General features: G+C 40.8%; 2 protein-coding genes across 3 annotated transcripts; both read right to left on the reverse strand.

Annotated features, from left to right (window-relative positions):
- Positions 1-19,956: 19,956 nt before the first annotated feature.
- Positions 19,957-56,528, reverse strand: aass (aminoadipate-semialdehyde synthase). 2 transcript variants are annotated; one of them, XM_080761956.1, is made up of 25 exons: positions 56,371-56,528; positions 55,668-55,716; positions 55,256-55,491; positions 53,549-53,725; positions 52,168-52,252; positions 51,399-51,466; positions 50,518-50,664; positions 49,880-49,958; positions 49,568-49,695; positions 48,547-48,692; positions 46,675-46,797; positions 46,158-46,269; positions 44,582-44,641; positions 44,037-44,104; positions 38,748-38,869; positions 35,202-35,331; positions 33,818-33,928; positions 32,147-32,255; positions 30,821-30,961; positions 29,965-30,132; positions 28,140-28,235; positions 26,833-26,948; positions 25,722-25,810; positions 24,194-24,370; positions 19,957-23,354 (listed from the first exon to the last, which is right to left on the reverse strand). In XM_080761956.1, the coding sequence occupies exons 3-25, from the start codon at positions 55,487-55,489 to the stop codon at positions 23,233-23,235; spliced, it is 2,808 nt and encodes a 935-aa protein (XP_080618082.1). In that variant the 5' UTR covers positions 55,490-55,491; positions 55,668-55,716; positions 56,371-56,528; the 3' UTR covers positions 19,957-23,232. The 2 variants fall into 2 exon arrangements, with proteins under 2 accessions (XP_080618082.1, XP_080618081.1); XM_080761955.1 differs by lacking the exon at positions 55,668-55,716.
- An 8,212-nt stretch (positions 56,529-64,740) lies between these two features.
- Positions 64,741-68,163, reverse strand: fezf1 (FEZ family zinc finger 1; the record flags this gene model as incomplete). Its single annotated transcript, XM_080761231.1, has 5 exons — positions 64,741-65,048; positions 65,814-65,946; positions 66,355-66,489; positions 67,042-67,192; positions 67,226-68,163. 5 exons carry the CDS (start codon positions 68,161-68,163, stop codon positions 64,741-64,743), a joined length of 1,665 nt encoding a protein of 554 aa, XP_080617357.1.
- Between the last annotated feature and the right edge of the window lie 3,926 nt (positions 68,164-72,089).

Consider the following 72,089-nt stretch of genomic DNA (forward strand, 5'->3'; position numbering starts at 1 on the left):
TTAGCCTCGTTTCACATCATTTTGGACCGTGGGCTATAGCCCATATCGTACGGCATACTATAGCGCGCCGTTTTTCATCATTTTTGAGGATTTGAAAAAAATGACGAAATGACAAAAACGATGGGTTATAGCCCATGTTTTTTGAAATTTTGGAAAAAAAAGTTAGCCTCGTTTCTCATCATTTTGGACCGTGGGCTATAGCCCATATCGTACGGCATACTATAGCGTGCCGTTTTTCATCATTTTTGAGGATTTGAAAAAAATGACGAAATGACAAAAACGATGGGTTATAGCCCATGTTTTTTGAAATTTTGAAAAAAAAAGTTAGCCTCGTTTCACATAATTTTGGACCGTGGGCTATAGCCCATATCGTACGGCATACTATAGCGAGCCGTTTTTCATCATTTCTGAGGATTTGAAAAAAATGACGAAATGACAAAAACGATAGGTTATAGCCCATGTTTTTTGAAATTTTGAAAAAAAAAGTTAGCCTCGTTTCTCATCATTTTGGACCGTGGGCTATAGCCCATATCGTACGGCATACTATAGCGCGCAGTTTTTCATCATTTTTGAAGATTTGAAAAAAAATATGAAATGACAAAAACGATGGGTTATAGCCCATGTTTTTTGAAAAAAACGATGGGTTATAGCCCATGTTTTTTGAAATTTTGAAAAAAAAAGTTAGCCTCGTTTCACATCATTTTGGACCGTGGGCTATAGCCCATATCGTACGGCATACTATAGCGCGCCGTTTTTCATCATTTTTGAGGATTTGAAAAAAATGACGAAATGACAAAAACGATGGGTTATAGCCCATGTTTTTTGAAATTTTGAAAAAAAAAGTTAGCCTCGTTTCACATCATTTTGGACCGTGGGCTATAGCCCATATCGTACGGCATACTATAGCGCGCAGTTTTTCATCATTTTTGAAGATTTGAAAAAAATGACGAAATGACAAAAACGATGGGTTATAGCCCATGTTTTTAGAAATTTTGAAAAAAAAGGTTAGCCTCGTTTCACATCATTTTGGACCGTGGGCTATAGCCCATATCGTACGGCATACTATAGCGCGCCGTTTTTCATCATTTTTGAGGATTTGAAAAAAATGACGAAATGACAAAAACGATGGGTTATAGCCCATGTTTTTTGAAATTTTGGAAAATAAGTTAGCCTCGTTTCTCATCATTTTGGACCATGGGCTATAGCCCATATCGTACGGCATACTATAGCGCGCCGTTTTTCATCATTTTTGAGGATTTGAAAAAAATGACGAAATGACAAAAACGATGGGTTATAGCCCATGTTTTTTGAAATTTTGAAAAAAAAAGTTAGCCTCGTTTCTCATCATTTTGGACCGTGGGCTATAGCCCATATTGTACGGCATACTATAGCGCGCAGTTTTTCATCATTTTTGAAGATTTGAAAAAAAAATGACGAAATGACAAAAACGATGGGTTATAGCCCATGTTTTTTGAAATTTTGAAAAAAAAAGTTAGCCTCGTTTCACATCATTTTGGACCGTGGGCTATAGCCCATATCGTACGGCATACTATAGCGCGCCGTTTTTCATCATTTTTGAGGATTTGAAAAAAATGACGAAATGACAAAAACGATGGGTTATAGCCCATGTTTTTTGAAATTTTGAAAAAAAAAAGTTAGCCTCGTTTCTCATCATTTTGGACCGTGGGCTATAGCCCATATCGTACGGCATACTATAGCGCGCAGTTTTTCATCATTTTTGAGGATTTGAAAAAAATGACGAAATGACAAAAACGATGGGTTATAGCCCATGTTTTTTGAAATTTTGAAAAAAAAAGTTAGCCTCGTTTCTCATCATTTTGGACCGTGGGCTATAGCCCATATCGTACGGCATACTATAGCGCGCAGTTTTTCATCATTTTTGAAGATTTGAAAAAATGACGAAATGACAAAAACGATGGGTTATAGCCCATGTTTTTTGAAATTTTGGAAAAAAAAGTTAGCCTCGTTTCACATCATTTTTTGCCAATATCGTACGGCATACTATAGCGCGCCGTTTTTCATAATTTTTGAGGATTTGAAAAAAATGACGAAATGACAAAAACGATGGGTTATAGCCCATGTTTTTTGAAATTTTGGAAAAAAAAGTTAGCCTCGTTTCTCATCATTTTGGACCGTGGGCTATAGCCCATATCGTACGGCATACTATAGCGTGCCGTTTTTCATCATTTTTGAGGATTTTAAAAAAATGACAAAATGACAAAAACGATGGGTTATAGCCCATGTTTTTTGAAATTTTGAAAAAAAAGGTTAGCCTCGTTTCACATCATTTTGGACCGTGGGCTATAGCCCATATCGTACGGCATACTATAGCGCGCCGTTTTTCATCATTTTTGAGGATTTGAAAAAAATGACGAAATGACAAAAACGATGGGTTATAGCCCATGTTTTTTGAAATTTTGGAAAAATAAGTTAGCCTCGTTTCTCATCATTTTGGACCATGGGCTATAGCCCATATCGTACGGCATACTATAGCGCGCCGTTTTTCATCATTTTTGAGGATTTGAAAAAAATGACGAAATGACAAAAACGATGGGTTATAGCCCATGTTTTTTGAAATTTTGAAAAAAAAAGTTAGCCTCGTTTCTCATCATTTTGGACCGTGGGCTATAGCCCATATTGTACGGCATACTATAGCGCGCAGTTTTTCATCATTTTTGAAGATTTGAAAAAAAAATGACGAAATGACAAAAACGATGGGTTATAGCCCATGTTTTTTGAAATTTTGAAAAAAAAAGTTAGCCTCGTTTCACATCATTTTGGACCGTGGGCTATAGCCCATATCGTACGGCATACTATAGCGCGCCGTTTTTCATCATTTTTGAGGATTTGAAAAAAATGACGAAATGACAAAAACGATGGGTTATAGCCCATGTTTTTTGAAATTTTGAAAAAAAAAAGTTAGCCTCGTTTCTCATCATTTTGGACCGTGGGCTATAGCCCATATCGTACGGCATACTATAGCGCGCAGTTTTTCATCATTTTTGAGGATTTGAAAAAAATGACGAAATGACAAAAACGATGGGTTATAGCCCATGTTTTTTGAAATTTTGAAAAAAAAAGTTAGCCTCGTTTCTCATCATTTTGGACCGTGGGCTATAGCCCATATCGTACGGCATACTATAGCGCGCAGTTTTTCATCATTTTTGAAGATTTGAAAAAATGACGAAATGACAAAAACGATGGGTTATAGCCCATGTTTTTTGAAATTTTGAAAAAAAAATTAGCCTCGTTTCACATCATTTTTTGCCAATATCGTACGGCATACTATAGCGCGCCGTTTTTCATAATTTTTGAGGATTTGAAAAAAATGACGAAATGACAAAAACGATGGGTTATAGCCCATGTTTTTTGAAATTTTGGAAAAAAAAGTTAGCCTCGTTTCTCATCATTTTGGACCGTGGGCTATAGCCCATATCGTACGGCATACTATAGCGTGCCGTTTTTCATCATTTTTGAGGATTTTAAAAAAATGACAAAATGACAAAAACGATGGGTTATAGCCCATGTTTTTTGAAATTTTGAAAAAAAAAGTTAGCCTCGTTTCTCATCATTTTGGACCATGGGCTATAGCCCATATCGTACGGCATACTATAGCGTGCCGTTTTTTATTATTTTTGAGGATTTGAAAAAAATGACGAAATGACAAAACGATGGGTTATAGCCCATGTTTTTTTAAATTTTGAAAAAAAAAGTTAGCCTCGTTTCACATCATTTTGGACCGTGGGCTATAGCCCATATCGTACGGCATACTATAGCGTGCCGTTTTTCATCATTTTTGAAGATTTGAAAAAAATGACGAAATGACAAAAACGATGGGTTATAGCCCATGTTTTTTGAAATTTTGAAAAAAAAAGTTAGCCTCGTTTCACATCATTTTGTAACGTGGGCTATAGCCCATATCGTACGGCATACTATAGCGCGCCGTTTTTCATCATTTTTGAGGATTTGAAAAAAATGACGAAATGACAAAAACGATGGGTTATAGCCCATGTTTTTTGAAATTTTGAAAAAAAAAGTTAGCCTCGTTTCACATCATTTTGGACCGTGGGCTATAGCCCATATCGTACGGCATACTATAGCGCGCAGTTTTTCATCATTTTTGAAGATTTGAAAAAAATGACGAAATGACAAAAACGATGGGTTATAGCCCATGTTTTTAGAAATTTTGAAAAAAAAGGTTAGCCTCGTTTCACATCATTTTGGACCGTGGGCTATAGCCCATATCGTACGGCATACTATAGCGCGCCGTTTTTCATCATTTTTGAGGATTTGAAAAAAATGACGAAATGACAAAAACGATGGGTTATAGCCCATGTTTTTTGAAATTTTGGAAAAAAAAGTTAGCCTCGTTTCTCATCATTTTGGACCGTGGGCTATAGCCCATATCGTACGGCATACTATAGCGTGCCGTTTTTCATCATTTTTGAGGATTTGAAAAAAATGACGAAATGACAAAAACGATGGGTTATAGCCCATGTTTTTTGAAATTTTGAAAAAAAAAGTTAGCCTCGTTTCACATAATTTTGGACCGTGGGCTATAGCCCATATCGTACGGCATACTATAGCGAGCCGTTTTTCATCATTTCTGAGGATTTGAAAAAAATGACGAAATGACAAAAACGATAGGTTATAGCCCATGTTTTTTGAAATTTTGAAAAAAAAAGTTAGCCTCGTTTCTCATCATTTTGGACCGTGGGCTATAGCCCATATCGTACGGCATACTATAGCGCGCAGTTTTTCATCATTTTTGAAGATTTGAAAAAAAATATGAAATGACAAAAACGATGGGTTATAGCCCATGTTTTTTGAAAAAAACGATGGGTTATAGCCCATGTTTTTTGAAATTTTGAAAAAAAAAGTTAGCCTCGTTTCACATCATTTTGGACCGTGGGCTATAGCCCATATCGTACGGCATACTATAGCGCGCCGTTTTTCATCATTTTTGAGGATTTGAAAAAAATGACGAAATGACAAAAATCGGGGTTATAGCCCATGTTTTTTTAAATTTTGGAAAAAAAAGTTAGCCTCGTTTCTCATCATTTTGGACCATGGGCTATAGCCCATATCGTACGGCATACTATAGCGCGCCGTTTTTCATCATTTTTGAGGATTTTAAAAAAATGACAAAATGACAAAAACGATGGGTTATAGCCCATGTTTTTTTAAATTTTGAAAAAAAAAGTTAGCCTCGTTTCTCATCATTTTGGACCATGGGCTATAGCCCATATCGTACGGCATACTATAGCGTGCCGTTTTTTATTATTTTTGAGGATTTGAAAAAAATGACGAAATGACAAAACGATGGGTTATAGCCCATGTTTTTTTAAATTTTGAAAAAAAAAGTTAGCCTCGTTTCACATCATTTTGGACCGTGGGCTATAGCCCATATCGTACGGCATACTATAGCGTGCCGTTTTTCATCATTTTTGAAGATTTGAAAAAAATGACGAAATGACAAAAACGATGGGTTATAGCCCATGTTTTTTGAAATTTTGAAAAAAAAAGTTAGCCTCGTTTCACATCATTTTGTAACGTGGGCTATAGCCCATATCGTACGGCATACTATAGCGCGCCGTTTTTCATCCTTTTTGAGGATTTGAAAAAAATGACGAAATGACAAAAACGATGGGTTATAGCCCATGTTTTTTGAAATTTTGAAAAAAAAAGTTAGCCTCGTTTCACATCATTTTGGACCGTGGGCTATAGCCCATATCGTACGGCATACTATAGCGCGCAGTTTTTCATCATTTTTGAAGATTTGAAAAAAATGACGAAATGACAAAAACGATGGGTTATAGCCCATGTTTTTAGAAATTTTGAAAAAAAAGGTTAGCCTCGTTTCACATCATTTTGGACCGTGGGCTATAGCCCATATCGTACGGCATACTATAGCGCGCCGTTTTTCATCATTTTTGAGGATTTGAAAAAAATGACGAAATGACAAAAACGATGGGTTATAGCCCATGTTTTTTGAAATTTTGAAAAAAAAAGTTAGCCTCGTTTCACATCATTTTGGACCGTGGGCGCGCTATAGTATGCCGTACGATATGGGCTATAGCCCATATCGTACGGCATACTATAGCGCGCCGTTTTTCATCATTTTTGAGGATTTGAAAAAAATGACGAAATGACAAAAACGATGGGTTATAGCTTATGTTTTTTGAAATTTTGAAAAAAAAAGTTAGCCTCGTTTCTCATCATTTTGGACCGTGGGCTATAGCCCATATCGTACGGCATACTATAGCGCGCAGTTTTTCATCATTTTTGAAGATTTAAAAAAAATGACGAAATGACAAAAACGATGGGTTATAGCCCATGTTTTTTGAAATTTTGAAAAAAAAAGTTAGCCTCGTTTCACATCATTTTGGACCGTGGGCTATAGCCCATATCGTACGGCATACTATAGCGCGCCGTTTTTCATCATTTTTGAGGATTTGAAAAAAATGACGAAATGACAAAAACGATGGGTTATAGCCCATGTTTTTTGAAATTTTGGAAAAAAAAGTTAGCCTCGTTTCTCATCATTTTGGACCGTGGGCTATAGCCCATATCGTACGGCATACCATAGCGCGCAGTTTTTCATCATTTTTGAAGATTTGAAAAAATGACGAAATGACAAAAACGATGGGTTATAGCCCATGTTTTTTGAAATTTTGAAAAAAAAAGTTAGCCTCGTTTCTCATCATTTTGGACCATGGGCTATAGCCCATATCGTACGGCATACTATAGCGCGCCGTTTTTCATCATTTTTGAGGATTTGAAAAAAATGACAAAATGACAAAAACGATGGGTTATAGCCCATGTTTTTTGAAATTTTGAAAAAAAAAGTTAGCCTCGTTTCTCATCATTTTGGACCGTGGGCTATAGCCCATATTGTACGGCATACTATAGCGCGCAGTTTTTCATCATTTTTGAAGATTTGAAAAAAAATGACGAAATGACAAAAACGATGGGTTATAGCCCATGTTTTTTGAAATTTTGAAAAAAAAAGTTAGCCTCGTTTCACATCATTTTGGACCGTGGGCTATAGCCCATATCGTACGGCATACTATAGCGCGCAGTTTTTCATCATTTTTGAAGATTTGAAAAAATGACGAAATGACAAAAACGATGGGTTATAGCCCATGTTTTTTGAAATTTTGAAAAAAAAAAGTTAGCCTCGTTTCACATCATTTTTTGCCCATATCGTACGGCATACTATAGCGCGCCGTTTTTCATCATTTTTGAGGATTTGAAAAAAATGACGAAATGACAAAAACGATGGGTTATAGCCCATGTTTTTTGAAATTTTGGAAAAAAAAGTTAGCCTCGTTTCTCATCATTTTGGACCGTGGGCTATAGCCCATATCGTACGGCATACTATAGCGTGCCGTTTTTCATCATTTTTGAGGATTTGAAAAAAATGACGAAATGACAAAAACGATGGGTTATAGCCCATGTTTTTTTAAATTTTGAAAAAAAAAGTTAGCCTCGTTTCTCATCATTTTGGACCATGGGCTATAGCCCATATCGTACGGCATACTATAGCGCGCCGTTTTTCATCATTTTTGAGGATTTGAAAAAAATGACGAAATGACAAAAACGATGGGTTATAGCCCATGTTTTTTGAAATTTTGAAAAAAAAAGTTAGCCTCGTTTCTCATCATTTTGGACCGTGGGCTATAGCCCATATTGTACGGCATACTATAGCGCGCAGTTTTTCATCATTTTTGAAGATTTTAAAAAAAATGACGAAATGACAAAAACGATGGGTTATAGCCCATGTTTTTTGAAATTTTGAAAAAAAAAGTTAGCCTCGTTTCACATCATTTTGGACCGTGGGCTATAGCCCATATCGTACGGCATACTATAGCGCGCAGTTTTTCATCATTTTTGAAGATTTGAAAAAATGACGAAATGACAAAAACGATGGGTTATAGCCCATGTTTTTTGAAATTTTGAAAAAAAAAGTTAGCCTCGTTTCACATCATTTTTTGCCCATATCGTACGGCATACTATAGCGCGCCGTTTTTCATCATTTTTGAGGATTTGAAAAAAATGACGAAATGACAAAAACGATGGGTTATAGCCCATGTTTTTTGAAATTTTGGAAAAAAAAGTTAGCCTCGTTTCTCATCATTTTGGACCGTGGGCTATAGCCCATATCGTACGGCATACTATAGCGTGCCGTTTTTCATCATTTTTGAGGATTTGAAAAAAATGACGAAATGACAAAAACGATGGGTTATAGCCCATGTTTTTTGAAATTTTGGAAAAAAAAGTTAGCCTCGTTTCTCATCATTTTGGACCATGGGCTATAGCCCATATCGTACGGCATACTATAGCGCGCCGTTTTTCATCATTTTTGAGGATTTGAAAAAAATAACGAAATGACAAAAACGATGGGTTATAGCCCATGTTTTTTGAAATTTTGAAAAAAAAAGTTAGCCTCGTTTCACATCATTTTGGACCGTGGGCTATAGCCCATATCGTACGGCATACTATAGCGCGCCGTTTTTCATCATTTTTGAGGATTTGAAAAAAATGACGAAATGAGCGAAAAAAAAAGTTAGCCTCGTTTCTCATCATTTTGGACCGTGGGCTATAGCCCATATCGTACGGCATACTATAGCGCGCAGTTTTTCATCATTTTTGAAGATTTGAAAAAAATGACGAAATGACAAAATTGATGGGTTATAGCCCATGTTTTTTGAAATTTTGAAAAAAAAAGTTAGCCTCGTTTCACATCATTTTGGACCGTGGGCTATAGCCCATATCGTACGGCATACTATAGCGCGCCGTTTTTCATCATTTTTGAGGATTTGAAAAAAATGACGAAATGACAAAAACGATGGGTTATAGCCCATGTTTTTTGAAATTTTGGAAAAAAAAGTTAGCCTCGTTTCTCATCATTTTGGACCGTGGGCTATAGCCCATATCGTACGGCATACCATAGCGCGCCGTTTTTCATCATTTTTGAGGATTTGAAAAAAATGACGAAATGACAAAAACGATGGGTTATAGCCCATGTTTTTTGAAATTTTGAAAAAAAAAATTAGCCTCGTTTCACATCATTTTGGACCGTGGGCTATAGCCCATATCGTACGGCATACTATAGCGCGCAGTTTTTCATCATTTTTGAAGATTTGAAAAAAATGACGAAATGACAAAAACGATGGGTTATAGCCCATGTTTTTTGAAATTTTGAAAAAAAAAGTTAGCCTCGTTTCTCATCATTTTGGACCGTGGGCTTTAGCCCATATTGTACGGCATACAATAGCGCGCAGTTTTTCATCATTTTTGAAGATTTGAAAAAAAATGACGAAATGACAAAAACGATGGGTTATAGCCCATGTTTTTTGAAATTTTGAAAAAAAAAGTTAGCCTCGTTTCACATCATTTTGGACCGTGGGCTATAGCCCATATCGTACGGCATACTATAGCGCGCCGTTTTTCATCATTTTTGAGGATTTGAAAAAAATGACGAAATGACAAAAACGATGGGTTATAGCCCATGTTTTTTGAAATTTTGAAAAAAAAAGTTAGCCTCGTTTCTCATCATTTTGGACCGTGGGCTATAGCCCATATCGTACGGCATACTATAGCGCGCAGTTTTTCATCATTTTTGAAGATTTGAAAAAAATGATGAAATGACAAAAACGATGGGTTATAGCCCATGTTTTTTGAAAAAAACGATGGGTTATAGCCCATGTTTTTTTAAATTTTGGAAAAAAAAGTTAGCCTCGTTTCACATCATTTTGGACCATGGGCTATAGCCCATATCGTACGGCATACTATAGCGCGCCGTTTTTCATCATTTTTGAGGATTTGAAAAAAATGACGAAATGACAAAAACGATGGGTTATAGCCCATGTTTTTTGAAATTTTGGAAAAAAAAGTTAGCCTCGTTTCTCATCATTTTGGACCGTGGGCTATAGCCCATATCATACGGCATACCATAGCGGGCAGTTTTTCATCATTTTTGAAGATTTGAAAAAAAATGACGAAATGACAAAAACGATGGGTTATAGCCCATGTTTTTTGAAATTTTGAAAAAAAAAGTTAGCCTCGTTTCACATCATTTTGGACCATGGGCTATAGCCCATATCGTACGGCATACTATAGCGCGCCGTTTTTCATCATTTTTGAGGATTTGAAAAAAATGACGAAATGACAAAAACGATGGGTTATAGCCCATGTTTTTTTAAATTTTGGAAAAAAAAGTTAGCCTCGTTTCTCATCATTTTGGACCATGGGCTATAGCCCATATCGTACGGCATACTATAGCGCGCCGTTTTTCATCATTTTTGAGGATTTGAAAAAAATGACGAAATGAAAAAAACGATGGGTTATAGCCCATGTTTTTTGAAAAAAAAAAAAAAAAAGTTAGCCTCGTTTCTCATCATTTTGGACCGTGGGCTATAGCCCATATCGTACGGCATACTATAGCGCGCCGTTTTTCATCATTTTTGAGGATTTGAAAAAAATGACGAAATGACAAAAACGATGGGTTATAGCCCATGTTTTTTGAAATTTTGAAAAAAAAAGTTAGCCTCGTTTCACATCATTTTGGACCGTGGGCTATAGCCCATATCGTACGGCATACTATAGCGCGCCGTTTTTCATCATTTTTGAGGATTTGAAAAAAATGACGAAATGACAAAAACGATGGGTTATAGCCCATGTTTTTTGAAATTTTGAAAAAAAAAGTTAGCCTCGTTTCTCATCATTTTGGACCGTGGGCTATAGCCCATATCGTACGGCATACTATAGCGCGCAGTTTTTCATCATTTTTGAAGATTTGAAAAAAATGACGAAATGACAAAAACGATGGGTTATAGCCCATGTTTTTTGAAATTTTGAAAAAAAAGGTTAGCCTCGTTTCACATTATTTTGGACCGTGGGCTATAGCCCATATCGTACGGCATACTATAGCGCGCCGTTTTTCATCATTTTTGAGGATTTGAAAAAAATGACGAAATGACAAAAACGATGGGTTATAGCCCATGTTTTTTGAAATTTTGGAAAAAAAAGTTAGCCTCGTTTCTCATCATTTTGGACCATGGGCTATAGCCCATATCGTACGGCATACTATATCGCGCCGTTTTTCATCATTTTTGAGGATTTGAAAAAAATGACAAAATGACAAAAACGATGGGTTATAGCCCATGTTTTTTGAAATTTTGAAAAAAAAAGTTAGCCTTGTTTCTCATCATTTTGGACCGTGGGCTATAGCCCATATCATACGGCATACCATAGCGCGCAGTTTTTCATCATTTTTGAAGATTTGAAAAAAAATGACGAAATGACAAAAACGATGGGTTATAGCCCATGTTTTTTGAAATTTTGAAAAAAAAAGTTAGCCTCGTTTCACATCATTTTGGACCGTGGGCTATAGCCCATATCGTACGGCATACTATAGCGCGCCGTTTTTCATCATTTTTGAGGATTTGAAAAAAATGACGAAATGACAAAAACGATGGGTTATAGCCCATGTTTTTTGAAATTTTGAAAAAAAAAGTTAGCCTCGTTTCTCATCATTTTGGACCGTGGGCTATAGCCCATATCGTACGGCATACTATAGCGCGCCGTTTTTCATCATTTTTGAGGATTTGAAAAAAATGACGAAATGACAAAAACGATGGGTTATAGCCCATGTTTTTTGAAATTTTGAAAAAAAAAGTTAGCCTCGTTTCTCATCATTTTGGACCGTGGGCTATAGCCCATATCGTACGGCATACTATAGCGCGCAGTTTTTCATAATTTTGAAGATTTGAAAAAAAATGACGAAATGACAAAAACGATGGGTTATAGCCCATGTTTTTTGAAATATTGAAAAAAAAAGTTAGCCTCGTTTCACATCATTTTGGACCGTGGGCTATAGCCCATATCGTACGGCATACTATAGCGCGCCGTTTTTCATCATTTTTGAGGATTTGAAAAAAATGACGAAATGACAAAAACGATGGGTTATAGCCCATGTTTTTTGAAATTTTGAAAAAAAAAGTTTGCCTCGTTTCTCATCATTTTGGACCGTGGGCTATAGCCCATATCGTACGGCATACTATAGCGCGCAGTTTTTCATCATTTTTTAAGATTTGAAAAAAATGACGAAATGACAAAAACGATGGGTTATAGCCCATGTTTTTTGAAATTTTGAAAAAAAAAGTTAGCCTCGTTTCACATCATTTTGGAGCCCATATCGTACGGCATACTATAGCGCGCCGTTTTTCATCATTTTTGAGGATTTGAAAAATATGACAAAAACGATGGGTTATAGCCCATGTTTTTTGAAATTTTGAAAAAAAAAGTTAGCCTCGTTTCTCATCATTTTGGACCGTGGGCTATAGCCCATATCGTACGGCATACCATAGCGCGCAGTTTTTCATCATTTTTGAAGATTTGAAAAAAAATGACGAAATGACAAAAACGATGGGTTATAGCCCATGTTTTTTGAAATTTTGAAAAAAAAAGTTAGCCTCGTTTCTCATCATTTTGGACCATGGGCTATAGCCCATATCGTACGGCATACTATAGCGCGCCGTTTTTCATCATTTTTGAGGATTTGAAAAAAATGACGAAATGACAAAAACGATGGGTTATAGCCCATGTTTTTTGAAATTTTGAAAAAAAAAGTTAGCCTCGTTTCTCATCATTTTGGACCATGGGCTATAGCCCATATCGTACGGCATACTATAGCGCGCCGTTTTTCATCATTTTTGAGGATTTGAAAAAAATGACGAAATGACAAAAACGATGGGTTATAGCCCATGTTTTTTTAAATTTTGAAAAAAAAGTTAGCCTCGTTTCACATCATTTTGGACCGTGGGCTATAGCCCATATCGTACGGCATACTATAGCGCGCCGTTTTTCATAATTTTTGAGGATTTGAAAAAAATGACGAAATGACAAAAACGATGGGTTATAGCCCATGTTTTTTGAAATTTTGAAAAAAAAAGTTAGCCTCGTTTCACATCATTTTGGACCGTGGGCTATAGCCCATATCGTACGGCATACTATAGCGCGCCGTTTTTCATCATTTTTGAGGATTTGAAAAAAATGACGAAATGACAAAAACGATGGGTTATAGCCCATGTTTTTTGAAATTTTGAAAAAAAAAGTTAGCCTCGTTTCTCATCATTTTGGACCGTGGGCTATAGCCCATATCGTACGGCATACTATAGCGCGCAGTTTTTCATCATTTTTGAAGATTTGAAAAAAATGACGAAATGACAAAAACGATGGGTTATAGCCTATGTTTTTTGAAATTTTGAAAAAAAAAGTTAGCCTCGTTTCACATCATTTTGGAGCCCATATCGTACGGCATACTATAGCGCGCCGTTTTTCATCATTTTTGAGGATTTGAAAAATATGACAAAAACGATGGGTTATAGCCCATGTTTTTTGAAATTTTGAAAAAAGAAGTTAGCCTCGTTTCTCATCATTTTGGACCGTGGGCTATAGCCCATATCGTACGGCATACCATAGCGCGCAGTTTTTCATCATTTTTGAAGATTTTTAAAAAAATGACGAAATGACAAAAACGATGGGTTATAGCCCATGTTTTTTGAAATTTTGAAAAAAAAAGTTAGCCTCGTTTCTGATCATTTTGGACCGTGGGCTATAGCCCATATCGTACGGCATACTATAGCGCGCAGTTTTTCATCATTTTTGAAGATTTGAAAAAAATGACGAAATGACAAAAACGATGGGTTATAGCCCATGTTTTTTGAAATTTTGAAAAAACAAGGTTAGCCTCGTTTCACATCATTTTGGACCGTGGGCTATAGCCCATATCGTACGGCATACTATAGCGCGCCGTTTTTCATCATTTTTGAGGATTTGAAAAAAATGACGAAATGACAAAAACGATGGGTTATAGCCCATGTTTTTTGAAATTTTGAAAAAAAAAGTTAGCCTCGTTTCTCATCATTTTGGACCGTGGGCATACTATAGCGCGCAGTTTTTCATCATTTTGAAGATTTGAAAAAAAATGACGAAATGACAAAAACGATGGGTTATAGCCCATGTTTTTTGAAATATTGAAAAAAAAAGTTAGCCTCGTTTCACATCATTTTGGACCGTGGGCTATAGCCCATATCGTACGGCATACTATAGCGCGCCGTTTTTTATCATTTTTGAGGATTTGAAAAAAATGACGAAATGACAAAAACGATGGGTTATAGCCCATGTTTTTTGAAATTTTGAAAAAAAAAGTTTGCCTCGTTTCTCATCATTTTGGACCGTGGGCTATAGCCCATATCGTACGGCATACTATAGCGCGCAGTTTTTCATCATTTTTGAGGATTTGAAAAAAATGACGAAATGACAAAAACGATGGGTTATAGCCCATGTTTTTTGAAATTTTGAAAAAAAAAGTTAGCCTCGTTTCTCATCATTTTGGACCGTGGGATATAGCCCATATCGTACGGCATACTATAGCGCGCCGTTTTTCATCATTTTTGAGGATTTGAAAAAAATGACGAAATGACAAAAACGATGGGTTATAGCCCATGTTTTTTGAAATTTTGAAAAAAAAAAGTTAGCCTCGTTTCTCATCATTTTGGACCGTGGGCTATAGCCCATATCGTACGGCATACTATAGCGCGCAGTTTTTCATCATTTTTGAAGATTTGAAAAAAAATGACGAAATGACAAAAACGATGGGTTATAGCCCATGTTTTTTGAAATTTTGAAAAAAAAGGTTAGCCTCGTTTCACATCATTTTGGACCGTGGGATATAGCCCATATCGTACGGCATACTATAGCGCGCCGTTTTTCATCATTTTTGAGGATTTGAAAAAAATGACGAAATGACAAAAACGATGGGTTATAGCCCATGTTTTTTGAAATTTTGAAAAAAAAAGTTAGCCTCGTTTCACATCATTTTGGACCGTGGGCTATAGCCCATATCGTACGGCATACTATAGCGCGCCGTTTTTCATCATTTTTGAGGATTTGAAAAAAATGACGAAATGACAAAAACGATGGGTTATAGCCCATGTTTTTTGAAATTTTGAAAAAAAAAGTTAGCCTCGTTTCTCATCATTTTGGACCGTGGGCTATAGCCCATATCGTACGGCATACTATAGCGCGCCGTTTTTCATCATTTTTGAGGATTTGAAAAAAATGACGAAATGACAAAAACGATGGGTTATAGCCCATGTTTTTTGAAATTTTGGAAAAAAAAGTTAGCCTCGTTTCTCATCATTTTGGAGCCCATATCGTACGGCATACTATAGCGCGCAGTTTTTCATCATTTTTGAAGATTTGAAAAAAATGACGAAATGACAAAAACGATGGGTTATAGCCCATGTTTTTTGAAATTTTGAAAAAAAAGGTTAGCCTCGTTTCACATCATTTTGGACCGTGGGATATAGCCCATATCGTACGGCATACTATAGCGCGCCGTTTTTCATCATTTTTGAGGATTTGAAAAAAATGACGAAATGACAAAAACGATGGGTTATAGCCCATGTTTTTTGAAATTTTGAAAAAAAAAAGTTAGCCTCGTTTCTCATCATTTTGGACCGTGGGCTATAGCCCATATCGTACGGCATACTATAGCGCGCAGTTTTTCATCATTTTTGAAGATTTGAAAAAAAATGACGAAATGACAAAAACGATGGGTTATAGCCCATGTTTTTTGAAAATTTGAAAAAAAAGGTTAGCCTCGTTTCACATCATTTTGGACCGTGGGATATAGCCCATATCGTACGGCATACTATAGCGCGCCGTTTTTCATCATTTTTGAGGATTTGAAAAAAATGACGAAATGACAAAAACGATGGGTTATAGCCCATGTTTTTTGAAATTTTGAAAAAAAAAGTTAGCCTCGTTTCTCATTATTTTGGACCGTGGGCTATAGCCCATATCGTACGGCATACTATAGCGCGCAGTTTTTCATCATTTTTGAAGATTTGAAAAAAAATGACGAAATGACAAAAACGATGGGTTATAGCCCATGTTTTTTGAAATTTTGAAAAAAAAAGTTAGCCTCGTTTCTCATCATTTTGGACCGTGGGCTATAGCCCATATCGTACGGCATACTATAGCGCGCCGTTTTTCATCATTTTTGAGGATTTGAAAAAAATGACGAAATGACAAAAACGATGGGTTATAGCCCATGTTTTTTGAAATTTTGAAAAAAAAAGTTAGCCTCGTTTCTCATCATTTTGGACCGTGGGCTATAGCCCATATCGTACGGCATACTATAGCGCGAAGTTTTTCATCATTTTTGAAGATTTGAAAAAAATGACGAAATGACAAAAACGATGGGTTATAGCCCATGTTTTTTGAAATTTTGAAAAAAAAAGTTAGCCTCGTTTCACATCATTTTGGACCGTGGGCTATAGCCCATATCGTACGGCATACTATAGCGCGCCGTTTTTCATCATTTTTGAGGATTTGAAAAAAATGACGAAATGACAAAAACGATGGGTTATAGCCCATGTTTTTTGAAATTTTGAAAAAAAAAGTTAGCCTCGTTTCTCATCATTTTGGACCGTGGGCTATAGCCCATATCGTACGGCATACTATAGCGCGCCGTTTTTCATCATTTTTGAGGATTTGAAAAAAATGACGAAATGACAAAAACGATGGGTTATAGCCCATGTTTTTTGAAATTTTGGAAAAAAAAGTTAGCCTCGTTTCTCATCATTTTGGAGCCCATATCGTACGGCATACTATAGCGCGCAGTTTTTCATCATTTTTGAAGATTTGAAAAAAATGACGAAATGACAAAAACGATGGGTTATAGCCCATGTTTTTTGAAATTTTGAAAAAAAAGGTTAGCCTCGTTTCACATCATTTTGGACCGTGGGATATAGCCCATATCGTACGGCATACTATAGCGCGCCGTTTTTCATCATTTTTGAGGATTTGAAAAAAATGACGAAATGACAAAAACGATGGGTTATAGCCCATGTTTTTTGAAATTTTGAAAAAAAAAAGTTAGCCTCGTTTCTCATCATTTTGGACCGTGGGCTATAGCCCATATCGTACGGCATACTATAGCGCGCAGTTTTTCATCATTTTTGAAGATTTGAAAAAAAATGACGAAATGACAAAAACGATGGGTTATAGCCCATGTTTTTTGAAAATTTGAAAAAAAAGGTTAGCCTCGTTTCACATCATTTTGGACCGTGGGATATAGCCCATATCGTACGGCATACTATAGCGCGCCGTTTTTCATCATTTTTGAGGATTTGAAAAAAATGACGAAATGACAAAAACGATGGGTTATAGCCCATGTTTTTTGAAATTTTGAAAAAAAAAGTTAGCCTCGTTTCTCATTATTTTGGACCGTGGGCTATAGCCCATATCGTACGGCATACTATAGCGCGCAGTTTTTCATCATTTTTGAAGATTTGAAAAAAAATGACGAAATGACAAAAACGATGGGTTATAGCCCATGTTTTTTGAAATTTTGAAAAAAAAAGTTAGCCTCGTTTCTCATCATTTTGGACCGTGGGCTATAGCCCATATCGTACGGCATACTATAGCGCGCCGTTTTTCATCATTTTTGAGGATTTGAAAAAAATGACGAAATGACAAAAACGATGGGTTATAGCCCATGTTTTTTGAAATTTTGAAAAAAAAAGTTAGCCTCGTTTCTCATCATTTTGGACCGTGGGCTATAGCCCATATCGTACGGCATACTATAGCGCGCAGTTTTTCATCATTTTTGAAGATTTGAAAAAAATGACGAAATGACAAAAACGATGGGTTATAGCCCATGTTTTTTGAAATTTTGAAAAAAAAAGTTAGCCTCGTTTCACATCATTTTGGACCGTGGGCTATAGCCCATATCGTACGGCATACTATAGCGCGCCGTTTTTCATCATTTTTGAGGATTTGAAAAAAATGACGAAATGACAAAAACGATGGGTTATAGCCCATGTTTTTTGAAATTTTGAAAAAAAAAGTTAGCCTCGTTTCTCATCATTTTGGACCGTGGGCTATAGCCCATATCGTACGGCATACTATAGCGCGCAGTTTTTCATCATTTTTGAAGATTTGAAAAAAATGACGAAATGACAAAAACGATGGGTTATAGCCCATGTTTTTTGAAATTTTGAAAAAAAAAGTTAGCCTCGTTTCACATCATTTTGGACCGTGGGCTATAGCCCATATCCTACGGCATACTATAGCGCGCCGTTTTTCATCATTTTTGAGGATTTGAAAAAAATGACGAAATGACAAAAACGATGGGTTATAGCCCATGTTTTTTGAAATTTTGAAAAAAAAAGTTAGCCTCGTTTCTCATCATTTTGGACCGTGGGCTATAGCCCATATCGTACGGCATACTATAGCGCGCAGTTTTTCATCATTTTTGAAGATTTGAAAAAAATGACGAAATGACAAAAACGATGGGTTATAGCCCATGTTTTTTGAAATTTTGAAAAAAAAAGTTAGCCTCGTTTCACATCATTTTGGACCGTGGGCTATAGCCCATATCGTACGGCATACTATAGCGCGCCGTTTTTCATCATTTTTGAGGATTTGAAAAAAATGACGAAATGACAAAAACGATGGGTTATAGCCCATGTTTTTTGAAATTTTGAAAAAAAAAGTTAGCCTCGTTTCTCATCATTTTGGACCGTGGGCTATAGCCCATATCGTACGGCATACTATAGCGCGCAGTTTTTCATCATTTTTGAAGATTTGAAAAAAATGACGAAATGACAAAAACGATGGGTTATAGCCCATGTTTTTTGAAATTTTGAAAAAAAAAGTTAGCCTCGTTTCACATCATTTTGGACCGTGGGCTATAGCCCATATCCTACGGCATACTATAGCGCGCCGTTTTTCATCATTTTTGAGGATTTGAAAAAAATGACGAAATGACAAAAACGATGGGTTATAGCCCATGTTTTTTGAAATTTTGAAAAAAAAAGTTAGCCTCGTTTCTCATCATTTTGGACCGTGGGCTATAGCCCATATCGTACGGCATACCATAGCGCGCAGTTTTTCATCATTTTTGAAGATTTGAAAAAAATGACGAAATGACAAAAACGATGGGTTATAGCCCATGTTTTTTGAAATTTTGAAAAAAAAAAGTTAGCCTCGTTTCACATCATTTTGGACCGTGGGCTATAGCCCATATCCTACGGCATACTATAGCGCGCCGTTTTTCATCATTTTTGAGGATTTGAAAAAAATGACGAAATGACAAAAACGATGGGTTATAGCCCATGTTTTTTGAAATTTTGGAAAAAAAAGTTAGCCTCGTTTCTCATCATTTTGGACCGTGGGCTATAGCCCATATCGTACGGCATACCATAGCGCGCAGTTTTTCATCATTTTTGAAGATTTGAAAAAAAATGACGAAATGACAAAAACGATGGGTTATAGCCCATGTTTTTTGAAATTTTGAAAAAAAAAGTTAGCCTCGTTTCTCATCATTTTGGACCATGGGCTATAGCCCATATCGTACGGCATACTATAGCGCGCCGTTTTTCATCATTTTTGAGGATTTGAAAAAAATGACGAAATGACAAAAACGATGGGTTATAGCCCATGTTTTTTGAAATTTTGAAAAAAAAAGTTAGCCTCGTTTCTCATCATTTTGGACCGTGGGCTATAGCCCATATCGTACGGCATACTATAGCGCGCCGTTTTTCATCATTTTTGAGGATTTGAAAAAAATGACGAAATGACAAAAACGATGGGTTATAGCCCATGTTTTTTGAAATTTTGAAAAAAAAAGTTAGCCTCGTTTCTCATCATTTTGGACCATGGGCTATAGCCCATATCGTACGGCATACTATAGCGTGCCGTTTTTCATCATTTTTGAGGATTTGAAAAAAATGAAAAAATGAAAAATGTGCTATAGGCCTATAAATAAAGCTTGATTTGATTTGAAAGACAGATGTACTGGACCTCAGAACATTAAGATTCAACATTAGACATATAATGTTCTTACACACCAGACATTTCAGCCAAAACCATGTTTAATATTTGATATGAAATATAAAATGATGTGCAAGGAAGGAGTACAGTTTAAACAACATACATTGCACATTCAAGTATACTGTACAGTTCATATGGAGGAAATCAGACACCAACCGTAATCATTTGGCTTCGTACTGGATTGGACTGACTGTTAAAAGGTGCCGTATGTGATATTTCCTGTTAAAATAGCTCTATATTCTGTTAGTTATTGCCATAGAGTGTTTGTTCAGCAACAGGGGCAATTTAATGATTACACGCACACGCGCGCGCGCACACACACACACACACACACACACACACACACACACACACACACACACACACACACACACACACACACACACACACACACACACACCCCACTTAAACGACCTTTAAATGATTGACCTCAGGTTACAGTTTCAGTTTTAGACTTTCATATCTGACCGTTTTTGTACTGGTCAAAAACCCTATTCAGGCAAATAACCGTTGGATGCAGAATTCAGTGATTTCAGTAAACTTCACATTTAGACTGCTTAATTGAAGAATATATTAATCCTTTGGTATGATCGAAGAAATCCTGTCATATCTCAACTGAGTACAAATCCAATCAAAAGATGTGTTTAGAAGTGTCTAAAAATACAACTATCATGTGTAAAAAATAACATATGAGATATTTGCAGATGTTTTACAGTTTTACAAATAATTATATTAGAATAATTAGAATATGACCATACGACACACCAACATACATATTTGCATGATGACATCAAAATATTTGTAGATGGTCTTTTTTTACAGAGGTGACTACACAAAATACACTTCTGAATGCTGTTTGAAAGCCCAAAGACTGGGCAATGGTTATTTGCTGGACATACAGTATGAGCTGACATAAAGTACATGCATACTAAGAATGTACGTACAAGAATATTACAAACGTAATGGTTAGTGAAAAAGGCGCATGTTTTTTACCATGCAGGGTCACATAAAATAATTTAGCCAATTCTTAGAATGACGTCTGCTAAACACTTATTGCTTCAATACAGATTTATTTGCTAAATGGCCATCTTTCACATCTCTTCGCAGAAGGCGTTTTCCACCTGCTCTTGAAATCATTCTAAGAATGAAAGATGACTGGAAGACGTGCTCTGCAGCTGTTAAAACCAGGCAAACGTAATAAAGCTTCTTTTCAACTCAGTAACTCTAAAGCCACATTTAGAACCAGACAAACATACTAAAGCATGTTTCTTTTCAACTCAATAACGCAAAAATGTCATTGCATTTTTAATCCAATGACAATAAATATATATCATGTCTTTTGTGCACTGCTGCTAAGATGCTTACTTGTACAATGCTCATGCCTGGTCGCATATAATAAGACCATAGCACCTCGTCTCTGTCGGATGGAAACCCCATACAGTATATCCAAAACAGTTCATCACTTTTCAGGATTGACAAGCTCGAAACGCGTCGATTTGTGCCGCATTTCGAGCTTGTTGGATCTAGAATAGATACTTTTGTATGACGCTGTATGAGGTCTGATTTAACAGTTAAGGCCCTGACAGATCAACAACCAACCACACACGTAAAACATCGACACTCGAGCCAGCAGCGCGCGTCAAGTTATGCCACATGATCGCAGCGAAGGTGGGAGAATTTGAAGCGTCAAAAGACCTCTCTATAGATTCGGTTGCGCCGCAATTATTAATGACTTGAACTGCACTGTACTGATCCGGATGAATAACACACACATACTGTACACACGTAGGCTGAGACTGTTGTATGTTACGTTGTTATTGGCCTCGGGACCGCAGGCGTTTTGTTTTCAAAGGAGGAAAAAAAGCCTGGGTGAGCCCAGCAGGAAAAGTGGCATAGGAGTGGGAGTGAACCTTGTATTTCGCTAAACAATAACAGCGCAGACTCCGAATTTGGTGACGGATATTTGGTGACCGCTGCGTTCTACTGGGGATGGGAGGTGGAGGAGGTGGGGAGTGGGGGCGGGCTTAACCAATAGGAAGTCGGCGTCGGTTTCCAGCGCTAGTTTGTCCCGCCCCTCAGAAAAGCACCTGAAAAGCATAGGTCTCTTTCAGGCTACGTTGTTGTGCATCTCTTGTCCTTCCTTCCATTCACTCTCTGTCTTTCTGTTCCACCACTGCACTGTTAAAGCTGAGCTCTTGAACTTGAACTCGTAACGGGGGTACTTTTGTTTATTCTCCTCGTGTTTACCGTTTGAAGCACTGCCGTCACCAGTTCTTCCTTTGCATGTGTTTGCATGCAATGTATTATGTGCAGACCTTGGTCTATTCCACTGCCTCTCAAAAGAGCCAAGGGCCAGACTTTACAAACAAACTGCAATAAAAAGTATGAACATGTCAATCTCTTGATGACATTGTGTTTTGGTGGTCATTGCCGTCAACACTCGACAAAACTGAACAGAGCTCTGAATGACGCGCAGGCAGGTTGTGGCGCGTCCATTGATGCCTCCGGTATGACTGTTGTAAACAAACAACATGGTGATGGGCCTTGACAAGCTTTCAGTGTCTAAGGGCACTCAGGGGACTGTGTTGAGAAGGCATGTTTTAAATCAGCGTTTCTCAAAATGGACCCTTAACCGGTCTGGAACTCAATGTAACTGAGGGTGTACAGAATATAATGGAGACTCGCCTACTAGATCTTTGGCTTTAGTAATGCGACAAAATGAAACAATCTCCATGAATTCACGGCTTCAATTGAGAGAAAATAAGTCATTTTTGAGTGAACTACTTCTATAAGTGTAGAGATAAAAATGTGTATAAAATGGGGGTCCGTGGCCCAATGTGCTGTCTGGCAGTAGCTTTTGATAACTTGCAGCTTGATACGTTTTGAGCTTGTAGATCTGCTGCTTTTGCTATTTTCTATCTAATATTTGAATGCTGAAAACAACAAGTTTCCCACCCGACAGAGACGATATCAGACTTGAAGGCCTTGAAATTAAAAAGGTTGAGAATCAGTGTTTTAAATTCCCATGAGCTGAGTGAACCTCTACATTAACGGAAACAGAGAAGTCGTTCTCTTGTGAACCTCAAATTAAAACAGTAACTTGTTTGTGTATCTCTATACCCATTTATCACTGCTGACCGCCATGATGTAAACAATTATATTACGAAAACAATGCCAGTGTAATACTAGCCGCCATCCCATTATACATTTCAAGTAATTGGCAGACTGGCAGCGATAAGCCAAGCATGCGACACGAAAGGATATAATCACACGAAAGGTTGAGATTAGTTTTTTGGTTTACTCCTCATGCAGCGTGCTCTTGGAGATGAAGCGGAGGCCCTCCTCTTTCAGCCTCTTCAGAGCTGGTCCATAAATGTCCTTGGTCATCGGAACCACCAGGCCCTTCTTAGTGATCTCCCCTGCATTGTGTGAATAGAAGAGTTTTGTTACAAACTAAAGATTAGAAGAAAAATGATTTATTGAGCAACGTTTCGGTCATTCAGACCTGCATCAGGATGCCTGATGAAGGCCTGATGAAGGTCATTTTTTTTCTCTTTTTCTCTCTACATCTACAAACTAACGATAAAACACCTCGTTTTTTTAATTGTGAAAATAGCCGATCTACAGAGATACAACCTTCCACAAGCTCAAACCGCGGCGCAAATAAACCGTTTTTGAGCTTGTATATTTGCTACTTTTTCCATTTTTGAATTTTAATCCTGGAAAGTGACAGTTTTGGACATGTGAGGTTTCCACCCGACAGCGCCAATATAGTGCTTTGTGTTCGTTGATGGGAGTGAATCTTTGGGTAGATTCTTTATACTACGTTGATGAATTGAATGATAATGATAATGCATTTATATAGCACATTTCTAGACAAAGTCACAGTGCTTTACATCATCATCATCATCATATCATCATACTATAATTCAGTCAATGTCTGTGTGTCTGTCTGTCTGTGTGTCACTGTGACTGCCGTAGCTCCTCACTGCCTGCACCAATCTTTCACCCACTTTTCACACAGGCATTGACCATAATAATATGGAGGTCTTAACGAAGGCCTTTTTCCAGTTCAACCAATTGTAAATTAATTATGAATTTATTAGTGAATTAAAAATGCGAAAACGCACCCAGGGCGCAGTACCCCCGTGGCCACTAGGGGAGGGGGGGGGGGTAAGGGCTAGTCAAAAAAATAATGGAAACAATACCCAGGACATTTTGGTGTGTTCTCCTTATATCCTTAATAGTGAGCACTCACCATCGAGCACCATGCGCGCGGCGATGGCCGCCGGGTATCCCACGGTCTTGGCCATGGCGGAGTAGCCGTCGGGGTCTCCGTAGACCACCATGCTGATGTGTTTGGTCTCCAGCTCGCCGGTCGGGTGACGAAGGCCCACGTCGTTCCGCATCACGATCAGGTCCCTCTCGCCTTTATCTGTTGACGAGGCGTCGGAGGGGGGGGGACATGATGAAAGGCAAGGGGGAGATGAATGGGGTCACATTCTGACCTGAGATCAGATTCATACGAGGTTTCCACTGGACACACACACTGGTCTGATTATAACCCATTCTGACCTGAGATCAGATTCTAAAAATGTCAGTCGTTCTTCGATTTTTTCAAAAATAGCAGACCTATACAAGCTCGTAGCACGCCACTCGGTGGCGCGCTACGAGCTTGTAGATCTGCTATTTTTCAATAGCTAAAGCATGACATGATGCCAACACCAAAATGGGTTCCCGTTCAGAATGGGTTAAAAAAAAAGTGCAAAAAAAAAAAAAGATACAGCATGGCAATAGACTAAATGTTATTTTCATATATTGAAGTTTAATACATATACACTATTAATAGTGTATGTATTATTGTATATTATTTTATTATTATATATTATAACATCGAATAGAGGAAGGGAGCGCTGCCGTGGTCCTTTGTTTGTTTGAACTGAACACAGGTGCTCGTTGGCGAGGTTTAATCATGAAGTTGAAGAAGAGGATCCAAGGCACTCTGTTCCAGTGTAGTGAAAATGCCTTTGTTGTATGTTTTAAGGCATGGCAAAAGATCATTACACAAAAAGGGAGGACCAACGCGTTTCGGCAATCAGCCTTCGTCAGGGTCCCATGAACAGGCAAACGACGACGATATATCGGTACTGGTTTGAAGTTGAACTCATAATTATGTCCAAAACTGTTACTTTTCAGGATTAAAATGAAAAACGAAAAACAGCAAAAGTAGCAGATCGTTCGACAGTACTTTTGTGTGACTCCGTAGTATGAACGCGTTAATTTACAAAAACAAAAACACAAAAAGTTTGAATATGGAGATCAGAGGTTTCCTCCCGACATTATACATACAGTACATCAGATATAAAGTACATTACAGCAGTGGTTCCTAACCCGTTTTTAACCCCCCCAAAACATAAATTTGATGTTCGCCCAAAGTAGGGAAAATAGAAGACCTACAAGGTCACAATGTGCCGCTTCGCGCTGTGTTGTGTGCTTGTAGATCTCCTATTTTCACTAGATACTAATTTATGGAATTTCTTTGATTTTTATTTATTCATGAAATTATCTTCGAATTTTGTTTTTTAATTCATCAAAAGCTTTTCTTTTTTGGGAATGCTTTTTAAAAATGTTTTGAAATAATAATAATTAAAAGCTAAAATATTAGAAAACTAAAAATAAGGGGACCCACAAATGGGTCCCGACCTAGTGTTTGGGGAAATGGTGCATTACAGTATACTGCAGCTACTGTACACCGGACATTGTTCAACAGACTGTGTAAAACGTACCAAAGGAGAGCCTGGCTTCCAGGTGTTTTGCCAGAGCAGCGAGGATGGTCTCTGCGTGTGGTACAGTTTCATCTCCCAGCATCCCAAGCCTGACAGAAACAAGTACAAACCAAGAAGGTCAATTCTCCTTCCAAAAGTACAGAAACCTTCACAAATCTTTAAAAAAAAAAAAGAAGAAAAAAAAACATATTCAAAAGAAATCTTTATCATCATCACCGCTGAGTTGACAGCACCTCAACACATCCTTGGGTATTTCTAAAGAGATGAGCAGTTGCCTTTAATCACTGTTTTTATGACAGGTTGAATAGACGAACAATGACTTATTCAATTTAGGTTCAAATCGTGCGCCTTTTCCGCTTTTTTTTTTTTTTTTTTAACGGTGGGGAAAATGGAACGTCTCTATTTGCTTTCACAGCTTCGGTAATTCAACATTTCAAGGCCGGCAGCAAATGCTGCCTTTTCTTTTCAATGCTTGACGGCTCAAAAATAATCATTCGACAGAGCCTTGACCTAGAAGGACACTTTTTTTTAAACCAAAATTTGATTGAAAAATGAACGCGTACTTCAGATATGCCATTTCACACATATTCATAATCGCATTTAAAGTGTAAACAACTAAACACAAAGCACACTCCATCCATCCATCCATGACCGTGGTTCTCAACCAGTGGTCCGTGGACCACCAGTGGTCCTTGAAGGGGTTCCAAGGTGGAACAGCATGGAATTGTGGACTAAATCGAATCCAGTGACACCAAATTATTCTTAGTCTCACCCATCAAATGGTGGTACGAGGTTCTCAACCCTTTCAGGCCGTGACCTTCCAAAATCATCATATTTGAGCTGGGGGGACCAGTGTACTTCATTCAGTTGTGAAAACAGACACTTGGAAAATAGTACAGGCTATTTATTGATTGATTGAATACTTTATTTACAGGCTTTGGGCCAAGCCCCTATAGGGCCTATAGGCTTGTTTCCATTGTGGTCCTCTGTATAATATATTGGAATCGGTCAGAATCGCTATCGGCAGATATATATACGATCCCCAGAATAGTGGTTAACTGCTCCAGAGCGTCTTGGGCGCGCACAAGGAAAGGTGACGCGGAGACTTTACCATCTCAGGGTGTCCATCCTGAAGTCGTCTCTTCCAATGTGCTCATAGACGGCTCCCTCAAAGGCCTCGCTGGAGGTGGACGTGGACACACCCATCTGCTTGGACAGCAGGCCTTTCTGTAGCATAGGGAGGAGCAGCACAGTGGGGGTCAGTGTGCATTACGGCAGTAGTTCTCGTGCCAAGGGCATCCCAGATGAAGTGTTTTGTGCCATGGACCCCCAGAAGGTACAGTAAGAGATATTTTCATTGGGAGCTGTACAGCCGCTCCAATGCACAGCCTTGTGTGTACAGTGTGTCGCTTGTTTGTTCTACATTTGAGTGGTGCCTGATCGTGGTCGCTCCCTCTAGTGTTGTGGCTGTGGGTGTCACTCACTTTGGACAATTCACCCTTCGTCAGCCTTCTGATTGGTCCCTGACTGACTAACCAGCAGGCTCTTTCTGCCTTGTTCCACCTTGTTTATGTTAAATTTGCTAAAACATATTTTTTTGGAAAAAAACTAAAAACTAATTATATTCCCTGCAGTCACCATGCTGCACCTTTTTACTGACACGAAGTTTAAAATAAGAATTGAGTTCAGCATATCAATACGAAGCAACTGAAAAAACATGTTATTTCAATGGTATAACCACGGGCGGGACTTGACAAAGGGTGAATTAGCTAGTCATGTATGAGCCTCTTTGACTACCTTAAATACCAATGCCAGTGATGTTTGGCTTAACCTGTCTTGGTTCTACCCTGAGTCTTCCAAAACTCGCAAAGTGTGTTGGGAGGTCTGAAGCTTTTATGTAGTGACATTGAGATGTTGGAGAACCAGGAGGTGCAAGCATAGTCAACATTGCATGAGGGCTCAGGCAAGAGTTCTGAGAGCACTTTTGCTGACAAAAGAGGATTCTGTCCAAATATCTTGTTCTTGGATTGACTTTCTTCACTTTCTTTTCCACCTGTCAGTTTGTTGTTGAGAATGCAGCCCAGATAGGCAACCTCTTCTTTGCTTGAGATTACTATATCATCAACTCTTCTGCCCTTGAAAGAGTATATTTACATTACTATGGGATTGTTTGAACCCAAAAAGAATGGATTCTGTTTTACCAAGGTGTAGTGAGTGACAGACAGTTTGTTATCGGAAAGCCAAGGATTTTGCCGAGTTCAGAACTGAGGGCACAGTCATCCATGGACGGTCTCTGGAAGCTTGCAAGTCCTGTATACTGTTCTTACAAAATGGGCACCTGTTATTGTTTTATATGCTACTGTGTGAGGAGGAAAACGATATAAAGCGATATAAAAACACTGGATGTTGGATCCTCACCCAGGTGACGGGAGCTGAGGTGTGTCCCAGCATGGGGCTGGGATCCGTGTTGATCAGGCCCAGCTTGACAAATCCACTGATGGCGCTGGTGTAGCCCTGTGGACGAAACACAATAATGGCCCAAATGATCGATAACATCAGTGGTTTTCAAAGGGGTCCTGGGGGGGGGGGGGGGGGGGGTACTATCCAACGAAGACCCCTTCTGCACTTCTCCACTATCGATTATTTTCTTTATTCCTTAAAAAATGTATACAAATTCCAAGCAGACCCATGACTTTGTAACCCATTTTTTCACCCGGTGTCAATTATCTAATTGCGCTACACTTCCTCTGCCAACCTGGGGGGGGGGGGGGGGACACCTCATGCTTCCTTCTATGCATGAAGAGTCCAAGCTGCTTCTTTACACCTGACAGGGGAGAGTTTCCCCGGCCGGACGTAGCGCGTGGAAGGAACACGTTATTCAGACCAGTTCCTTTCCCCTCCCATCAGGCGCCCCGGCTGGCCAGGGGGAGGTCAAGCACTGTATGCAGCCCTTTTGGACAACTTCACAGTCCATTTATGGTCTTGTATTTTAACCCTAACCCCAAAAAATACATAAATAAATAGATCTATCCCCCACCTCAAAATAAAGTATTTTATTAAAATCGATCAATGAGTTAAATTAACTGTTGCCACCATATAAAATCACAACTTAAAACATTTTTATATTCACAAGCTTTTCCACCACCGACATGATCCTGCACCTTCTCTTTTAGACTATTCTGTTCTATTTTTCTGTTGTTTTATTATTGACGTCTTCTACACTGTAATATATTGTATTGTATTGTGTATTGTATTTGTGAAGCACTTTGGTACAATGAGAGTTGTTTTTAAATGTGCTATATAAATAAACTTAAACTTGATGATATAAGTCTCTTCACCCATTGAAACCGGGAAATCATTTTAGATTAGATTTTCAGGATGCAAATTCGCTTCACGCCACGTTTTGAGCTTGTATATCTGCTACTTTTGATGCTTTTCTGTGAGGCTGTAGTGTGATGAAATAGGGCATTCATTTGCAAAAACAACCCACAAAAAGTTAAAATATGGAGATAAGAGGTTTCCGCCCAACAGCAACGATATATATAGCAACATACGTTTCACAGAAAACTGTTAGGATTTAGAAGGCCCTTGTAGAATGGGCCTCGGTATTAATGGGTTATATAGAGCGTCGCAGTCCTGCCCCCTCGAGATACCCGGAAAATAATTCCCCGTTCATTTTCCTCATAGACTTTTCAAAAAGTGCGGTCAGAGCAGCGGTCGTGACAAAAAAATGACAATAAACACAATGTTTTGGGGCCGAACAAATAATTAGAAAGAAGAAAGAAACGGCAGGTTACAACATTTTCTTTTGTTGTTTTTCTTATTAGTTTGTTCCAAAATATTGTGTTTGTTGTTGCTTCGTACAACGCTTAAAAGGCCTTTAAATAAATACTTTTTGAAATGTCTATGGGGGAAATGCATTGGGAATTATTTCCTGGGCCTGGCGTCGTCATGAAAGGGGGCGGGACTGCGATGCTCTTTAACCCATTCTGAACGGGAACCCATTTTGGTGCTAGCATTATGTTATGCTTTAGCTATTGAAAAATAGCAGATCTACAAGCTCATAGCGCGCCACCGAGTGGCGCGCTACGAGCTTGTAGGTCTGCTATTTTTTGAAAAATCGAAGAACGACTGACATTTTTAGAATCTGATCTCAGGTCAGAATGGGTTAATCAGACCAAGTGTGTGTCCAGTGGAAACCTCGTATGAATCTGATCTCAGGTCAGAATGGGTTAATGCGCACCTTAAAGCGGAGTGTCCCTCGGATCAGGGTGTGCGCCGACTCGATGCCGTATTGCTCTGCATACTTGGTGCTGTCCCGGTTGGGGTAACCCTCCAGGTTGAAACCAGGCAGGAAGTCCATGGCTACCGAGGAGTCCATTAGAGCGCCCCCCGCTGGGATGCTCACCACCTGCGGAACAGCGGGGACACAGGGGAGGTAAAGCTGCGTTCACACACTGGCACAAAAGATACAGGCAACCATTCTTTTGCAACGCTAGCCAGCGACATGAAGATACAAAGAAAGAGGCTGCCATTCATTTTTCAACTGAAGCCAGTGACATGAAGATACAAACCTTTGTATCTTCATGTTACATTAGACGTTTGTAGCTGCTACAAAAGCTACAGAACAGCTACAAAGAAAGGTTGAGCTGGTTTCAACTTCGGCTATACAACGCCACAAAGCTACATTGATGCCGTGTACTAGCTTTGTGTCTTGTGGGGGTGCATACTTAGTTTAGACTAGTCATTGGTTAGACATGGGTTAAGGTTAGGTTTAGGTGTGCTGCCCCTGTGGGAGGTTAGGTTTAGGGTGAGGGTTTGAGATAGGTTGTAGTTGTAGGACTAATGACTGGTCTAGCCAATGACTAGTCTAAACCAAATACTGTCTAAACTAAGTATTTGCACCCGTCTTGTGTATCTGCCAGTGTGACCTGCAAATGACAGGACGTTCGCGTACAGTATAGTAACGGTTGATATGTCCAAAACGTTGTGCGGGTGTCAATAACCGCTCCGTGCTCTCTGGACACGACACCCGAAGCCCACCTCTGCGTCATAAAGCGCTGTCTCTACAGTATGTACAGTATGGTATGGTACTGCACCTCATTGTCCTTGAGGAAGATGGCAGGGCTGACGGTGTTCAGAAGCACTCCGTACGGACTCCAGCTGAACTTGTAGCGCAGGGGGTTGTCGGAGCACTCAGGGGCAGGAAGACCACCACAGAACGAGCTGTAGGACTCCACCTGTTCACACACACAAACATTTATTGTGTGTACAAAGATGCTAACACACACCAAAGTCCTTGTAGAGGTGCCGGCACACGGGAGAGAACTGCAGAGGAAATCTTGAAAAAACAAGAAGGTGCCAATGAATAGCCAGAGTGCTAATATTGTATTTAGGACGTAGCAGGTAAGACAAATGAATACAACGTTTCGGCGGTTAAGCTCAGGGAATGAAACATTCCCCTGCGTAAACATTTAACCACCAAATGAACACCAAATGTGTGCTTGCGTGCGTGCGTGCGTGTAGATTGGCAGCCTTTGGTGAATGTTCCCCCCAGAATAGGCATGCTGCCGGGATCTTCATTCAATCTTTCGTCATCCACTGCAGTGCTTTTCAGACACCTGTATTCGGTCATTCGTACAAAATAACCCCCCCCCCAAAAAAAAAAGGTTCAACTACTTAAAGGTGGAACGTCACTTTTAGTTAAAACACTACTCTGGATTCTTGTGCAATCCAGTTTCTGCATTTCTCTTGCCGCTTTAAAATGCACCTTAAAAAAATAAATAATAATAATGGTGCATTTATATAGCGCCTTTATCCAAGGCGCTTTACATAGATTGTGCATTACATTCACCCATTCACACACACACACACACACACACACACACACACACACACATTCATACACCGATGGCAGCGGAACCATGCAAGGCATCAACCAGCACATCAGGAGCAATTGGGGGGGGTTCAGTGTCTTGCTCAAGGACACTTCGACACTGACTCTGGGGGAGCCCGGGTTCGAACTGACAACCCTGCCGTTACCATCCAGCCACTCTACCCCTGAGACACCGCCGCCCACCTTGTAGTGCAGTTGTCTGAATTGTACTATTATAAATAAAGCTTGATTGATTGATTGATCGATCAACAATGACGAGAGTAGAGAAAGAGTGGTTTCCCTTATAGTTCTTTAGGGATGAGCCGGTGAGCCGTTCTGTTCCCGACGTCAGCATGAGGAGAGAAATGAACAACGTGCCACACATGGCGGCCCCCCAGGCTGTTTGCTTTGCAATCAATATGGCGACACACTGCTCACTCTGTCAACATATGTTCAAACAATCCTTATCAACACTCCTTATCGCACGCACGCACACGCGCGCGCACGCTTGTATACATTACGACGATGACACATCAGTGCATTCACTCACAGTGCAGCCTTCAGCCTTGGCTCTGTCGATGCACTCCATAGCCAACATGTGGTCGATGCCAGGGTCCAGGCCCATCTCGTTCACAATGGTGATGCCCGCCTCCTCGACGCTGGAAAGGCAGAGCAAGGCAGCAGCACGTTTATTATAGAACGCACGATGACACATCAGAGTTGATGACGAGTGCTTCCCAGACACTGACTGGGTCGGGACTTATTTGTGGGTTGCGGACTCGTTTTTTTGTGTGGGTCGTGAGTACATTTTTATTTTACTACAAGAAGTAGTGAAAATAGCAGATCTGCAAGCTCACAATGTGTCACGATTGTGTCCCAGGGAGAAATCTAATTCCCCTTTTGGGTCACTCTCGAGCTGAAAGGTTTGGGAACCACCAGTAATGCATTCACTGAACTGGTAATTCTGGAATACTTTGAATCGATTTTGGCTTTCATTGACGCAATCAAATCTCTATCTCTGTTCCTGGTTTATATTTTTCCTGTTCCAAAATGTAAATAACATCTTGAGAAAAGCACGTTTCTCAAGAGAGTGACAGTAATTTCTCTTCGAGAGACAGCCGACACGGGTCAGAAATACCAGTAGAAGAGTGACTAAAGACATATTCAGTCTAGGGGTGCAACAGCTTTTTTCTTATGAATAAAATGTAATATGTAAATAATAATAAATCTGTATGGTAGAGTATGCATTTGTAATACAATATAACTTATACAATTTTGTCTCCCTGCTCTTCTATTAATACATTTGGATCGTGTCATGTCTCACCTATAGACACAGGATCTGACACTAATTCTGACCTGATGGTTGAGCAAGTAGGCAGGCTCAATTTGCTCAATGGTACAAATCCAGCACTTGTGCAGGAAACCAGGTTCAAATCCAAGGCAGAAGAGTGTACTTTATATTTCCAAAAAGTAGCCCGGGGCGTAAAATTTGTTTGGCCGGGTGTTTAAATGGAACCAGGCGGCTATTTCCAGTAGGGCTACTATTTGGAAATATACGGTAGCTTTAATTGAACGATTCCATTTAATAATATAGTATTTTGATTTAGAAAATGGAATGTAATTCTTGGGTTGGAAATGCAACAGTTGCAGGCAGGCGCCATTTCAATACATGATTCAACACATTCCCAGTCATAAGGACTCTCCCGTCCTGAATGTCAGATCATATTGATTTTCTCTTTGCCAACAGTGTTGAGTTCGTCGACTAAAACTAAGACGGAAAATGTTCGTCGACTGCCTTTTTCCACTGACGAAAACTAAATGAAAACTAAGCTATGATGACTAAAACTAAGACTAAATATATTGACAATTTAGTCAACAAATCAAAACTAGACTAAAATGTTAGGAAGGGACTAGTGGACAAGAGATGCAGTATCTTTGCAATCATTTTACACTTGGTTGCATGCTGAAAATAGCAGATCTACAAGCTCACAACTTGTGAGCTTGTAGATCGACTATTTTCAGCAAGTGTAAAAACAGTCATTACGATGGCATCAAGCCAAAATACATTTTAGTCGACTAAATCAACTGTAGATTTAGTCGACTAAAATCTTATGATATTTAGTCGACTAAAACTAGACTAAGACTAAAACATTCCAGGTGACTAAAATGTGACTAAAACTAAAATCAAAATGTGCTGCCAAAAACAACACTGTTTGCCAACCCCTGTTCCAGCTCCTTCAGGCCAGGGGTCAGGTAGCTGGCGGTCACCATGTTGACCTTGGCCTTGATGCAGTGCTTGGCTATCTGTGGATGAAAGGAGTACGGCAGCAGGCTGGAAGGGAAGAGGGAGAGGACAACGTTAGAACCACTGGAAAGCAAACCAAAGAAATATGTTTGAAACTAGTGAAACTACAGCCAATCTACACACTGGCATGGCACGGTGTTTGTTATGTGATGATGAGGCATATTGCTGCCGTCGGGCAGAAACCTCTTATCTCCAGATTTAAACTTTGTGGTTTTTTTTCGTAAATAAACGCTCTACTTGATCGATGTGCATACCTCCACGTCAGTTATAAAAACACGAATAATTATATGTCACATAATGGCACCTACAGTATGTATGTAGGCTATGTATAGACACATTCAGAAACGGGTCCCCTGGTTGCAGCGAACGTATGACTGATGTTAGTCTGCTCAAACGTTACTCTTTTACCTGCTTTTTACTAACACTAACTTTACAAAGATGCCCAGAACATCAGGATGAACCTGTGTAGTTTATGGCTGCTCCAACAGTGGTGGCAATAACATTCAACTTTGGAGAGAAACGGAATGTTAAAAAATACACCACGGTGGCCGAGACCAGAGCCATAGAGAGTAATGGTTGAGACGAAGCAGTGAAAGTTCCTGAAAATAATACATAACGTCAGTCTTACCCAATACCCAATCTTGCTGTCGCAAGGCTGCTGTACTTTATACCTACTTACCTACTTTACCTACTTTAAACTTTAAACTGCAGAATTGCACAAGGCTGCTGTACTTTAAGCATTTAAAGTAGGTATAAAGTACAGAAGCCTTGTGCAATTCTGCAGTTGTGCAGTTCTGGGCATCTTTGTAAAGTTATTGTGTAGGTAAAAAAGTAACGTTCGAGCAGACTAACGTCAGTCACTGTACCATTCATTATAGTAGAAGACCTGCGAGTTTACACCGCAGATATGTCGTCTCCGCCTACAGGAAATACGTTCGCTGCGACCATGAAACCCATTTCTGAATTTGTATATAATATATATATTTTTTAAGACATTTTTGGGGCTTTTCTGGATAGGATAGGATATACTAGTGAATCTAGACAGGAAACAGGGAGAGAGAACGGGAATGACACGCAGCAAAGGGCGTTGGGATTGGCTCGCGACACGCTGTCAGGCATGCGCCTAGCTATGTGGTATGCGCCTGGACCGCTAGGACATCGGGCGCCCCAACTCCTACAGCAGGGGTGGGCAACTTTGGCGATGGCGAGGGCCACTATATTTCCACACTCACTCCAGAGGGCCAATCTATTTTTTTGCTATATTTGCCCATTGTCAGTTGCCCATGTATGTCCTCATTACCTGATGACCAGGTCATGGTCTTTGATCAGAGAGTACAGGTGTCCCTCCTGGCTGGTGACGTCACACATCACAGGGATGGTGTTGGGGTACGTGGCCGCCAGCTCCTCCGCCTGGTGCAACAACATCGACGCTGTAAACGACACACAGATAGAATAGAATACTCAATTGGCAGTTTAAAAAAAGAAATCCCAACAATGTCACCCTTTTTTTTAGAAAACACCAAAGCCGAAACGTGTTTCACCTTGAGACATGACGGAACAACACACAACCAACTGTGTACAACAAAACCATGAAAACAAAGAAAATTAAATCCTTGTGAGTTAGAAGCAATACATATAGGAGAAGAATCCAACGCAGTCAGAGGAGTGGCACTGCGTGAAAAGAGGAATTAACGGGACATTATGGGCGCTGTATTTTGCCCGTAAACCTCAAGTTTAGCGGGCATAATTATACAGTTAATATACAGGTGAGATGGTACAATTCGGGAGTTTAACAGAGTTTGTTGGAAAGTTTAACGGGAGTTTCCTGTAATATACACATCCGTATTCGATGCTTTTTGCGCATGGCGCGCTATCCGGGATAGGGATCTAACTATGACCGTAGTTACAGTAGTGTTTGTTGAGATGAAGCCGCGACATTTGAACCCATTTAGACCTGATGCAACCTATATGTTGTTTAACCTTTGAATCCGGATGTTACCTCTGTGTCTCATTAGTTATTGCTAACCTTAGGTTAGGTTTTAGAAGGCGCTCAGGTCTAAATGGGTTAAGAAAAAAAATCTAGGGAATGTATGGGTTTCCGGACTGCAGGGAGGGCATTCCACTGAGTAATGGCTGTGTAATAAAACTATATTTTCCTCTTCGGCCATTCTGAACCTAGGGGGGGGGACGACGACGACAAGATCATATGAACTTCCCCTGATTGAGTACCTGTGAGCAGCCCTCACTCTGGGCAGGCAATTGAACAAGAATTTGGGAACTGAACCGACTAGAATACTAAAGAATGAGTTGGAAACACAATCCATCAACTCCCATTATTCACTTACATTCCAAATGTACTGTAGCACAGTATGGATTAAAGAAAATAAAAAAAAATCTCACGACTGAATTTTTTTGTTAGTTCCAAGTCCTCACATGCGATTGGTAACACAGTGCATAATGCTTTTTTTTGGTAGCAATACAGCCAGATAGTTTGCAGATTGAGGCATTAATGTTTGCTTTCATAACACATCCGAGACCAAACTACATGCAATCATGCATTGTATTGCTAGTTTGACCACTTATACAAATACTTAAATAGTAAATAATAAACGGCAATAGGCTATCTACAAGCTTACAACTTTATGAGCTTGTAGATAGCCTATTGTCGGTGCATGCCATACTTCCATAGAAGACATGCTGACATCTATGGAATCTAATTTATGACTGAGATCAGTCCTAGCTATATGAGACCTTTAATTCATGACTACCATTGTTTCTGCTAACCCAAAGTAGAAAGATTTGTCCAAGTACGTGTACGTGTGTAGACTGAACAAACACTACTGAATTTTAAAACCAGTTTTAACTAAAAAATGCACACAAACCAAGTCCCAACAACCACCAACCCATCTTTCTCTCAGGGAGTAAAGAAATAAGTTTATATAGGAGAGAAAGGGATCCCAAGTTCAGGGGAAAAAAAGTGTGTGTTCTGCGGGATGTTGAAGAAGACACCTGATAGAGGATAATGGAACAGTCTACTCAGCTTGTGGGCCTACTGTAATAATAATAATAATAATAATAATAAACTTTATTTGTATAGCACCTTTCATACATAAATGTAGCGCAAAGTGCTTCACAGGGCAAAAATAGAATACAATAAAACATAAGTAGTTAAAATGATAAAACAATGGCAAAGAACAAAATTGAATATAAGAACATAAAATAAATAAAAATTTATAAAAACAAATAAAATAATAATAAAATAATAATAAAAACACCACATGCAGCAAATCAGTCAGGGCAGGGTGGGAACGTGCAAATTAAAACTCAATTAAAAGCAATGTTGTAGAAGTGAGCTATACCTTGAGCTATACCTTTACATCGAAAAAAAGAGACACATGCAAGTGCATGCACAAGTGGAGGTTGAGCCTAGATAATACACCCCTATATCACCACCATTCAATTCAATCCCAAATTCCCTCTCCCGTGTACAGTATGCGTCCCTCAACGTAGACAGACAGCGAGATGTTCTTCCAACGTACCTGCTTCACCTCCAGAAGCCTGGCTACCCCACTTGGCCCATGCAGTTCTCCTAACTTTTAGGGTTTATATTAGGGGTTAGTTAGGAGCACAGGAGGGCCGACATGCATGTTACCACAGTACCACTGTTGTTTTTGTCGACTGATACTAAGACGAAAGATGTTCGGCGACTAGCCTCGGAAACCCAGACGTTTTTATTTCCAGGGAGAAAAAAAAAGTCTGGGTCTGAGTCCACTTCAATTCGGCATAGAGTAGCGCAAACATTGCTCACTCTCTGCTGATTTCTGATTGTCTGCACCTTTGTAAAATTGACATACACACGCACACATGTACACACACACGCTCCTCTCTCTCTCTAACGCTCTAAGTAATTAGTCTCATGTCGCGCAGCTGCGCATATATTCTCCCGGCGGATCCTGCCGGGAGCTGCCTATGCCATAAAAAGCATAGGTGAGTTCCAGGCTATTCAGCGACTACCTTTTTTCACTGACGAAAACGGAATGGGAACTAAATGAAAACTAAGCTACGATGACTAAAACCAACACTAAATATACTGACAATTTCGTCAACAAATAAAAACTAGACTAAAAGTGGACTAGAGATCTAGTGGACTAGTGGACAAGAGATCCAGTATAAGTCATTTTACACTTGGTTGGAGCCTGTAGACCGGGCTATTTTCAGCAAGTGTAAAATCAGTCATTACGACGGCATCAAGGCCCGCCAAAATGCATTTTAGTCGACTAAATCAACTGTAGATTTAGTCGACTAAAACTAGACTATCACTAAAACATTCCAGGTGACTAAAATGTGACTGAAACTAAATTAAGTTTCATTCCAAAGACTATAGGACTAGACTAAAATAGAAATGTGCTGCCAAAAACAACACTGGTTCACACCAGCTTGAGCCCCTGCCCTTTTGACCCTGCCCTTACGGTCACAGCAAGATTAATCCACGATTCAAGCCACCGTCCCAAGGGCTGTTAAGAGTTCCATTGTTGTAGAAAGTAGTATACAGTAAGTACATATTAGTGTATTAATACACATATTAGTATATTACGGGTGGAAAATAGCAGATCTACATACAAGCTCGCAATGCATTGTGATGTGTTGTTGCATTGTGAGCTTGTAGAGCGGCTATCTTCCCTCATTTAGCTCGACGAGAAAACGTATCACATTGAGAATTTGGAGGTAAAAAGGTCTCTTCCCGACAACAACGGTTATGGTACATTTTACAGAACAATAATGAGCCTTAAATCAACCGTTTACCATTCACCAACAACATCACGTGAACCCAACAGTAAGAACTCACCAACGGTGACCTGAGTCCCTACATCTCGAGTCAGGTACTCGATGACGGGGCCAGACACGTATCCTGAACCGAGGAGGAGGACTCGCTTCATCCCAGCTTTCTTCAGGATCTGATCTTTTTCCCTGGGAGGACAGAAAGTACACAATGTAAACAGTGTTGGAACCACTCCTGAATTATACTGAAATGACAGTAAGAGTTGTTTTGTTTTTTTATCCCACGATTTTTGTAACCCATTTTTCCACCCAGTGTCAATTATCTAATCATGTAATCCTGGGCTCTAAACTCCCTCCGCCAACCTGGGGAGAGCAACGGACTGACCTCATGCTTCCTTCAATGCATGAGCGTCCAAGCCGCTTCTTTTCACCTGACCAAGTAGTAGGATGTAGTGCGTGGAAGGAACACGTTAATCCAGCCAGTTATTTTCCCCTCCATCAGGCGCCCCGGCTGGCCAGGGGGAGGCAGTTTAGAGACCATAATTACTGGAAGTTTTTTTTGTGAGGGTAGTCAGGGGAACACGGGGAGAACATTCCACACAGAGAGGCCCTTTCGCCAACCCCACCTAGGGCACTGATGACGCGGAGGAGAGAGCACGCCCCCAGCGCCCACAGCCTCCCCAGAGAGAATCGAACCCAGGACCTTCTAGCTGCACCACTGTGCCCCCATTTGCCCATTAAAACCGTTTTCTTTTAATTCACTTCGAAACCCAATCCGACCAATTTTCCAATCGTATATACATATCAAATTATCCACATACATTTGTTTAGGATTTAGAACAGTGGTTCTCACAAATAGCAGATATACAAGCTCACAGTACGTCACTTCGTGCTGCGAGTTCGTACATCTGCTATTTTATAGCATATTATTTGAAAAAGTGTTAAATAATTTAGATTTTCTTTGACAACTACTGGTATTTGTAGAATTGGCCTCAGGTAATAATGGGTTCACCAGTATACAGATAACATTTTGCACATTTATGTTTAGAATTGTCAACCATTTGTATTATTCTATTAATAAATAAAAGGTTGAAGAAAAGAGAATACAATCACAAAAACAATGAGTGATATTATATCATGAACAAAGTAACAAACACAGGAGACTGGTTTTACAAGTGGAGGGGAGGATGGAGGGATGGATGGGAGGATGCCATGGAAATAATGAATCAATTCACGTCATTTGAATTAGAGGTGCAACAGTTAATTAAACGAATACATTTGAAATTTTCAAAAATAGCCAAAATATCAGATCTACAAACAACATCGCATTGTTCATTACGTTGTGAGCTTGCAGATCAGCTATTTGAAACGACGAAGTGAAAATCAGACTGTGGTTCAGACTAATTGATTTCCTCGATTAAAAAAGAAAATCTAAAAAGATATTTAGAATAATTGCTGGGGAAATAATCAATAGTTGCAGAACTTGCAGCCCTAATTTGAATATTCTCAATAACTGTGATGATTTACTCTGAGACATACCATCATGCAAGATCATAACGATAGGGAAATGGATATACAAATTAATTAATTAAAATTAGAGTTACACTGAAGCGGTCGGATTCGTAAGAAAAAGTAAATTAATTGTGCATTCTAGAGAGTATCCCAACTTAAGACTGTAAGAGCCTAGACCCCTAATATAAATAAGTCCCACCTCTAAAGTCAGGCCACTTGCTTGGTCATATTTAATATGCCCCAGTACACCCCCCCTCCCTCACAAATCCCCAAGGAGTCATTCATTTGCCTAATTGGATGCGACACTACACGTGCGTAAGCAACAACAGGACTGGCATGAGGTCCGTTTATCCACCGCAGAAGGCTTGCTTCCTTAATTAAAAAGAATGGTAAAAGGGGCCCACTGTGCAAGGTTTTTATACCCCAAGTTTCCATATCTTAAGGAACCAAACTCAAACAAAGGGATTAAGATTGTGAGGCATCATGGCTTGTCTGGAGAAATGATACTCATTTCTTACAAGTGGCCTAAATAACAGCAAATAGAAAGCGTGGCCGGAGCGACATTTTCAAACGCGAGGGATTAAAAGCCACTTCCAGTTCAACTGCACGCTTGTTTCCAAATTGATCCTTCTTGAATAACAACTGTGATATTGGGTAGGTCGGTCCAGTTTGCCGTCAAAAGGATAAGGATTAGGAACCGTTCAAGTGAATCTTTTTCAGCAATGAGTGTTCAGACTTAAGCCATAATTATTTACATTCAATGTATCGAAAGCAAAGCCTAAATATTATTATAATTATATTGTATACATTCGACGTAAGCAGGAATTAATCAAATCTTTTTTTATATGCCATATTATTACTATTGCTTCGAAAGGATTAGAAAGAAACATTTTCCTAGCAATATATTGTACTCAAATCAACATAATTTCAGGAAGGAATGGTACAAAAGGAATCACTTGAAGGGCAAAAGAAAAATCTGGCAAATGAATATTGATGGAGAAAATAAGTAACAAAAAGCTCAACAGATGGCATTGTCATTTGAGGACGAAAACTAAATGCAGGGGAGTGCGTGAAAAGGAAGGGCTGATTTTTATGTACATGGTGATAATAAAAGATGTACCCCTTTATAGTAATAGGGTAAAGTCCTTCGTCTGCTAGGGCGGAGGTGGCACGCTAGCCATGCAAGGTGTTAGGGCAGAGGAAGGTTGGCACACCCAGCACACCACGAAAACACTGTGCAGGAACAATGACAAAGTGTTAGAATTATACCCGGGGCATCCTGGCACCTGGAAAGATGTTGTACACTGCCTTTTTACGCACGTTACACCCAGTTTGGGCCTTTTACTTCCTTTTGTTAAGGTGTGGAACTTTCAAATACTTTCCGTTATTCATTGTATGACTGTTTTACATTAACCTGGACACGAAAACCGTATCATGATTGGTCACAAAAGGAAGCTTCCGGTGAAATTTCCTAATAAAGAATCCATAATAATTCTTTAGCAGGGCCTTTTCACCTCTTGACACGAGAAAAGGACGGGAACGAAGTTAGGGCTTAAAAGCACTTAAACCTGTGTCCTCGTTTGTGATTTGATTGGCATCGGGAGAACTCGCCGGTTTACCAACTCGCCAATTTAGTGCATTTTAGTTTGACTTCGGTTCGATCCCGGGCACTGTGCCAACTCAGCGTATGAGTAGTACGGCTTGGTCGTACGGGAAGGGAAGTACTGGGAGCTGATGGTACTGTAGGTGTGGCACTCCACCTCAGCAATCCATCTCCCAGGCCAGGGGTCTATAGCGCATTGTAACAGGGACAGACTCCATCTCCCAGGGGTCTATAGTGCATTGTAACAGGGACAGACTCCATCTCCCAGGGGTCTATAGCGCATTGTAACGGGGATAGACTCCATCTCCCAGGGGTCTATAGCGCATTGTAACGGGGATAGACTCCATCTCCCAGTGGTCTATAGCGCATTGTAACGGGGACAGAATCCATCTCCCAGGGGTCTATAGCGCATTGTAACGGGGACAGAATCCATCTCCCAGGGGTCTATAGCGCATTGTAACGGGGACAGACTCCATCTCCCAGGGGTCTATAGCGCATTGTAACGGGGACAGACTCCATCTCCCAGGGGTCTATAGCGCATTGTAACGGGGACAGAATCCATCTCCCAGGGGTCTATAGCGCATTGTAACGGGGACAGACTCCATCTCCCAGGGGTCTATAGCGCATTGTAACAGGGATAGACTCCCACGTGTCACCGGCTGATACCGACAATAAGCCACTCCCGACCTACTTCTTCTTTATCCGAGGTCAGATATCTGTATTGTTGTTTTCTGTTGGGTAGGTTAGGAGTTAAAGACCTAGTGAAATAAAATTAAAATAAATAAAAAAATCACACTTTTAGACCATATCCGTGGTCATTGTACAGGCATGCCTAACAATGGATGCCAAAACAACGGGGAAATGTACATTTGTGTGTATCTGTATATCAAAACGTCCATAAAAAAGGACAATTTGAATTACTTCCTTTAATTACGAAAATGTGCTGCGTGATAGAGGCTCGCATGCATAAAAATGAATCTTGATTTAATTCAATGCTCAGTGTTAAACGCCAGCTGCATGGGGTTTCCTCGCGCTAAATGCAGGGGCCCCACCTGCTGTTCCAGCTCTGACCACTACGTCTCGCGGCTTCAACGTTGGCCAGCCTTTCTGGGGGCTTGGTGCGTGCATGGGTTGTGCATGAGACGGAGCTACGCCCCATAGCCTGGAGGGATGAGACGTTCTGATTGGTTCAAGAAACACAGTTTTCCTTTTCCGAGTGGCCCGTATTTTTCATTTCACTAGGTCTTTAAGGGTCCAACCTGAGGTATACATGTGTGTGTGAGTGCGTGAGTGTGCGTGTGCACGTGTGTGTGTGTGTGTGTGTGTGTGTGTGTGTGTGTGTGTGTGTGTGTGTGTGTGTGTGTGTGTGTGTGTGTGTGCGTGTGTCAACTATAGTCAATAAATGACTGACATTTTGGCCTTTTTAAACTGGCATTGACTGGTTGCGTTTGGGGTCTGGAAAAGGAGAGAGTCCTGTTGCACCTTAGGTTCCCCCTAGGCCAGGGCGTAACACACTAGCATAGAGCCCTGAGGGACTCCAGGTTTAAGTGGTTTAAGTGTCTAACCTGGAGTGGAATAGTGCTGCTCTGGCTAGTTGGGGGACACGACAACACTTCAGCATTATTTGCTTAGAGAGTCTACTCTCTACAAATAATGCTGACGTGGCTATAGTGGAACGGGGGGATAAAGGTGCAAATACAGCCAGTAAAATATTGCTATGCAGTGTATGTTTCTAGAAGCAGCTATATTAACAGTAACTACAAAATGGCAATACAAACCATAACAAAAATAGTACCTTTCACGTAATCTTTAGAAATGTGTCATCCTTAGATTGGTTGCATAACCTCATTCGTGGAGCAGGCACACACACACACATGGCCAAGTAATGTTTGTAACATTATTCTTAAAGATTGTTCATGAACCCAAATGGCCAACTTTGTAAAAAGGTATTAAAAGGCAAAACAGAAATGTCAGAAGAGTACAAAATGCTTAAAAAGCACAAAAAAATGCACAATTTTAACATTTCCACTTGGGAAAATTAGTTACAAAGACATAAATAACGCACATCATCCAAATTCGGCGCAGAGGCTAAAATCATAGAGAGAAGAATGGCTAGCAACTCACATTTGAAGCTACAAATACTTTTATTCCAAACAGCAGCAGGTGTTTTCAATAGTCTTTAGAGAGTTCAAAGTGAGTTGTGACTGTGAGCCATTCTTCTCCCTGAATCACAAGTCTTACCTTCTTTCCCGAAGCTTCTCAATGTATTCAAACTTTGGTGTGAGCTTTCCGTTCGAAGTGATGACAGCCTATTGACAAAAAAAAATAAAAAAAAAAATATATATATATATATATATATAATATATATATATATATAGTTTCTGTTTTTTGTTTCTTTTTTAAACACTCAACATTACTTGCATTTAAAGGACAACTTTGGTTCATGTTTTAGGTTGTTGGAGAAATTAAAAGATGAGTGTTAATTTTTTTTTGCTGCTTTCTTTAGTTTTAGCAACTTTAGCTATTTTTGACAGGGGGAGGGCATTCGAACAGGTGGCTAAATATGTAATTTTGTTTTACAAATCTTCACTGCGATGTCTTTATTGTTATTTACTATAGTCCTACTAAACCTCCAGGAAATTATATTTGGCCACAAAAGATCACAGGATGTACTGAATGTGAAGGAGGATATTATTAATATTATTACAATATGTCCATTTGTCACCTCCCCCTTCACATTCAGTAGGATCTACTGAAAACAAAGGTCCTTTAAAAAATGTACTTACGTCTCTGACTTGGGGACTGAAATCCTCTTCTTCAAGGGGCCTGGTAGCATCAGAGGGCAGCTGTTGAATACAGTCAGAATTCTATATGAACTAGTTGTATTTGAATAATTAAGCAGGGGGGGCCTATCTTTTGGTCATTTTGGCAAACAATCGTTTCACAAGTCGTTGTAAGACTCTCCCTTAGCAAACAGTAAACATAGTTTTGCATTGCTTCGCCATAGGGTTGGTCACTGTTCAGATCTTCTCTCTTCTCAGTGTAGTTTTTTGTCAAACTGAAACTCAAATGTAAAAAAAAAAAAATGGAAATATCAAAGTGTTACATCATAACATTGTTCTCAAAGACTCAATTTATGTACAGCATTGTATATAGGTAAATATGTAAACATGTACTGTATACATATACGTAATATGAACTGAGATATGTCTTGAGTTAGAATTACCCCAGAATACAGGTACGTTAAACTAACGTGTCAAATTAACATTCTTACACAAACTTTAAACATTAAAACCGGGAAATACTGTACGGTATCTGTGTCATTTCAGATCTTAGCGTTTGAAAAAATGTTGAAAGTGTCTTGAATAATTGTCAATTACGGTACATAAAAGTTCAAAACCCAATGATTTAGAAAGCATGTGTAGAATCGGCCTCAGGTCTCACTGCAGGTTAAATGTATTGCATTGCTACAGAAATTAACTTACAGTGCAGACACGATGAACGTCTAATCATGAGGCCAAGTTGAGCTGAAGAAGAAACCTTTCACTTTATTGTCTCTTTTCATTGTTTTATATTGCTATGCTCTACTGTCTTGTTTTTACTCTGTTCAGCACTTTGGTCGGCTTTGGCTGTGTGAAGGTGCTATACAAATAAAGTTTGATTTGATTTCACTGAGCTCACACTCTACTGACACTAAATAGAACTGCTGACCGGCTGTCACGCGACTATAGTGCCATGTGATTATACTGTATCAGCCAAAAGAATGAACGCTAGGCATCTACAGGTATACAGGGGGGGGAAACAGCATATCACAATATCACCATAGAAGTAAAGTCCATTGAATGTATTTAACTTCTAATCTATCTATAAATGCACCATGTCTGTGTGTACTATGTATGTCTGTAATCCACATAACTTCGCCCCACCGACTTTTTAATACCCCTTTACAGTGGTAGGCAGGCAGGCAGGCAGGCAGGCCCTCTTTCACCAGCACTCAGCCTATATTAACTCGAGTAGCATATTTTCTTGGTTTAATTGTTATACAGCGCCCAATTCCCGAAATTGCGTAGTCGTCATTGGGAATTTCGTACGTGCGTACCGAGACCTAGAATTGCGTAGTTTGTACGCAAAATGCGTACAGGTTGGCAGGTCTGGGATTATGAAAACTATTCATTCGTCCCTGGATGCGGGCAATGTCCGTCTTCTTGTTAAATAAACAGGACATCTGCTATTACTAATTTACTGTTGCGACATGAAGTCGCTGTAAAACATTGAACTGTGTGGAAATATTTCCAACAGAGAGCTGTAAATCCCTAAGCACAGCACTATCAAAACACCTTACCTCCCGGGCCTGTGTCTTACCATCTCCCATATGTACGGGAACAGGCGATCTCCAAAGTACTCCGTGGCTTCGATGGGAAGCTGTGCAGGTAAGTTATCAATGGAGCACATGAGGATTCCATGGCCCTCCACGCTGCCATGGGGGGGGGGGGGGGGGGACAGGAACATGTTGAAGGAACAGCCATGGTTTATTATGCGTATTCATTATGTACAGTAAATAAAGACATTGTTTTGCGCTCAGATTGCAGTAGTGTATAGCCTCGGCCGGGAGGCGAACCCGGGTTCCCCATTCCAATGGCACGGACGTTAACCAGTCGACTAAAGAGTCATGACACAATAGCCAAGTAGCAACGCAGCACCGTATAGCCTACACTAGTACTGTAGATTTATTTTTAATGAGAATTTGAGAAACACTGCTGTGGTCTAAACTAAAAAATAAAAGGACAAAATTAAACAAGAGCAGCAAATGTGTGTGTGTGTGCGTGCGTGCGTGCGTGCGTGCGTGCGTGCGTGCGTGCGTGCGTGCGTGCGTGCCTACCTGTCGTGGTCGATGTGCTGGTCGGCGTCGTATATACAGAAAGGCCTGTCTATGGTGGTGCACTCGGTCATGAACTCTATAGAGCCCCCCATATCTGCAGAGATGTCACAAATGGCCACCAGTCTGGGGAAGAGACAGAGGTGGGGAGGAGGGTGGTCGCCAAAGGTTATCTTATCCGCTCTGGAGGTCAAAGCTATACTCGACTTCTAACCCGACTGAGCCATCATACACAGAGCCGGTACACACACAGTTGAAGATAAGACCTGACACCTGACCTGTGGTCACCGTCATAACCCTTCAGGCCCCCAGCGATGCTTTTGGGCAGCATTATATGTTGCGTTCTTTTTTGACCTAAACATCATCATTGGTGTACAACTGTACATTGTTTAGTCTTACAATGCCATTGGTCATATTTGCATATAAAAAAAAGGCAGAAATTCACACAACTTCAAAATCTCTGGACTGACGTTTAACATTTAACCCTGAAAAAAGTAAGTAAAATGCCTGTAATATATATATTTTTTGTGATCAATAGAATGTCTAGAACATGTTTTATTTATTTATCCCCCAAATGTAAATTATTAATTTATTATTATTATTATTTTAATAATTATTATAAATGTGCACAAACGTAAATTAAACGTTAATGTTTGTGTAAAATGTTTATTTTACATATTATTTTCCTCTGCTAAGTACTAGTAGCACAAAGTAGTAGTAAGGTTGAAATCTCTTTTTTGCAAGTAGAAATATATCCGGGCTTTGAAGGGCTGTAACTGTACACCAAAAAATGCCACCTGACCGGTGCGAATATACTGTATGTACAGTATGCCAACAGCGTCAGTGTGACAGTGTCTTTCTGTGAAAGTGAGCTCTGTTACCAATGTGGAGATGCAGAATTGGTTACATCCCCTTCCTTGTTTACATTTTTGTAGCAATGCTGTCAGCAAATAAAGCAGTGATTCTCAAAGATTTTAATTTCAATAAGTACCCCCCAGTTTGATTATGCATTAGGGTGGCCCCGGAACCCCATTTGATACCATTTTGATCTCTGACTGACACCCAATCTACACACTGTGGTATCATCAGTGTTCATTTAACTCTGAGAGTGTACAAATAGAATGATGGGTTAATTTGGTTCCTAACTATCAATCATTTGACTGAGGACCCCCCAGGAACCCCTTCAAGGAACCCCCTGGGGGTCCCCGGACCCCATTCTGAGAACCACTGGCATAGAGAATGCACAGGAGACTCAGGAAGTTGTGTGAGTCATCATGTAGTTAGTAGAACAGTGGTTCCCAAACTCTTCCCAAAAGAGGGGGGACCAGTGTTGGGCAGCTGCATGTAGCTTAATTTTAAACCTCTTAAACCCCAGGGAAGGTCCCGGAGGGAAAATCTAAAATATCGGAGTTGGAACCTGAGACCTTGACCAGCCCCATTTACCCGCTGAGAGCTGTTCATCATGAGGTGGACAGCCGCTGCCCACGCCGGCGGGGGATTGGGTCTTAAGAGGTTTTAACTTGCCCAACACTATTCCTTTCAGGTATTTCATTTGTTTAAACTTTTCCAAAAAAAAATAATAATAATAACAAAAAAAAGAAAAAAGAAAGAAAGAAAAATGTAATGTAGGAAACAGGAATAAAGGAGATATTTACTCGCAACACGTAAAAATGTGTCCTAGTGGCCCACTGTTTGGGTAAATAAAAACGTCTGGGTTTCCGAGGCTACCGTTTGGGAAACAGTGATGTGTAGAGCGACGTGTCGTACTCGTACTACATCGAGTTGGGGTGAAGGTTAATGGAGGACTCGGGGTCTTACTTGTGTGGTAGCCCGGGGGAGCCGTTGTGAAGGTTAATGGAGGACTCGGGGTCTTACTTGTGTGGTAGCCCGGGGGAGCCGTTGTCCCGGCCGTCCCACGAGGACTTCCGGATGAGTTTCTGTGCGTCCAGGCGGCGGAGGAGTCGAGGCGTGTGAGGATCCCAATAGATGCCATTGATGAGGCATGTTGTGTATGGTGCCACCTAGAAGAAGAATACGTTAACGTTAGAGCCTATTTGGTCAGCAGCACACTGTAACAATGTACACTTTATATTTGGATATTCCTTTTTGAAACCTTTACATGCTCTCAGTCCGTTTGCGTCAGGGTTACAGGTCGAAATGGCTCTTTCTTCCAAATTTCTCTCTGTTTTTCTTTTTTTTTCGCACCATTTTGACTCAGGACAGTGAAATTTCATCTCATGTCACGTGCAATGACAGTAAATTAATTGAGTTGAACTGAATTGACGAAGCTAATGATTTTATTAAAAGGCTCTTTTTCACTTGATCTTCAGCCGGAGGGTGTATATTCTAGCGTGATGATTGATTGATTCATTGACTAATATAAAGTATTATTATAATAAAGTAGAGATGTGAACAGCACGTGGTCGCAGTACAGGTGAAGGTTACAGGTTATGTTGAAGGATAACACAAACAAAATCCTGGGGACTTGTTGTTTACATTGTGGTCCTATATGTATTCAATTCATCAACATGGCATAGAAAATGTACCTCCCCCTGATATATGATTTTTCAGGCCAAGTGTTACACAATGCTTTAATGGATTGTGTCAGGGGCAGCAGGGCATTCCACATTTTCCCATTTTGTTTGTTCAAAATGTGGGTAGTACCAGATCATGGTCGCTTCCTCTAGTGTTGTGTTGCTGTGGGACGGGTGTCACTTGATGATTTTAGATCAACACATCATTTTTGGGTCAGGCGGGTCAGAAATGATGTTTTACAACGCAAGCCACATAGCAACCACATCACCCCCTCCTCCAACTGGGGAGGACAGAGCTATGGTGCAGCCATGTAGGGGTATACCGAGGGGGGTAGGAAGGTTGGGAGAGAAACCAAACTCACGGTGGTCCTGAAGTTGGAGGTGTACAGCTCCGGGTGGTATTCATACTCCAGCGGGTCATAGATGCCGTCGCTCTTCCTCATGAGGTGATGATGACGACTCAGGACCGTGGCGTACACTTTAGTCATGTCTGGGGCAGAAGTGAAACGACAGAATATTCATATCATCAGCCGTTTTGGCTCAGCATGTGTGTGTGTGTGTGTGTGTGTGTGTGTGTGTGTGTGTGTGTGTGTGTGTGTGTGTGTACTATATATTGGAACATAATCATTCTGTATACGGCGTATATTATATAATAAGCGAAAGGAATTGAATACCTCCAGTTTCAGAGACGTCTTTCAACTCGTGAGGTTCGACATATTCCACGGGGAGCTCGTTGATGATGTCTTGAGCGCCCTGTGTGCGGCAGAGGAGACCAGAGATTAAAATTGGGTGCATTTCCCATCCCAAAACACAGGGACGCAATAAAACAAAAACGACCTCTGCATCCACGGGATGCACTACTGTACTGTACTGTACTGTACTGTTTTTTTATTCTAGTTTATTTTTGCTGGCTTTAAGTTATAGCAATCATTGAAATGGGAGTTAAATGCTGTAAATTTGTAAATGGCAAAATATGACTCCTAACGTCGTTGAAGTGGGACTCATCTAAATGGCCATCCCTGCATCCCGGGACTCATTGCATGGATCATGGGCTTGATTTCCAAACTATGTCTTAACTTCAACTCTCGATATTTGACCAATTCTTATCATAGCCCGAAGAACACTTCACAAATGTGAAGATGCACGCATTTTTACGTGCCATTAATGTAGTTTAACTCCTAAATCGTTAATGACAAGAACCGTCAAGATAACCTCGTGAGCCAAACGATGTGATGATGCGATGTATGAACTGAGATTACTGTAAGTGTGGATATTTTTCAGGTTGCGTTTTGAACCTTTTTTGAACACTTACTTTGGAGACGTTGCCTGTACCAGTGAAACAAAACGTGACCGGGCCAATGGATTTGGGCACGAGTCCCATGGAGATCTCGTACCCACAGTCCCTCACTGCTTGGATGGCCTGGTAGACGTTCCTGTAGTTATGAGCCATGCCAATATGCTGCGGACATTAAACAAAGATAGGAAAAAAATGTAACCATTTGTTGCAGAAATGTTTTTTTTTGGGGGGGGGGGGATAAATCCCCTCCGAATTACTTAACACACGATCGCAGGGGTGACGCGACATTGAAATTGGCTAGCAAAATGTGTGGGAGGGGCCTATATAAGCGATTGCGGCAACCACACTTTGCGATTTTTCAAAATTGTGACTTTTCAAGTTTAGGGTTAGGGTTTCCTTTGGTAACATTACGGCAAAATAGGTTTTCGATCAGGGGTCTTCAACAGGAGGTCCGGGACCCCTATGCGGGTCCTCAAAATTACTAATCTAATCCTATCACAAATATTTGCGTGGTAGGATTGATTATAAAAAAAAAAAAAGACATAACTGCTTGAACCGTAGAATCCCTATTATGAGGAGAACTTTAGCCAAAAATAACCGATCTACAAGCTCACAACCCCTTGTGTGTTGTGAGCTTGTAGATCCGCTATTTTTGACAAAGTGGTTTTGTGTAGGGGGTAAGAACAGAGCAGACTAGTTTACCAAGTTTACCAAGCATTGACGGGTCTCTGAAACTACCTACGAAATAGTTTAATCTGCAACGCAATTGTATGTCAATAGGCATGCTTCACCTCTCTCTCTCTCTGGTGGCCTGAAGACGCCTGGTTTAGATGTTAAGATGATATAATTAATAGTGTTTGTCAGACCAGCATTATTGAAATCAATTTGAATCTCACCATAAAAGGGGTGTGGTGCCCGAGCACGAGCAGGCGCAATCCTAAACCGTGCAGGATATTAATCATTCCTGCAAATGAACAAACACACAATTATTTCAGGATGTCTCGTTAAGAAGAAGCGCCCACCTTAGGACAAGTCACTGATGTTGTCCAAACTACCCAAATACAACCCCAAATTACCCACAAGTACCACAAATTACCCATACCAAAGAGTATCATCCCAAACTACCGGTACACAAAACAACCCAAAACTACCAAAAACATGCCAGTATAAAATACAGTACAGTTGAATGAATGTAATTGAATGACGGGTGGAACGGCTCTTATGTCCAAAACTGTTACTTTTCAGGGTTTAAATTCAAAAACATAAAAAAATATAGCAAATCCGACGAATCTGGGAACCCATCGGCAAAATAATAATAATAAACAAAAAAAACAGGTGGGATGTCGGCCTCCGGTGGTTCTCCTTTGTTTTCATTCCGAATAACAACAACTCTACACGTTGTAATAGGAGTTACCGACTGTCTCGCGAGATTACAGATGTGCACTGACTGCAGTACGATCAATTAGGGGACGTACATTTATGAAAAACACATAACGTTAGAATTCTTTATTCATTCAGATCCCCGATAGCGGCCGCCAAAGTATAGCAGCTACTCCACCTGGAATATTCCTCCAGAATATGGAGATACGAGGTTTATGCCCGACAGCACCTCAACTCAGTTCATCTTACTGTACATGTTCACTGTAATGTCCAAGTATGCATTACCTGCAACACCGGCCCACTGTCCAAAAGCCACAATACGGTATCCATTAGGATCGACCATCTTCTCATAGTCGATAAGACGCACTTCCTATAGGTGGACGAGATATGGAAAACTGTGAGACAAGCGGTTTGTCAACAGACCTTGGCTTTCAGCCATGACATCAGCTCCAGTTGATGTCACCGGCTAAATACACACAAACGTTTATCTGGTGTGGGCATTGGCTCAATGTGACCACACACACCGACCGGCCTGTGATGTCAGTCATCTTTGAGGTCAGTCATTATCAGTGTACTGAATACTGTAATGCGGTTATTTTCAGCAGTAACTCGTGCTGTAAACGCATTATTTTGTCATTTCAGTAACTACGGTTAACTAACGTTACTACATGGTGCGTTACTCCGTTAGCTCGTTACCTTTCATGTAGTCTTGTCTAGAGAGACAAGAAGAACTGCAGGTTCTGGGAGAGAGGGAGGAGGAGTGGAGGGAGAGACTGTGTGTGTGTGTGTGTGTGTGTGTGTGTGTGTGTGTGTGTGTGTGTGTGTGTGTGTGTGTGTGTGTGTGTGTGTGTGTGTGTGTGTGTGTGTGTGTGTGTGTGTGTGTGTGTGAACAGCACCTTGTAAATATTTGTGTCCTTGTATTGTGTAAATGTGTTTATTGATAGTGACAGTAGACAGACAGGAAAGGGGTAGAGAGATGTGGAGTCAAAGGCCGTCGGGCTCGCGAGTCGAGTCCAGCTGGTTTGGCAGCCTAGGTGCCCAGACGATTGAGCTGACCGCCCGGGCCCCGCCCCCTATTAATTAATTGTCTGGTGTTGGTCTTACTGCGTTGTTTGTAGCCTACTTGTGTTGTTTGTAGCCTACTTGTAGCCGTGTTGTTTGCTATAACAATGTATTGATAGGCCTACACAGTACATACATGGTGTCATCAAAATCACCACCAGTTCCCCCTGGTACTATTATCAATAACAGCAATGAAATGAAGGCATGAATGAATGGCCTGGGAGTGAACCCCCCCTTTACTTTTTTCTTTCTTTAAAAAAAAAAGAATAAAGTAACTACAAAGTTAGTTTTCAAAGTAACATTACTTTTTGGTGTAAGTAATCAGTAAAGTAACTTTTCAAATTAAGTAACTAGTAACTGTAACTAGTTTACTGGTTTTCAGTAACTAGCAACACTGGTCATTATTATGACAAAGGAACTATGATGTATGAGCCCCATTTACTCGCATTCAAAAGTTGCATATTTCAGAAAATATAACATATGAAAGAAAATGCATGGAGGTATTAAGTTGGCCAGACACGCACGGACGCACGCACATACAATTACACTGCATTCTGCAGTGTAATAACAGTGACCTTTTGCACTGCAGTAACTAAAGACTTACCTTTTTCAGAATGTCGTCCAGGAGTCCCATGTTTGCTTCCTGTGCTTTGATGGTGTGGGAGAAGAAGGCGTAGGTTTTGTTGGAGTAGACCTTTTCTTCCGGAGGTCTTTTCACACCGATGATCAATGTGGCCTCTGAAATGTCCTCCTGGATGCTGGCGCCAGCCTTCTCATAATACTGAAATACAACAACAACAACAACAACAACATCATATAACCTCACATTAACATGTCTTCAATCAAACTAATGAAATGACGCATTTGTAACGTCTTCATTCCGCATGGCAAACCATGCTAAAAGTCCACAATCTGATCAACTTTATAATAATGCACCTACACCAGCTCTGTGCGCCTGTTGAGATTGGTGAGCAGTATATTTCCATTTGGACCTCCTTACACTGGCTCCCTAAGTAAAATACTTGATTTAAAAAATACTACTGTTGGTCTATACGGCTTTAAATGGTTTTAGGGACAAATTACATTTCTGATCTGCTACCTTATCATGAACCATCCAGACCTCTCAGGTAATCTGGGAAAGGCCTGCTTTCTTTATTTTTATCCCACGATAAAACACCCTTTTTTTTTTACACCCAGTGTTAATTATCTAATGTAATCATGGGAGGGAGCCAAACTGGGTGAGAAACGGACTGGCCTCATGCTTCCTTCTATGCATGAGGAGTCCAAGCTGCTTCTTTTCACCCAACAGGGGGGGGGGGAGTTTCCCCGGTTGGACGTAGCGTGTGAAAGGAACGCGTTATTCCAACCAGTTCCTTTCCCCTCCATCAGGCGCCCCGGCTGGAAAGGCCTGATTTCTGTCCCCATAACAAAAATGTTAAAATGCTAAAATGCCGCTTCCCCACATTTCTGTTATACCTGTAGGGACAGGCCTGCTTTCTGTCCCTATAACATAAATGTGGGGATATCTGGAACAAACTCCCAGAAAACTGCAGATCTGTTCTGCTGCCATTTATTTTAAAAGTTAAAAAGACATCTAAAGACATTTCTGTTTGCCCGTGCCTTTGATTGAGTAACTCGTTGTTCTGTTTTTTCTTTTTCTCTTCTGCACTGTATCTGTTAATTTTTACTTATTTTGTTTTATGCATCCCAACCCCCACCACCCCCTTTTCCCCCTCACTGTATACGTTTCTTTTCCCTTTTTGCTTCCTTTATGATGAATTCCTGTTCTGTTCTTTGACTATATGGAAGTGTCTATTTGTACGTCTCTAAATGTTTTGATGAATTGAACATGGTGGACCCTCTTGTAAACAAGTGCAATGCTTAATTGGGTCGTCCACTCACAGTTAACAGTCTTTGTATTGAGTTGTGCTTGAAATGTACTGTCATTCTGCAAACTGTTAATAAATCAATCAATCAATCAAAAGTATAAAAGTGTGTTTCCTTTGCTTGATGCTATATGTAAAGCACATTGAATTTCATGGTTGATGAAATATGATGCCTCGCCTCCTGTCTAGCGGTCATACTGTACTCTTGCCAGTGCCCTTGACAAAGGCACTATTTTTAAGTGCTGAACCACAAACACCAAAGAGTAGCTGTCCCCGGACAACTTTACTTATGGCTTACTTAGTGACTTACTTGGTTAAACTTTACAAAGTTTATGGTTAAACTTTACAGGCATATGCATATATCCATTTAAAGAAAAACGTTGTGGCTACCCACAGCACATGGGGTTCTTTCTGCTTTTTTTTACCTTCTCGTGTATGGCCCTCCGGTTGGACGGCTGGACCAGGACCTTGTGCCCGGCGTGGGTCAGCTCCTTGACGTGCCGCGGCGCCAGCGGGGCCCTCCGCTCCCACGGGTTGATGTCCTCGCGGCGGATGGCGAGGACACCCTTGTGATGCTCATAGCGCCGCTGGCTACTGAGGCAGGCCCTCGTGGTGGTGGTGGTGGTTCTCCTGCTCTGGTGACTTAGGAGTCTGAACATGACTGCTCATATAGGACACAAGAGCGTGTGGGGCACGCACTGCAGTTTAGCAACAGGCCGCCTCACACACATACTGCACAGTGATATTCAGGTGAACTGTACACTCACTGAGTGGAACCCCAAAACGGAATCAGTCATTTCACATAATACATATTATGTATGTGCATAATGTACGTACATGCATCACCATACAGGGAGATTGGCAGCTTGCTGCCATGTCCAGTTTGCTGAGGGAGAGTTTTACAAAGGCACCTATACTGTAGGTATTGATTTGACATACAGCGACACTTAACTCGTTGGGCGGTGGGCCACTTCGTTCAGACATCAGGATTCAATGCTCTGCTGATCAATAGGTACGCAATATAGGTTTCAGCATCTTTGCTCAAGGACACTTCAACAATCGACAAATCGACTTTGTTAATTGTGTTATCCTTTTAGCAGTGCACCATTGTATAATCATAACACATTTGCAAACTAACAATAAAGTATTCAATCAATAAATCAATCGAAAATGATAGTCTTGACTTGATCGGCTATAGTGCATAATTAATTTATGTTGTATTATAAGTTTAGTCAACAGCACGTGCACGTACTGTGCACTGTACTGAACACGTGTTGTTTAGTAAACAACACGTGTCCCCACAGTGCCACCCCTAAAGGACAGGACAGGGGACAGACAGAGGAAAGGGGAGAGTAGGCTAGCAGAGTCCGCCACTATACTAGCCTACTCTCTCCTATGTTTAGAAAGTTCCTGGAACTTCCTAAAGTTCCTGGAACTTCCTAAATGGTCAAGAAACGCGTCCAGGCAGCTGCTCAACTTACTGTAGTTCGCTAATGTGACACACGGCCAGTATCATTACCGCAATACCATAGCAACCCACCTTCAACAATGCACTGCGTCCCGGTTCGGCACTCAAGACCCGGCGAAACGCACCCAAAAAGACAGCTTATTGACCAGAGAGGAGTGTCAGTCACAGAGGTGAGAGGAGCATGGGGAAGGGGACATGGAGGAGGACACACATACACACAAACACACACGTACACACCAGCTATTAATACCTTGCGCAGCGAGCTGCGCTTTGGGTAGATCTACAGCACATGTGCGTCGGGTCACGGCTGTCAGCTGTGTGTTTGTAAGTCTGTCAAAGGAGCGCAGCGACGTGTCGGGAGGGCCAAGGGGAAAGCGGATTTAAACCAATCCTGTTTTAGTCTGAAGGATCGGCCTCCTCCTCAGTGACGTCTTGTCGCAGTATGATGATGATGATGACACGTTGGGGCCGGACTTCCCCCTTTCTACTGTATATCTATGGACTATTGGACTTCACATGAATGTTTTCAATCTACAATCAAATGTAATCAAAGAGATCTCTTTGATGTAATATCGCTTCTCTGCTTCTCTCAGTCTCAGCTGAACAACATTACAACAAACTTGACCTTTCCACATTTATAGGCTACTATGTATTTATGTTTGGGCTTTGGCCCCATGGCTTATTCATTCATTCATTCATCCATCCATCCAAGATCCATCCATTCATCCATTCCTTCATTCATTCATTCATTCATTCATTCACTTATTCATTGATTTATCATGTAGCCTATTAATTTTTATTAGGCCTGCCCTATTTTTGTCATTCATGATGTAGTCTAACTTTTTATTTTCTCCCCCAGGCCAAAAGGCATGCAGAGAGTAGGCCTATAGGCTATAGCCTATATGTTTTGCCCTCCATCCGTGTGTGTGTGTGTGTGTGTGTGTGTGTGTGTGTGTGTGTGTGTGTGTGTGTGTGTGTGTGTGTGTGTGTGTGTGTGTCCGTCCGTCCGTCCGTTACAAGCTAATCTCCGGCACCGTTAACTGGAGATATTTCATATTCCAATGCATCCTAATTGGCTCACATTGGCTTCCAAAGTTTGCAGGATTGGCCCGTTTTGAACAAAAAGCCCCAAATCATGAACGCAGCATGCAATTTTTGCTACTAGGCTGAGGAATAAATCCCCCCCCTTTTATCATTGGCCTGTTATAGCGCCACCAACAGGTGGATTTTTGTACAAAATGCCTCAAATCATCCAATTGCGCAGACGCTATCTGAACATATTTTGTTGCAGGGACCCCCATCCCAGATTTGAGTTACATGTTGCAAACAAAAATCTCCTTTAGCCTTTTTTATTAAATTATTAATTATCTGTTTATCCTAGGGAGGGGGGATAATCATCAAGTTCAAAATGTAAACGCACCCATTTGGGAGTTGATTAACACTATAAATACAAGACTTTTGACACCAAAAGTAAGCATCTTGAAAATAACCCCCCACCCCTTGAAAATCAAAAGAATAACACAAAAAGGGCCATTCCGCCTGGTATGCATAAGTTATTCTTGCTGTTTTTCTATATGCTGTTGAATAAATACTTTCAAACACATTTGGGAATTAATAAACACTAGAAGAACTGTAACACCTCAAAGTAACTCTGTAGGCCCGTCTTGAAAATATTAACCCCCAATTCCTCATTAAAAGTTTTCTGGCTATTCCGCCAGTTATGCATTCACTAATCTTACCGTCTGCTAATACTATTAAAGACTTTAAAGTCAGAATACTTTGTTGAAGATTAGATGCAGAGCCATTATTAGAGTGAGAGTGACAGCCCAGCTTAAAGGACCACTTCACCACTTTTCAACCTATCTTCATAATTGGTCCTCACTAATAATGATAAAATGGCAACATTTTTGTGCAGGTGTGGGTGAGTCCACAACTCACATAGACTCCATATATTATGGAGTGCGCAGCGACGCGTCACAGGCGTTCCATTTACCAGGAGTTGCCGCGCGGCAACGCCTGTGCTGGGCTTCAGGCAGCATACGCCACTGACTCCATCTTTGGGCGTGACCGACATATTGGGTCTCCATATATGGATATGACTGACTATACATACTATATAGGTATAGCGACACCATTCACATCACATAACCAGAACTCAAGCGCCGTAGCCAGCCATATAAAATGCAGTGAGATGTACTGTAGAGGAGAAACCTGTTTTGGTTGCCTGTTGACCCAGTTGACCCACTTTTTGAGAGAAATCACATTTATTTTCTCCCAAAACTATATTCTGGCACTTTCTTCTGTGTAACCTGTTACAGACACCCATGGCATAACACCTATACTGTGCAATTCACCTGGTGAAACCATCACCAGAGGGGGCGCTCTCTCTCCGGTGTTTTAATTTCAGGTATACCATGGATAATACCATGGATACCAAACAAAGAGCCTTCCTGGCTCTTTGTTTGGTTTGTATCATAGCCCTGTCCCTGCATGTTGTCTTGGATTCAGATTCAGATTCAGATTCAGATTCCCCCCTCCCTCTCTCTCTCTCTCTCTCTCTCTCTCGCTCTCTCTCTCTCGCTCTCTCATTAGAGACACAGCACTACCCCTCTCTCTGTTTCTGGCGCCCCCTACTGGTATAAATAAGTAACATACTCGTGCTCGTGCAGCAGGAACAGCTGGTGCTCTAGGATGGAAGGCAGGATGGTGTTGAAGGCCGAGCTGAAGTCCACGAACAGGATCCTGGCGTAGTTGCCAAATATTGTATTGTACATGGACTACTCGATGGACATGACCTCGGTCACCACAATGAAACAAGCAACTGTATAAAGGGCTTGTTACGGACCATGGTCCTTCTGAGTATTTGTTATTGATGTTGTGATGGTTAATTGTGATGATAATTAGTTGAGCTGTGAATAATATAGTATGGAAATGTTGGTCTTCTGTGGATGGCTTGTATTATAATTTGTTTCTTTCTGTGTTTCATGTAAGGTATTGAATGGAGCTGAAGTATGGAGTATGTTGGAGAGTGAGAAAGGCTGATGGCTGGCAGTGAATGATTGAATGCAGACTTGGCTGTGAGATTGACAGGTCCATGTTCGGACCTGCCCCTCCTTCCTGATTGGGTGTCTTCGCCCACACCCTAATCCCAGTTGGCTGTTCCTAGTTGGCTGTTGCCTATAAAGGCTCAGTTGAACTTCTGCTCTAGAGAGGACGACAGCAGTTTGCAGCAGAGACTCGGTCCCTCTGGTCCTCCACCCTTTGCCTTCCTTTTTTGTTTGCTTTCGTTTGCTTTTGTTTGCTTTAGTTTCTTTGAATTCGATTCCGTTCTGTGTTCTGTAAGTTTTGCCTTTTGTTATGTTTGTTCCCTTTGAGAGTAAAACCCCAGTTTGTTATTATTATTATAACTGTAGTATTTGTCTAATTTAACTCACTGTCCTTTTGTAAGGTCCCTTTTTGTTGTTCTCACTTTATTGTAATTCTGTTAGTTAGGTTAGTTAGGGTTTAGTATTGTATTTTTGTTTCTTCTTGGTTAGGGATTGAGTTAGGGGTAAACCTTTTATTTCTAGATACTTTTGCTAAGATGTAAACCGCACCCTGAAGCCAATACTTATTTGTGAACTGAAAAGCACAAGGATTTGAATCCAGTGTCTCTGTTGACCAAGAAAAGAGCTACAACAATAAACTAAAGTTCTTTTTCAACCCTGTCTCCTCTCACATTATGTTGTTTACCTTCACCCTAGACGAAGGTGCGTAACAGGGCTGCACACACCGTCTGCGAACACCGCGCGTCAAAACAGCCGCCTCCGTTATTTCCAATGAACCTATCGCACACCGGCTCCGTCCGACGCGCGTTCACGACCTTGCCTGACGCTCCGATACGCCACCGTTCCATTTCCCAGGAGTTGCCGCGCGGCAACGCCTTGCTCAAACCTACAGTAGAACTCATTGAGCTCGTTGGCAAGGGGGGAGGTTGTCAGTTGCCTGTGGGGACTTTGGTCTGTAGTTGGTGATGGTCTTGAGACCTTTCCAGACGGAGGAGGAATTCCCCTCAGAGAGCTGCTGCCGCAGTCTCTCAGAGAAGCGATGTTTCGCCTCCTTCACCGCTTTGGCAAAGCTGTACTTGGCTTGCCTAAACAGAGCCACGTGTCCGTTGCGCCTGGCCACCTCCTTCTCCGACCTTAGCCTCCTGAGTTGGGCTGAGAACCAGGGCTTGTCATTGTTATAAACCATCCTGGAGCGGAGTGGGGGACACACCTCCTCGCCGAGACTGATGAATGACGTCACAGTGTCTGTGTATTCATCCAGGTTGTTTCCAGCCTCAGGCCCCGCCCACTCGACAAAGTAGTCCTGGTCACAGCCAGCGCTCTCCAGCCAGGCACGGAGTCGCTCACATGCGTCACTGGACCATACTCTGTAGCTCCGCACTACAGGTTTAGAGATTTTTAATCTCTGCCTGTAGTGAGGGATCAGATGGATGAGATGGTGATCACCTTTGCCCAGCGCAGCACGGGGGACAGAGTGGTATGCTTGCTTTATGGTACAGTGGCAGTGATCCAGAGTGTTCACACCCCTAGTTGGGCACGTGACCTGCTGCCTATATTTTGGGAGAGCCCGACTCAAATGAGCCTGGTTGAAGTCCCCCAAAATTACAGCAAAACTGTCCGGGTAGTTACGCTCCGCCCCCGACAGCTGTTCTGCCAGTGTGTCTACTGCTGATGTGACGTCAGCATCCGGAGGAATGTAAACACACACGAGGATGAACGCATTAAACTCACGTGGGGAATAGAATGGATGACAGAGGACGAAGAGGGATTCAAGTGCAGTAGATCAGTGTTGATGAAGCACTGGTTGCGTTTGTTGGCTATGAGCTGACTTACCTACTTACACCCGAGTTTCTCCAGTCAAAGAGAGGTTTTGTGACGTCAAGGTACGTACATTCAACAAGTTGACAGTTTGATTTCTTCATTAAGCCATGCAGGTTTCTCGTTTCTACAAACAAAATAAATGGAATACATTAACTATAGCATTCAGACAATAAAGGACCATATGAGTGATTGACAATATATGCAATGCCAAGTAAATCAAGTATGTACAGTAACTCAGATCAACAGCATACACATAATACATTCAATACAGATACAAAGGAACAAAGGCTTCCATTTGTCATGGCTGCAGAGACGTGAGTGGTGTTGACTGAGTGAGTAGTGACTGCTTTTAATATACAATTTAGAGCTGTGGAGTGAGTTGCTGCTTATATAGGGCACACCCGGACTGCCATTGGCTAATGAGTTAAGTGGTGTGTGATTGCAAACACATGTGTCTCATTAGGGATGCAAAGAATGGAAACTGTCCACCAGAGGCTGCCATTCGGACAGCATGGAGACAATTCCCTTTTTGGGAAACGAGACAACATAGATTCCCTTTGCTCACGTGAGGCCTCCTGCATGAATTAATTTAGAAGCAAACACAAGCCTTTTTAGCCTACATACACCTGTCGTCCTGTGGCAGTAGCAACACCATTTGCAGAGATATGTGTGTCAGTGTCTGTGGTGACTTTCTTAATCTCATTTAAATATAAAAACGTCAACATATATATTTTTAAATCTCTGCATCATCTAGAACTTCAGCCCACTATTTATTGTATATATTTATATTATATAGACCATATAGACCATCTGATCATCTGAAACTTAATATTAAAGTCCCTACTCCCTATACAGTGTTGTACTCACCATAAGCACAGACAGACATGAGACTGATCATTGCCCTAAAACCCTATAATAGATGGCAAAGCGGCCTCCTGTCAGATGCATGCATGCAAGCAGTCCACATAGACAAATTCACAGAGAGTTGCCTGGGTGCGGCCATTACTGAGGTGTACCATTAAGCAGCACTGATTAGCTACACCTGGCCTACGGAGCACCTGCTCCATGGATTACACCTCAGAGAGAGAGAGAGAGAGAGAGAGAGAGAGAGAGAAAGAGAGAAAGAGAGAGAGAGAGAGAGAGAGAGAGAGAGAGAGAGAGAGAGAGAGCCCTGCAGTGTTTGGGCAGCACAAGCAGCACTATAGAAAAGAACAAGCAAGATATGATATTTCATTCAACAAGATGTCTGGAGCTCTGCTAATCCTTGGCTGAATCCCTGAGTAGGCTAGGCCTAATTATGATATAGCTAGACCATTAAAAGGGGGGAAAGCAAGGGTGTGTGCACTGTCAGTCAGTTGCCAACAGGCCGGCCAGGCCGCGTATACACACTACACAGCGCAGCACCACTTCACGGCATATATCATATGCTCATGGTGGAAGGGACGTGTTGTGGAAGACTGCCCCGCACACGCCCCCTCGCTACACATGTTCCCTTTGGGAAACCCGCGGCCATTATCAACTATATATATTCCCATTCCAAATCCAAACATAAGCATATCACTCGCAATCGCAAACGTATAGTTATTATAACTCTGTTTCCAGGTTAGCCTAATTATTATGAAACTCTGGTTCCAAGAGGACAATGTCGTATAGGCCAAAGATAAAGAGAGTCAGCGAAGCATTGTCGGTGGTTTATTCTATTATACCACATGATGTCCACTAGAGGGGGGAATATACCTATGCGTCCTTTCAATCCCTAGTTTTGGATAATGGATAGCCCTACATTCTTTGGAATTCTAGTTTAGAAGAAGACACAGTGGTCTTAACTCCTTAATATATAAAATACATACAAAATAATAACTATTAAATGTTTTATGTATTAAAAGCCCCACTCTTAAACAATACAAAAACGTAAAAGTATGCATATGGGTATAGGAAGGCAAGTTTCCTAATAGGCCTCCTATTGAATCACGTGCAGGTGCATTAAAAGAAACAAAAGTAAAATGCGGACACACAACAGTTGCTTTTATTGTCATTTTCAATGCCATTTAGAACGAGCTTGTTCACACAAGCGTCTCTGAAACCTTGAGTCATACTCCATATACAAGGCCTGTTGTTAATTAATTAGCTCATGGTGCTCGCTTAATTGGCTTTCGACCCAAGAAACCAACGATATAGTCCTTCAGTTTTCCTCTCTTTTAAATTAATTCAAATAAATATCATAAAACATTTCACAATAATCCTGAGATTGAAATGAAAAAAAAAAAAAGAAAGAAAAAAAAATAGCAACGACGGAATCAAAGTTCATTTTTAGTCCATAATAATGTGTCGATGATGGCCACGGTTCTCACTTGCAGATAACTAAACTCACAGCAGGGCCTGACATAAGTGACACTCTTATAGGTGCAGTGGTGGACAAAATAACCCCAGTATATTTGAGTCAAATGATACTTCATTCAAATATTAAGTTGCTCAATCAAATGCAGATATGCAGACCTATATATTCTTGAGTATAGGCCTATATCTGCTTTTAAAAATGTATTCAAAACGAAATGCTTTAAAAAAAACATGTATATAGCAATTCAAATGTATAGGCCTGGCCTACACATTCATGTCCTTTTAATATCAATCAATGCATTGCTGGGCCATTATAATAATTGTATTATATAAGAAATGTCCAACAAATCCTTGTCAATTATTGTGAAAATAGCAGATCTACAAGCCTCACAAAGACATCGCATCACAACCTATTGTGAGCTTGTAGATCGGCATTGCAGGCTCAAGACTCTGCACAGCAGCATTGGAGTTGTTGTCTTATTGGCTTTCATCTTATTGTTTATATGTTGTTAATGTTTATTATGCCTCTGTATTGTTTACTATTGTTTGTTCTGTTGTGCTGATTAAATATTCTGTATAGGCTATACAGCGTGGTTGGTACAACAAAAGTTGTTTTTAAATATTCTCTATAAATAAACCTGCATTTGATTTGATTTATTCTTTTAATATATATATTTTTTTTTGTGTATAAATATTCCTAGAAATGTAGACTGCAGTCAGAGTAAAATAAAGTGGAGTGAAAGTCCGAAGTATATCCAAACAATACAAATATTCAAGTTAAAGCCTATACAGGCTACTCAAAAAAAATGTACTATAGCCAAAATAAATGTAGTTCATTACTGTCCACCACTGCTAAGGTTTAGGTGACAGGAAGAGAGTGGGCACATCAATGTAAAATTGGCTATATTTTGTCCAATATGTTAAGAAATCAAATATTTGGAAAACAATCTTAAGTAATGTAAAGTATAGGCCTGCCCTAAGACTATAGAACATTATTGATGTACTGTAGGTCTATAGCGGTGTATGTTCAGATCATATAGGATTATACATTACTTCAAGTTTTTAAAAAATAGACCATTTTACATCGAGGTGCCTACTCGTCCTTGACTCCTTATATAGTGCCTGCACTCTTCCTTTAGTGTCCAACCTCATTATTGGCCCAGACACTCCTCCCTATACACCCATGTGCACTCTTCCTTAAAGCATATAAGGCCTATATTATACTAGACGAGGCTTTTCAGTTTTCAGTGAGACTCGGAGGAGGGGGGGGCCGCGACGTCAACAGTGGCGAGGGGGTCTGGCATGAAAGCTGTTGCTGCTGCTGCTGCAGGCCCCCCGGGGAGTCGTGCAGCTTTCGGATGTGCTTTTTCAGGTCAAAGTTCCGGCAGAAGCCCTTGCCGCAGGTGGGGCAGGTGAAGGGCTTCTTGTCGTTGTGCGTGTGCATGTGGAAGGTGAGGTTGTACACCTGGTGGAAGGCCTTGTTGCAGATGCTGCACTTGAACTGCTTCTCGCCGCTGTGCGTCAGCTTGTGGTTCTTGTAGTTGCCTTTAGAGAGTTGCCAAACAGACGACAAAGAAAAAGAAAACGTAGGCTACTATTAGACCACTGGGTTCATGAACTTTTTCGTATCAAGGTCATTTTTATTATATGGGAATGCCTGCACCCATTTTCAACAATTTACTATATGCCTATTAATATACCTTAGAGTTGTTGTGTGGAAATAATAATTGTGCATGTTGCCTAGAACTGGAGGTCTGGAAAAAATATCGGTATAGCAGTACTTTGTGTGAACAGTCACTGAGATGTACTTCATAATGTTACTGTGTTTTTTTTTTTCCAGACCTCCAGTTCTAGGAAACACAGAATGGGGGGATTAATTATTAGATCTGCTTTTTTTTTTTAAATAGCCAATAAATGGATGAAGTGATTCGTTTGCATGCAGGGGAACCCCTGAACCTCACAATGTGAGCCTTTTATGACAAATGCCCCCCCCCCCTCCCCCCAAAGAATAGGGATGCTGGAGTTCAAGTGGTTCATTATTATTATAGCACTGCAAGAAAATGTTAAAAACAGAAAACAATACAATTGCATGAGCAAATATTTAGGAGAAATTAAGCACTATATATATAGTGCACAATCGCAGGCACAACATAAGAATAAATTACAATCTGGACAATTATTAAGAAATCAGAACTAAAGATTTGTTATTAGCCTATAGGCTATTATAGGGTATAAGCTATTAGTAGCCTATACCGGTATATTATTAACGCTGCAGCGATTTTAACAGAAAACGTTGGTTCTGTTTCTCACCTTTTTGATGGAAACCTTTCCCGCAGAACTCGCAGACAAACGGTTTGTATCCCGCGTGGATGCGCGTGTGCGTGTTGAGCGTGGAGCTGCGATTGAACGCTTTCCCGCACTGGTTACACTTGTGGGGTTTTTCCTGCAATTAAAATATGCAATGCAATACAAATAAGAACGTGTAACAATTAAATCAGCACAGCAGAGAAACAAAAATAGGCCTATTTCTATATGTGAACGTAATTATTGTATTGCATGCTCGGCCATAAAGACGCTATACAGAAGTCACACATGCACACACATGCACACACACACACACACACACACACACACACACACACACACACACACACACACACACACACACACACACACACACACACACACACACACACACACACACACACACACACACACACACACACACGCACACGCACACGCACACAGGCACACACACAGTTATTTACAGCCTATTAAAATTATCATTACCTTGCCTATTATACCTCAGTATGGATTATATATAATTTTCAATTATTATTTTCTCGCCTACCTGAGTATGAATTATTTTATGTCGACAGAGAGTGCTTGCTTGACGAAAGCCTTTCCCGCAGACTTTGCAGATGAACGGCCTCGCTCCGGTGTGAACGGGCATGTGGCGCGTCAGGTTGTAGTGGGCGTTGAACACCTGAAACACATTACCAATTAACCAAAGGTTTATAATAATAATAATAATAATAATAATAATAATAATAATAATAATAATAATAATAATAATAATAATAATAATAATAGCAAGGGATCATTATGTGTCCGTGGCAACTTTGGTAAGACATTTGTCACGGACCTCGTCCGTGGCAAATGTTTTCAGTGAAATTTAGTTTTCAGTGAAACAAAATTATATTGGCGTGTGTGAAAACTTTTCACACACACCAATATAATTTGGATCATAAGACCTAATACCTAATAATTAGGCCAATAAATGTCATGAATTCTCCATGTTTTCTTCAGAATATGTATGTATACTGATTTATTGTAGGCTACAAATGGAACCAAATCCATTTGCAAACGAGACTAGTAAATAATGGTCATTTATATAGGCTACTCGTTTTTTTTGTCCTTGACAAAAAAAATGTGGACAAAAAATGACCACCACAAGCCAGCATGGCCGCGGCGATATGACCCCTATACAATTTATGGAAGCATTTAATGTATTGCATTTCGGTTTTTTTTAAATTACCTTTCCACAAACTTCACAGGTGAACACCTTGGGCTTGCCATTCGGACACGCGCCGCTCTGCAGCTTCGAAGAGCCCTTGTATAATATCTTGTCGGCGTGCTGCAGAATGCTGTCCTTCATGTAGTGATGCAGGTGGTGGTGGTGGTGGTGGCTCTGGGAGGAGGAGGAGGACAGCTCCTTGAACGACATATTGCTGGAGGCCGGGTAGCGCTCCACCACGGCGCACGGCGCCGCCGCCTTGTTGCCACTCGTCTTCTCCGCGTGCTGCAGGAAGGCCGAGGCCGCCTTGTGGCGCACGGCGGCGGCGTGAGCGGCGGCGTGGGCGGCGTGCGCGGCCGCGGCAGCGGCGTGCTGGTGGAGGCTCGGCGCGCCCGCGTGGTGATGCAGCAGGTAGGAGGCCATGGTGGGGACGTGGAGGTTGACGATGCCCGCCGCAGAGGCCGGACAGGTGCCGCCCGCCGCGTCCCCGCAGTTCAGGTAGCACACCGTGGCGGCCCCCACGGTGGCGGTGTGGAACGACGACTGGTTGACCACGCGAGGACGGAACAGCTTGTACTGACCCATGGCGGACGACGGACTCAGGCTCAGGTGGTCCTGTTGCTGCTGCTGCTCGGTCTTATTATTGGTGCTATAGTTCAGACCCACCAACTCGTTGTTGGAGTGATACGAGGAGGACGCGTCGAAAGTGTTCGCGTCCACCAAGCCGCCGACTAGGCTGAGCTTGTTGTGGCCCGGTTCGTACGCCTGCAGCGGCACCGTGAAGGGGATCATGCAGTGCAGGGAGGCGGGCGCGGGGCTCGTGTTGAGCGGCTGCTTTGGTTCCGTTTTGCCCGCAGCAGCAGCAGTAGCAGCATGGTGGTGGTGGTGGTGATGGTGATGGTGGGCAAACAAGTTAGGGAAAGGTATCGACGTCCTGGGTTCGGGCGTCCTCGCCATAATCCGTTCGATCGAAAAAGCGAGAGGCTTGTTGCTGCTGCTGCTGCTGCTGCTCGATGAGGAGGTGATCATGTTGTTGTTATTGGTGGTGATGATGCCCGCAGCGACCGGCGGGCTGCTCCCCGTGGAAGAAGCCGAGGGGGAGCCGAATATCCCCGCTGAGCTGTGGTGGAGCGCGCGGTCCATGACTTAGTTATTTCCCCCCCAAAAACAAAAAAAAAACAAAAACAAAACAAGAGGAGAGGACCACCCACCCGCGTCGCTGTGGCCGTGCGGTGGTCTACCCGCTGGGTTAGACTATATCTCTCACTGGACTGCGGGCGAGGAGGGCAGCATCATTATTATCATTATCATCATCATCATCCTCATCATCCGTGTCTATGTCTGTCTGTCTTGTTGTCCCGGTCGACTGACGGGCACTCAGGGCAGGCAGAGGCAGGGTAGCAGGGCAGGCATGCGGCCCCCTCCCCTCCCCTCCCCTCCCCTCGCTGCTCCGATGCTGTTGATTGTGGACTCAATCACCACTTTAGCGTCTAGCAGGGGCCTGTTCAATACGGAGCGTGTTAAAGTCGAGACCCTCCTCCGCCGATCGTTACACACAATCCAAGAAGAGGGAGTGAAGTAGAAAATTGCTCAGTTCTCCACTTGTCGCCTCATGCAGTGGGTGATGGATCTCCTCTCTGACTGTGCATGCGTGTGCGTCCCGAAGAGGAGGTGCTCTTTACTTTAGTACCGAGCTGTCGTTCAACTGGAAAAGCATTTTGGCAAATCCGAGAGCATGAGAGGGGATAGAGAGAGAGAGAGAGAGGTCCCCTTGTGGGCTCCGGCGTGACATCATTCAACATAAATCGCACGCACGCAAGCACGCACGCGCGCGCACGCAAGCGCACACGCACACACACACACACACACACACACACACACACACACACGCACACGCACACGCACACGCACACACACACACACACACACACACACACACACACACACGACACTCGGTGGGGGTCAGCGACCTGTCAGTCCGTTTGATAGTAAGGCCAGATTTTGACACATAGCCGTATATTTTATATACCTTTTTCGTTTAGCGTCAGTTTCTTTCTTTCAGTTTCACGCATGGCTCGTCGTGGATAAATAAAGCTATATAACATCGCCTAATCGCATTGAAGTATATAAATCCAAGCGTTTAGATTATATAAACACTTATTTGTAAATTGTAACATTTTTTTTTTAATAGTTTTTAAACACATTTAAGTGTTTACAATCAAAAGTCAATCGTGTTTAGAATTAGAACACTATAGGTGTTCTCGTGAGGTGTTTGACTACTAGTATATTAGTGACCATACATATTTGGCATTTAATAATTATTACACAGGTGTTTTTTAGGTTTTAAACGCGTCACATCCATTTACAGAGGCATATATATAGAATATAATGTATGGATAATGAATGACTTTTTTAAATTATATTCGTTGCATATAGCCTATATATATACTGCGATTTTATGACTCACAAAATGAAAACGAATGTCAGGATCGGATGTCAATTTAGACGCAAAATCAATATGTCGATATACGTACAAGAAAGTTTGAATTTTAAATGGTCAAAGCCGCTGCATGGACTTTATTTATTTCATTGTATTTGCTTTATGAGGGTCTGCGTTTCTGGGATGCTATAAGCCTGCAGCATGCACGCCACTGGGAACGTCTTATTATCTTATAGTGACGAGCTGTGTGGGTCGGGACTTTATAGTTTTGGTATTTTTCAGGTGTGGAATATGAAATAATATCCATTTTATTTTGTACATGCAGTGGCCATGCCATAGCAAGTCAAACAGAGCCATCTGTCATCAGTGAAGGTAGGAGTTGGACTCGGACTCGGAGTATATATAGCCTGCAGATGAATCAGATCATATAATTCTCAAGAAGCATTTTTAAAGGAAAATATTATATCTATATTATATCACTAACATTTGCAGGAAAAAATAGCACTGTATACAATAATAAATAATAATTATTATTATTATGATTTATTATTATTATTAGGGGATACTATTATTATTAAAATAATTACTATAATGATATGAATAAGTGCATGCGTCAATTCAAGTCAGCCAATACATATAGGCTACCATTTTTTAGCCGTGACTCGATGCATTTTATTATAGGATTATGCCCCATTAATTCAACAACTATATCATACTGGAACTATTTTCATAATGTTTAATAACATCGGGCAAAAAACCGACGCATGCACACGCACTAATAATAATAATAATAATTAATAATACAGGAATAATGATAATAATTCAGTGCATCGTCAAATGTGGTGTCAAGTATATAGTATAGCGCAGTAGATCCATCATCAGTTCAACGTTCTGGGGGCGTGGAGGGGGAAATGAAATGACTGAAGCCACCCACATGTCTTCCTTTGTCCTGGACTGCATGCATTGATAAGGATTTAAAGACTTAAACGCTTTTCAAATGAGTGTTCATCATCGTTTGGACTGACATTTCAATCTGACTTAATTACAATTACACCAGCTCCTCGAATATAACGCTAATCCCCCGTGTTTTCTTTTCTACAGATGGTTGGTGTTGTTATGCTGCGTGCATGTGCGTGCGTGCGCGCATGTGTGCGCGCGTGCGCGTGTGTCTGTGCGCGCGTGTCAATCGTGATATAGAGTTCGAATTCATGTCTTGAATCGTTCCATGTGCATGAAGGTGCAGGCCCGGTTTTATATCACCTGGCTGTATTAAATAAACGTGATTATTGTGCAAATTATAACAAGAATAATGCGGTTTTACGGTTTACAAATATATAGCCTACATTCTGTGAGATATTTCCTCTCTCTAGGCATATATACACGATTAGTATGTTTACTTGTAGGGTTTTTATTAGCCCATCATCATTTATTATGGTCATTCTTAAACCTCCAAAGCTCTAAAATGGACTTATGTTTATAGCCTATAAAATAGATATTAACCTATAATTATGTGGGCCTATATAGGCCTCTGTAATGACTGCATGATTGCAAGGCTAATTTGTTGAGGAATGAATGAAGCCACATTGTTTGGCATCATGTAGTACCCCCCCCCCCCCCCCCCCATGATCTGAAGACCACCCTGCCATTCGCTCCATTTATACTTCATAGTATGACGGTGCAGCGTAGGAGTTGCAGCCGAATAAATGCAACATGGAGGCTTTTAATTAATTGCCATTCACTCTCGACGGCTCTCTGGCCAAGTTAACTTATAACACAGAAGACCTAGAGGCCATTTCTAAAACATGTTCTTCTAAATCCTACTGAAAACATGTCTGTTCAGTGGTGCTCACATTTTAGCATCCCCCCAAAATACATTTGGTCACGGGCCCCCATCTCCAAATTATATTTTGTTCTTCCATGGACCCCCAGAGAAAGAGATTTGAGTTAAAAACGTTTAAAAAAAAAAGTATACGGCATTCAAAGATTTGCACACATTTTCATCAAAAAGAGCAGATCTACAAGCTCATAGACCGGCACGAAGTGATGAGAATCATGAGATGTGAGCTCCTCTAGATCTGAGCTCCTATCCGATAAGCTCCTAGATGTGCTATTTTTTAAAGATCCAAAGTATAAAATGATACAGATACTTTCCCAGTTTTAATGGGTTAAGTGCATATGCCCAGCTGGCTGCAGTGCCAACATTGCTTCAGTTCATAAAGGATTGTCGGAGTCATCTCTCTATAGACACTGTATACATAAACTGAATATAATGAAGGAAAACGCATTATGATATACCAAAAAATACCACAACACCAGAGATTGCTTTAAAAACACTTTAATTCTAACACTTGGAACACACCTGAATAAAACAGGTGCACAATAATGACACGATATAAATATACTTCATACATTTTGTCCACGTCTCTCTTTTTTTGTGTTGTTTGCCTTTGAACTCCACTGACAACAATTAAGCTCATTGAACAGCTAAGACGGCAACCGAGACTCTGTAATATAATAATATATATAACCAACCAATCTCAAGGATAGCGACTTATTGAGCACTCCTTAAATGTAAAGTGAAGCCTGACTTGTATACGGTACGCCGTCGTGTGAGGGTGTCTTATATACG

The sequence above is a fragment of the Protomyctophum bolini genome (assembly GCF_963924005.1).
Source record: "Protomyctophum bolini genome assembly, chromosome: 4".
NCBI classification, from domain to species: Eukaryota; Metazoa; Chordata; class Actinopteri; order Myctophiformes; family Myctophidae; genus Protomyctophum; species Protomyctophum bolini.

What these genes read in the sequence shown, in the direction of transcription:
- aass (XM_080761955.1), bottom strand. Translation starts at nt 55,489, where the DNA reads ATGTTCAGACTCCTAAGTCACCAGAGCAGGAGAACCACCACCACCACC. An exon ending in TGGACGACATTCTGAAAAAG is followed by an intron (nt 52,253 to 53,548) that starts GTAAGTCTTTAG and finishes GTCCACCTATAG; the next exon opens with GAAGTGCGTCTTATCGACTA. An exon ending in GGAAGCCAGGCTCTCCTTTG is followed by an intron (nt 24,371 to 25,721) that starts GTACGTTTTACA and finishes CCTCGTCAACAG; the next exon opens with ATAAAGGCGAGAGGGACCTG.